Source organism: Rhinoderma darwinii, chromosome 4, assembly GCF_050947455.1.
Source record: "Rhinoderma darwinii isolate aRhiDar2 chromosome 4, aRhiDar2.hap1, whole genome shotgun sequence".
Lineage (NCBI taxonomy): Eukaryota > Metazoa > Chordata > Amphibia > Anura > Rhinodermatidae > Rhinoderma > Rhinoderma darwinii.
The window spans coordinates 48757482-48829570 of NC_134690.1; positions in this window are offsets into that span (position 1 = coordinate 48757482).

Consider the following 72089-nt stretch of genomic DNA (forward strand, 5'->3'; position numbering starts at 1 on the left):
GCACGGCAAACACTCAGAAGGGGTGAGCGCAGGGCACATTCTAGCAGCAACATATTGTGTGTCACGTACAAGGACAAGAGAGATGTCACACCAGTACCCATGTACCTGTACGAGGTACCAGTACAGAGACCCCCAAACCAGACTGCATCCTGGGTTACAATAGGTACATGGGAGGGGTGGACTTGTCAGATCAAGTCCTGAAGCCCTACAGCGCCATGCGGTGTGGTATAAGAAGTTGGCCGTGCACATCATACAGATGGCATTGTACAATGTGTACGTGCTACGTCGATGTACAGGCCAGAGGGGAACTTTCCTGGAATTTCAAGAGGTGGTTATCAAGAACCTAATCTTTAGGGACCAGGAAGGGGGGGGGGGCACCCAGTACTTCTGGAAGCAGGGCCACACACATCGTACCAGGGCAACACTTTCCAGGAGAAGTTCCCCAAACTGGCAAGAAGGGAAAAAGTCAAAAGAGGTGCAAAGTCTGCTATAAGCGGGGGATAAGGGAGGACACAATATATCAATGTGACACGTGTCCCGAAAAACCAGAGCTCTGTATGAAAGAGTGTTTTAAAATTTATCATACATCCCTTGGTTTATAATTTACCCCAATTTTACTTACCCTGATGCACTCCGCACAGCTTATTCCCCCTCGTCTTTCCCCTCTGGGCCCTGCTGTGTGCCTAGGCAGCTGATAACAGCCACATGTAGGGTATTGCCGTACCCGTGAGAATCAACATTACAGTTTATGGGTTGTATGTCTCCGGTCAAAATGCTCACTACACCTCTAGATGAATGCCTTAAGGGTGTTGTTTTTAAAATGTGGTCACTTCTTGCGGGTTTCAACTGTACTGGTATCTCAGGGGCTTCTGCATACATGACTTAGCACCAGAAAATCCCCAGTAGGCCAAATGGTGGTCCTTTCCTTCTGAGCCCTCCCATGGGCCCAAACGGCAGTTTATCACCACAAATGGGGTATTGCTGTACTCAGGACAAATTGTGTAACAGAATGGAGTATTTTATTTCTTGTGAAAATAAGAAATTTTCAGCCAAAACGACATATTATTGGAAAAAAATAATTTTGTTTTCATTCCCAGCCCAATTCAAATAAGTTCTGTGAAAAAACTATGGGGTCAAAATGGTCACAACGCCCATAAATGAATTCCTTGAGGGGTGTAGTTTCCAAAATGGGGTCACTTCTGGTGGGTTTCCATTGCTTTGATACCTCTGGGGCTCTGCAAATGCGACATGGCACCCGAAAACCAATCCAGCAAAATCTGGACTCCAAAGAACAAATAGTGCTCCTTTCCTTCTGAGCCCTCCCATGGGCCCAAACGGCAGTTTATCACCACAAATGGTGTATTGCCGCACTCAGGATAAATTTGGCAACAAAATTTAGTATTTTATTTCTTGTGAAAATAAGAATTTTTGAGCTAAAACGACATATTATTGGAAAAAATATTATTTTTTTAAATTCCCAGCCCAATTCAAATAAGTTCTGTGAAGAAACTATGGTGTCTAAATGGTCACATTACCCACACATGAATTCCTTGAGGGGTGTAGTTTCCAAAATGGGGTCACTTCTGGTGGGTTTCCATTGCTTTGATACCTCTGGGGCTCTGCAAATGCGACATGGCACCCGAAAACCAAACCAGCAAAATCTGCACTCCAAAGAACACACAGCGCTCCTGGGGAGGGGGCTATAGATCATTTGTGTATCATAGAATTTGTAAACACAATATTTCAGTATAAAAGAGGTAACGAGCGAATGGGGAACCTGATCATTGAACAGTGTGGGTCCAAAATGTTGTAATGGCAGTCCTGTCCCCAACACTCAATTTGTTAGAACAGGTTTAATATTCGTATAATCTGAAGAAATACATTAATTGAAGGGGTTTCTGTTTTGATAAATCTTGTGTGCGCATGACATATATCCCATAGACTTACGTTACTGATTTTTGGCTGCTCCTCCACTGATGGTTTCCTAGGCTCCCTGATGCTCCTTTATTTATAATCTGTGGTCATGTCTGTCGTCCATAACAATGTCCCATCACGCTGTGGTAACGTGACAGACAAGGTTATGGACGATACACTATGTCAAGAAGCATCGGGGAAACCATGAGTGGTGGAACAGCCACTAACCAGTAACGTTAGTGGATGACTCTGACAACGTTTTTGATGTTTTGATGTTTTCATTTTCTGCTAATACAAGATTTAAAAAAACTAAATAAATACAGAAAACCTCTTCAATTACAGAATAGATCACATCCACATTACCCTGCGTCACCTCTTCCCTTCTGCTGCTACAACAGGATTTGCAATGGGCTGCAAAGTACACTTCAATTCACTTTGCGCCAATTCCATTAGAAGCAAAGAGGTGAGAAGCTGTCACCAAAATGTATGTAGTGTTTGTGCCTGTATGTACATGGTGAGTGTGCGTATAATACGTGTGTGCATGGCTGTGTTTAGTGAGCGTGCGTTTGTCTGCTTGTATTATGTAGTGACTATATGTGTCAATATAATTTTAGATTTCTTACGGATGTATTGTTCAAAGGGTTGTCAGAAAATTGTCTTAATTGTTTAGCAAATGTACGATTCAGACACTCTATGCCATCGTGGTTCCGGAATTGGAGCTCCTCCCCTTATCTGTGACACTCCGACACAGTGGCTCCCCCCTTTTCTGTGTGTTGGTTACATGATGAAAGGGCTGGCTGCCTGGCTCAGTTTGTTAGATAAGCCAGTTGTTTTTTCTGACACGGCTGGAAGACAGTAGCCCCCTGTTATAAAGACAGCTCACACTGAAAGAGGATAGCTCTGTGCCGACAGCCACCTAGGGGGGGGGGGGGGTAACAGGTAAAAAGGAGAGCAGGAAGAGGAGGGACACTTGCAAATTAGACAGGGGGCTACTGTCTTCCAGCCGTCACAGAGAAGGGTCCGGCTACCTGGCTCAGTTAATTAGGTAAGCCACGTCAATCACGTCACGGACTCACAGAGAGAGGGTGACTACCTGCATCCTGAGGGTGTGTCGCCACGTCATAGCTAAGGAGAGAAGCTCCACTTCCAGAACCACGACAGGGCATGGAAACCTTGTCATCTGTGCAGTTTTGAAAATGAAAGTATATTAGTAATTGTCTTCATTTTACAATTGCTATACAGGTAGGTAGATTTTCTGGCATCGGACAACCCCATTAAGTACTTTTTACCATCATTCAAGCACTGTATCAGAGATTGCACATGCGTGTGTTCGATCCCAACATGAAAAAATCACTCATAACGACGGATGGATTTAGAGACCAGTTACCTCTGCCACCTTTATACGACAGGTGGAGGTATACAGGTTAAGGATGGTCCGTTACTTATGGGCCAGTGCTGTGTACTTGCCCCCCATGCTAAAATTTTCCAGCCAGCTCCTGGAAAGGTACATGACAGGTCTGGCAGATCAATGGAATAAGTCACGTTCAACTTTTATACAAAAACAGGGTGTGTAAAGTGCTGCATAACAATAGATGAGAAATACTGTAACCTTATGTAATTCTATATAGAAGCCAGAAGATAGCTCATTATGTTCTTTGTAGATTTTATATGCATTGTAATACGAGAGAAACTCCCTATGACTTCATATCATATACAATGGCTCAGGAGAAGCTGAGACAGGAAAGGTGACTCAAGAAATGTAGATAGTTATAGTGATCTGTGCCAAATTTGTTAAAAAGTTCATTTCTCTTATTATGCCTTCTATGAGCAGGTGTAGATTTGTGCCAAACTTTTGTGCCATTTCCACCAAATCTATATAATAACTCTGGTCTAAAATACATCTCCTCAGGGACCACACTAACTTTTCCCATCCCTTTCCAAATTTTACAAGTAAAGCCACAAAGTTTGTCACTTAAATATTGCATGTCATTATTTGCAACATTTTAGCAGCGCAGTTTACACCTAAAACTGGTGTAAACTGCTTTGTAAATGTGAGTCATTGAATCAACATTACTTACTATATCACAATGCAATGTGAAATCTGTAACAGGGTCCTCCACCTACCATGTGCCTTTTTCGATCATATATATATTTGGCAAGGATGTGGCGTCCGAGGCACAATTAGCTCTGCCCACAGCCCGAACTGCAATAAACCTGTGAGGAAGGAGATGTAAGTGCTCAGTCTGTCTGCTGTTTGTGCCTCTAGTTGTCTGTGTGTCTGTGTTTGTGTGTATATAAGTTCCAGTATGTGTGTATTTGTGTCTTTCTGTGTGTGTATTTGTGTGTCTAAGTGCCAATATATGTATCTGACATAGCTGTAGGGGTTGCAATAGTCGCAGTTGCGACTGGGCCTGGGCTTGGGGGGCCCGCAAGGCCCCATGTTGCCACACAGCGCTGACAGCACTTCCTCAGGACGCAAATACAGCCTTGCTCCAGCATTCAATGTGCCGCAAGCGGCTCGGTGCAGACAGGCACGATGTAGTGACGTCATCGCGCCTGTCTGCGTCGAGTCACTCACAGCACAGACCAGAGGAGAAGGATTCTCCACCCGTAGTGGGAAAGGGGATAGGTAAGTAATTATGCTATTATTTTTCTATTAGGAACGTACATATGGGGATATTATACTGGGTATGGGAGGGGCGTTCATATGGTAGCTGCTGAGGGGGCATTATACTATATGGGGGGGGCTTTATACTGTATAGGACAACTGAGGGGGCATTATACTGTATGGGGCACATATGGGGGCATTATACTGTATGGGCCAGCTATAGGGGCATTATACTGTATGGGGGCACTATACTGTATGTGGCAGCTATGGAGGGCATTATACTGTATTGGGGGCATTATACTGTATGGGACATCTATGGGGGCATTATAGTGTATGGGACAGCTATGCGGGCATTATATTGTATGGGGCAGCTATTGTGGCATTATACTGTATGGGGGCATTATACCGTATGGGACACCTATGCGGGCATTATACTGTATGGGGGCATTATACTGTAAGGGACAGCTATGGGGGCTTTATACTATATGGGGGCATTATACTGTATGTGGCAAATATGGAGGGCATTATACTGTATGGTGGACATTATACTGTATTGGACAGCTATGGTGGGCATTATACTGTGTGGAGTATTATACTGTATGGGACAGCTATGGGGGCATTATACTATATGGGGACATTATACAGTATGGGGCAGCTATGGGGGCATTATACTGTATGGGACATTATAGTGTATGGCACATCTATGGGGGGCATTAAACTGTATGTGGCAGATATGAGGTGCATTATACTGTATGGGGACATTATATTGTATGGAGTGCATTATACTGTATGGGAGCATTACACTGTTTGTGGCAGCTATGGGTGACAATATACTGTGGGGGCAGCTTTGGGGGGCATTATACTGTGGGTGCATTGTACTGTGTGGGGGCATCTTTGGGGCATTATACTGTGTGTGCAGCTTTGGGGGGGCATTATACAGTGTGTGGGCAGCTATGGGGGACATTATACTGTGTGGGGGCAGCTATGGGGCATTATACTGTGGAGTCAGCTATGCGGAGCATTATACAGTGGAGGCATTCATGTGGTCTGTCGTCAAGGCGGATGGGCATAAGCGTACGCAGGGGTCTGGTGCTGTTGGGAGGGGTTAGGAGGGCCCAAGCTGAATTCTTGCACCAGGGCCCATGAGCCTTTAGCCACGCCCCTATATATGTATGTGTATATAGGACTGCAGGTAACATCTACATTATCTGTACTCAGAGAGTTATCACTGTGTATTATCTGTGGAGTTACATAGGACTGCAGGTAATGTCTACATTATCTGTACTCAAAGAGTTATCACTGTGTATTATCTGTGGAGTTACATAGGACTGCAGGTAACGTCTACATTATCTGTACTCAAAGAGTTATCACTGTGTATTATCTGTGGAGTTACATAGGACTGCAGGTAACGTCTACATTATCTGTACTCAGAGAGTTATCACTGTGTTATCTGTGGTGTTACATAGGACTGCAGGTAACGTCTACATTATCTGTACTCAGAGAGTTATCACTGTGTTATCTGTGGTGTTACATAGTGATTTTGCAAAAAAATAAAATCTAGATTTTTCTCAACCCTATGGATGATTTTTGATTTGATTCACGATTTTCTTATTTTTAGGAGTAATTAAGGAATTACTGTGCTTGCAATTCCCTTATCTACAAAAATACCAGGACACAATTATTTTACTTCAGAGAATTGCAGGCAGAGTTATCCAATAATATATATTGATTATCAGGATTGTCCCTTAGCTGCTACGTGTGATCACGCTCACTTATAAAGGGGACAATGCTGATAATCATCATATATATATTTGTCTCAGGGAATAAAAAGAGCAACTATGAGTGCAGAGGAACGCCAGGAACAACGAGAAACCAATTCCCAAAACAAGGCGATAAGAAGGCAAAACCCTGAAGTACAACAAGGATGTAATGAAGAACGTCGTTCTCAAAGAGCACAATTATAAATACTTATCATTCCTTTTGCTAGCAAACCTGTGTAACGGGTTTTCTATGCTAGTACTGAATATATATTTCCAAATTGCTCCTAGGGACAAATAACCCCTTATGGTAACTTTTCTTTTTGTTGTATTCATTCATTAACACTCTTCATGTTTGATACACAAAGGAAGAGAAAGTTGAGAATCTCAGGGTCTCTGTCTGACCTATGTAACTGTGTTATATAAATTGCAATATACTAGCTAAATCCTTACTGTGAAATGTATTAATTGTATTCTGCAACATTGTTTAACTGGTTCCCGACTGCTGACAGGGTCCTTAAAACTCGCGCCACAGACTTTTTACAGCTCGGGTTTTAACTTGCTGCCCGAGCGATCGGGCAGCTGAATGTCGGGTCTCCGGCTGTCAGTGACTGCGAGGAGAAGATAGAAGCAGCTTTCGCTGCTTCTGTCTTCTCCGATCTCTTATACACAGCGCTCAATGAACGCTGTGTATAGGAATAGAGGCAGCGGCCGCGCCGCTGTATCTATTGGTCCCGGTGTTCATGTGACTGGTCACATGATCGCCGGGTGCCGTTACTAACAGACTGCTGCTGGTTCTTACTAGACCCAGCACAGCCCTATTAGTGACAATAGTCACTATGAGAGGGCTGATTTCCCCTGTAACTGGGGCTGCTGTGCAGCTCCAATTACAGTGGAAAAAGATGGTGTAAAAGAAAGAAAAAAAGTTCCCCAAATGTCTTTTTTGACCTTTAAGGGACAGACCATAGTAATATAAAAATAGTAAAGTAAAGTGCAAAAGAAAATTAAATAATAAATACACATAAAATACCCACCCCAAAAAAAAACGTTCCCCCCGCCAATCATTGTTGTAACGCTAGCGCTGACCCAATTACCCTAATATAGACATGTAATATATTAAAATTTACGGTATACAATGACGATCACAAATAAAGATCTATTTTAGGGTAAAACTATGTTATTACCAATAAAAAATAGCTGAAACGTAAAAAAGCTTATTTTTTACTATTATTTTCAAACTTTAAGAATAAAAATTCTAAAATAGCAAAAAGGATGTGTATAAAAATGATAAATAAAAGAAACCTGCATTGTCTATGGAAAAAAAACATCCCAAAAATCACGTGGTTAGCCCAACAAATAAAAAAATTATAGCCATTTAACTAACGCGGGCTAAAAATGGCTAAACGGTGTCTGGTCCTGAAGGCGCAAAATAGCCCGGTCCTGAACTGGTTAAACCTGCCAAGCAAAATTGCACTTTCACACGGCAATATAATTGATGTTCTCGAGACACTGTCTCCCCAACATGTTTCGCAGACTCGCGGCGTCTTCAGGGGTTCAGGGGCAAGTAGCGCAGGAAATCAGTTGTTTGATCTTTTATCATCTCCTAAAGCATGTCACACAGTCACATGTCCACATCTGAGCTAATAACAAACTAATTTACAACATAAATCCGCCCTTTGCATAAGATAAGGGGTGGAGAAAGTTGGCTGGGGGGGGGGGGTAGATGAGGAGAGGAACGAGAAAATTTACATTTTCTAATTTTGGTATAAAGTATTACCATACCGCAGAAGTGAGACATATTTTTCTCCGGACTTGTGGAAAGAAAGGAAGATGTTCTCAATAATGACTTTTTATTAAACCACGTTTCGCAACCTTCGTCAGGAGGTGTATAAACTGCTCTGAGACCCAGTTTTAAATAGTGTGTTAGGAAGAGCAATGGCCAATGGCGCATGCCGCACTGCACACACCCCCAATTCATTCAGTCAGCGTCATGACGTCCACTGCTGTGAGCATCGCACACATACGATGTCTGCCGTTATCTGACAGCTTCCGGCCTGAAACAGGTAAGTGTAACACTGCGCATGCGCACGATCACTACATAAGTTTAAATTTGTATAAGAGGAATTACATACATGCAATAAGTTAAATAGCTAATTCTCCACCATCATATCCTCAAAGAAAACCCAAATGAAAATAGGAACTTCGGCACCATTATTGTTGGTTACATCTCCCAAACATTATTATCAAAAACAATCCATCATTGGACCATCATTGTTTATTAAAAGTTTTACCAAACATACATATATACACAATTAATTCATATACATGCATATACGAATCAATTCAAAAAAATATTTATATTAATAACATCGGAGCATGCATACACCGTTCCACAAATACCTGTATCCCATCATTCACCCTCCAGACTCACACGTGTGTAATGTATCAAACAAGTAGTCAAGGCTGTAGGTGGATAATGGAATACAGAAATAGATGTAAGAACTATCAAATGCACATACTTAATTTAAACATGACGTGGATGATGCAATCTATATAATCATCACATTCAAAGACATGCACATAATCAATACAAACAAAAATAATTAAGTGAGAGGATATATAAAAGAGATAAATAATGAGTTATGTGAAAAAATTATTATATATATATATATATATATATATATATATATATATATATATCTAAAAATATAATAAAATAAAAGACCCTATAACTCCTCACAGTGACACACAAGGCGCCTACCCTAAGCAGTGCAAACCGTGCAATCGCCAGGAATACATCACATGAAAACGTTGGGATAATAAAAATTCCTTATGTGCAAAATATATGATTACAAATAAGTGTATAAATTACATGATTAGATATTATGCATATTATCCTATCTCATATAGAACATATATTACAATAATAATAATTGCTTAGTGAAAAACAAAAAACAATTCAGTGAAAAAGTATATATATGAATATATATAAACAAAATTAAAGTAAAAAAAAAAACCATGATATTATGTAAAATAAGAATAAATAAATAATAAAAATAATAATGAGGAATAATATAATAAAAATACAACTTTATTTTTTAAGAATGTATACCGATTGCATCCACAAGTTGCAAAATTGATTATAACCTGCTACATCATTCATTACAATACAATATATAAAACATAATTTACAAAGGCAAATATCAGCCTTTTTCACAAATACCCCGTTCCATTCCCAAATGATCATCTTAGGGAGGATTTCTTGTTGTATAATTTCATGGAAATAATTCCTCCCCCTCAAAAAGGCTAATTTCTTTGTCGTTATCACATCCATCATGTGATTGTTCAATTCATCGAGTGACAACCGCCAAGCTCATATCAAAGTCAGTCCAACTGGATCTAATCAAAGTAGTAATAGAAAAGGAGTTAAAAACATAGAACAATACTTACAAGAAGGATGCAAAGCTTTGGGATTCATTTAGACCTTTTGGGGACATAGTGTCCAAAGTCACAATCCATTTAATCTCCTTACGCAAGAGCTCCCTAAAGATATCACCACCTCGATTCCCCTGATAAATTTGATCAATCCCCTTGACTTTAAGCAACCTCCAGTTTCTACCATGTAGGCCCTGAAATGTCTAGCAAGCGGCTTAATTCGATCACCAAAGCCCTCTACACAGTCACTATTGGTAATCCCTTTAATGTCACGAATGTGCTCCATCACACGCACTTTCAGCTCCCTAGTAGTCATCCCTACATAAATTTTATTACAGTGGCAGTGCGCATGATAGACAACATTCCGCACATTGCAGTTTATGTGGTGAACTATCTTATATGATCTTGTTTGATCAGATCCTAAAAAGGAACTAGTTCTCTCCATCACTGAACAGACGCCACAGTTTCCAGAAGGCACGTTACCCAACTTGGGTCCCTTGGATCCAAATATGTATTTGTTTATGGGGGGAACGTAGTGACTACGAACTAACATATCCCTTAAATTAGGACTCCAACGCGGTGTCATGGCTGGGCTATCAGTCAATATTTTACTCAGACGTTTGTCCGTGTGCAATATGGACCAGTGTTTTCGAAAAATGTCGCATACCACATTCCAATTCTTGTTATATCTGGAGATAAATCTCACCATATTATCATTGGATCGCTTTTTTGTTTTGGGTTTTAAGAGGTCATTTCTATTCAGAGTCTTTGCGTGCTCATACTCCTGTTTGACCCGAACCTTATCATAACCTCTCCTGTGAAATCTCTCAATTAAATCATGAGACCGATTCTCAAAACATGTGTTCGAAGAACAAATGCATCTTGCACATATAAATTGTCCCCACGGAATAGCCTTAATGACATGTCTTGGATGGGAGGAGTCAGCCATCAAATAGGAATTTACGGAGGTATTTACTAACAAGTTTAACATTTATGTCATTCTTGTTTAAATAGTCCAAGAAAAATAACAGATCTTGCTCACTACCCTGCCACACGAACAGCACATCATCAATAAACCGCCTCCACGATATTACAGAAGACTCGTAGGGATTGTGTTCACCTTCGATCATTTGTCGTTCCCAGAAACCCATAAAAAGGTTAGCGTATGAAGGGGCACAGGTAGCCCCCATCGCTGTACTACGGTTCTGTAAATAATAGTTGTCCTTGAAAACAAAGAAGTTATGACATAGCACAAATTCCAGTAATTCAAGGACAAGCTCAACAAGATCAGGTGCTACATTACCCGTTTGTAAGAAAAATCTGCATGCTCGTAGACCATGGTTGTGATGAATAGAGGTGTACAATGACTCCACATCACTCGTAACAATGTACATGTCATGTTAAAATTTTAAACCCTCTAGGGATAACAAGATATCAGTGGAATCACGAGTATAGGATGGGAGAGTTTCAACATGTGGTCTGAGATAGAAATCAGTAAATCTGCACGAGGCTTCACATAGACTTCCCACCCCTGAAATAATTGTTGGACTCGGCGGACATTTAATAATAATAATAATAATAATAATAATAATAATCTTTATTTATATAGCACCAACATATTACGCAGCACTTTACAATTTAGAGGGAACATGAAACAAACAATATCAGACATTACATAGTGACAAAGATAATTTACATCCTTATGAACCTTCGGTAGAAGGTATAGGGTTGGGATTTTGGGTTCTTTCACCATCAACCCCTCATGTTTACATTATACCTATACATACACACAATTACTGTGTAGGTCCTGTAATTTTCGAATCTATGTAACACAAATGAATTTGTCTATCGTACATATATCTACATGTCAATGTTAGTCACTTTTTATCCCATATTTTATATAAGTTTTAAATATTTTCCAAGTACCATTTCTGGAGTACAGGTTTTCATTACCTCGGGGCTTATCTCCGGTCCAAACAGCAAACTACCAGTTTGTTTGAAGAATAATATAGTACCTGATAACTTAAACGTCATTCAATAACCAACCGTTAATAACAAATATATAAAAACGTTTTTTACTTATCAAACACGCTCCACGATCTTCGGCACTGTATCGCACACGTGGTTGGTTCTTATCGTGTGACACGTGCCGATATCTCTCCAGTTACTTTCTTCACTTTAACTCCGTTCAACCGCAATCAAATATTACTCGTGATGGACCGGATATAAACCCAAAACCTGCTGTCAGAACACTCACTTCAGCCATGACTAAGGACGAGGAGATCGTCTGAAACTCGTTGGCAGCGTATTTTTTCATACATCCACCTTTCTTCCGTGGGATATTGACTCCCATTTTTACTCTGTTACTAATAAAATTGGAACAAGTTTCCATTTTAAATATAACCTTTGGGAATTATTTCATTGCGCTGGATCCCATCTACTCTTTTGTTCTATTCCAAACCAACGTGTGCCGACACGAGGATCCGAGCACAGCAGGTAGCGGATTTTCTGCCATAAGGTGAGCTGGAGGTTTTCCTTCTACATACTTTCTAACCCCTCATATACCTCCCTAGTAATAATTCCATTGATAACAGCCCTATTCAGAATTGCTTCAAGTTGATCTTTAAATAAAGAGGTGGGATTGTGTTCAAGAACGCTATACGTTTGAATGTAATTTAACTGTCTCCCTGCCTCTCGTTCATACATATCACTGGGCCATGCCACAATATTACCCCCTTTGTCCGCAGGCTTAAATATAATGTCCTTAATCTGTTTTAGATCTTTCAATGCCCTACGTTCACCCAGGCTTAAATTATCAATGAAACTGGTTGGTATACTCCTCAGTTCCTCGGTTACCAATCGGACAAAAATGTCAACCTGCGGATAAAGGGAGAGGGATGGAAAAGTGGTTGATTTTTTCCTGGTACATGATGGAAAACCTGAACCAGACCATTCCTCCCCCTGATTCTCATCTAATAATGACTCCAATGCTATTAATGTCTCCCTTTCTGCATCACTACTGGGAATAAATTGATCAGAGTCTAAGAAATGTCTTTTTAGTAGCAGCCTCCGAGCAAATAAATGTAGGTCTTTGACCGCTTCGAAAAAGTCAAAGTTGGCTGCAGCGGAGAATATTAACCCCCTTCTTAACACAGAAAATTAATCATTAGTAAATTGTCGCTCAGAGAGATTAATTACCTCTAATGTTTCTTTGTCTTTTTCTTGGTCTCTCTGACCCCTCCGTATTTCCTTTTGTTTTGCTGACTCCGAGTAGGGAACGCCATACTGCCCCCCTGTAGGGAACGCCATACAGCCCCCCCCTGTAGGGAACGCCATACAGCCCCCCCTGTAGGGAACGCCTTACAGCCCCAGCCCCTGTAGGGAACGCCTTACAGCCCCCCCCTGTAGGGAACGCCTTACAGCTCCCCCCTGTAGGGAACGCCATACAGCCCCCCCCCTGTAGGAAATGCCATACAGCATCCCCCTCCCAAAAAAATGCGACCTACAGTGTGTCCTTCAAAAGACATGTATCCCCTATCCACAGGATAGGGGATACATGTGTGATCGCTGGCAGCGATAGGGAGAACGGGGGACCGAAAGTCCCCCGAAGTTCTCCATGACTAACCTGTGACTTCCGGCGTCTGCGCAGCTCAATAAAAATGAAAGGAGCGCTGGTCACGCATGCGCACAAGCGCGACCAGCACTCCATTCATTTCTACGGAGCTGCCGACACAGACCCCGGAAGTCCAAGGTTTGTGATGGAGAACTTCAGGGGACTTTCAGTCCCCCGTTCTCCCTATCAATGCCAGCCATCACACATGTCTTTTGTTTAATGGCAGAGCGGGGAGATACCTCCCTGCTCTACCGTAGTCGTGTTCAGTGGTGTCGCGCTGTAGCAGCCATAGCGGCTGCTAGCGGAGCCTCCGGCCATGGTGGGGGCCCGTGCCGGTGGGCGACACGGGCCCCCTCATGCCGCGGGCCCTGTAGCAGCCGCTACGGCTGCTACGGTGGTAGTTACGCCACTGATCCTAACCCAGTGTACGGCATGTCCCTAGTGACGTATCGTTTTGGGGGCATGTAGTCTTGCTGGCTAGGAAACGGAGAAAGATGCCTACTACACTCTGCTTATAGCGTGCAAAGCATGATGGGAACAGTAAGCTCAGCATTACACTAAGTAAACAAATACGGCCTGCAGGCCAGCAATGAAAACAAACAGAGTTTGCAGGTATCGGTAAATACCGTTTTTGTTTTTTTCCCACACATGGTCTCATCATGCTAGGTATGAAAATGTGTTTTTGCTATGTTTTTGGGGGATATTGGAAAACCCCATTTATGATTCCGATGGCACGCTGTCCAGCTATACAGACGGAGTGCAGTAATATAGTCATAGTGGTGCGGAGGTAAAAGTCACACCTGAGGGCCCCAAAGGTCCCTCTGCCACGTAAGAAGATACCAATATTATAAATGGCACATTTTGCATTTGGGTACCAGGAGCTTCAAATATCGCATCTGACCAAGTGCATGTCTTCTTTTTATTGTCTTGTATACAATGCTATTCTTACTTCATACAGGACTTAGCAGTATTACAGCTTATTTGTGAAGTAATACCCCCAAAAAAGTGCTAAGTTCCTGGCTACTATAGCTACATATTCAATGCTGGGCCCACTGGAGGACCTTCTGGTTCATGGGTGGGCCTGTCTAACCCTGTCTCAAGATGATTGCACCACATAGCACTGTAGTGAATTTGTACGTTGTGAACCATCTTTTTTCTCTTCTATGGTGAATACATTTTAATGGTCCATTCTGAGGTTCGTAAATCTTAAATTAGGATTAATTTGCACTGGTCTGTCCAGTAACTGACTAACAGAAATCAAGTACATGTGCCACCAGAGGGCAGGTGGAAGCTATAGTCGTCTCATTCACAGCTCTCTTATAGATTTTTCAGCCTGTACTATTGATCGATATGAAAATCTTTAGAAACCTGTCAAAAAGATGGCCCTAGAGCCCTCCTGCCCTCCAGTATTATCTGTACCCATGTTTTACTACAATGAATTATTGGAATGTGCTGAGAACTGGATGGACTTATGTACATATTGGTATATTTTTTCACATAAGTATTAACTAAAATTAAAATGCATCGGGTGGCCATCAGAAAGTTATGGGCCCCATTTAGTAAAATTGTCAGGACCCCCTACAATATCTCTTTATTTTCTAAGGCATTGGCCCAATAAATCTGTAAGCTGCACAGTGGATTGGGACAAGGATATGTAATTAAGAAATGCCCATAAGTTCTTATTTGGCGTTATTGCATTAATAGATCAACTTCAATTGGGAGATTTACTGTACACATGGTGATCTAAAGCTAGTTCAGTAGAACCAGATCAAATCCCATTATTGTAGCCATATTTTAGTGCAACTGAATCTGCATGTCAAGAAAGCTGACAGATACTCCTCAAAGGTGTTTGCCCATCAGGGGCAATTATGGCATATCGACAGGATATGCCATAAATGTCACATAGACGCGGGTCCGCACCTATCTCTAGAACCCGGCCCCCTAAACCCCGTTCTACCTTTTACGGTTCCCGCTGCCACTTGTAATTTCCGAACATGTAATCAGAAAACACCGTAACTCGCTGAGCTACGCTGTTTCCGTAAGTGCCATTCACTTCTATGGGAGTTACATCACCTGTTTTCTGATTACATGGTTGGAAATTACAAGTGGCAGTGGGAACCGTGAAAGGTAAAACAGGGTTTAGGGGGCCCTGTTCTAGAGGTGGGACCCGCATTTATCTGACATTTATTGCATATCCTGTGGATATGCCATAAGTGTCCCTGATGAGCAAACCCCTTTAAATGGGGCTGAGCTGCTATACTAGACACAGTCTATGTACCAGTATAACATTCCCCATTCCTTGCCCTACATTTATCCATTCCCGGTGTCCTGGCCAGCGCTACTCTTCTCCAGGCAGCCGCCAACACTTGCTTCTGGGTCCTAGGGCTTTCCAATCTTTTTCTCCCTATATAAGGTCCTCCCCTTTGTATGCTCTTTGCATAAGCAATCTTGTTCTTGTGTTTCCTGTGTTCCTAGAAGTCTCAGCTATGTAGTTTATTGGATTACCCTAGTTTTGTCCGTAGCCTGTAGCTTGACCATTCGTGCCTGCCCTGACCTTTTGCATAGTTACGCGGGATGAACTTCTGTCACCTGCCCTGGCCATCAGCTACGAGATCCGTTACTAACCTTGCTGCCTGCCCCGACCTTGTGCTATACCCGACCATGCTTATCTGAAACTACACTTGTTGTGTTGGCCGTCACCAAGCGAAACTACTCTGAGGGTTCCCCTGCACCGAAGTCCAGATCCCACTACAGGGGTTAAAGAGTGAAGATGAGAGGTCCCCTTAGACTCCGCTTCCCAGTTTAGCCCCACGTCAAATCCCTTGGATATCAGGTGGGTTCATACCGCCCTCTGCTGGCCCCGTGACAGAAAATCTCACAGGCTCTGTGACAACCAGAGTGGTGCTGTTGCTAGATTAGTCATGCATTTTCTGCTAATCTTATGCAACACTTTCCATTTTTACTTAGTCCTTATACTTAAGAGTGTGATTCTTATTAAGTGGGTGTCATATTTGCGCCTCTTGACCTTCACACTGTGTCTGAGCACTTGACGCCTTTAACTTTGTGAGATTTCAGGAAGAATAAAGATCTGGAAAATGGTGGCACTGGAGGCCAAATAGTTCCTGGAGATATGATGCTTAATTATTCACAATTCTTTTACAGTTAATTTTCGCCTTCTCTCTCCAACACACTTTTGCAACCCAGCTAACATTAACAACCCCTTTGATTGTTCAGTCATCACACCTCAATAATTTGGTTTCCGTCTTGAATCTTTTTTTGGGACTGTTTAAGTAGTACAAAAGGAAAAAAAATAAAATAAATGTTTTACCTAATAACGCACAATTGAGCATAAGGTGGTTCACTGTTAATCACAGTCTGTCTCCTGAAGAAATTTTATTTCCTAAAAATTATTTTAACTAATGACTATTTCAAGTTTAACAAACTTCTGACATGTCAGAAATTTGATTGGTGGCGGTCCGAGCACTGAGACCCCCACCAATCGCTTAAACGAAGCAGCTGAAGCGCTCAGCCGCTTCATGTCTGTTCGGCTTTTTCCGGAAAGCCGATGCAGCGGAGTACGGGCTCATAGACTTTCTATTGAGTCCGTACTCCGATACATTAATTTCCAGAAAAAGCCAAAGAGACCCAAAGCGGCTGAGCGCTTCAGCTGCTTCGTTTAAGCTATTGGTGAGGGTCTCAGTGCTCCGACCTCCACTAATCAAAACTTCTGAATTGTCACTATGACACTATGACATGTCAGAAGTTAGTTAAACGTTTAGCTACACTTTAAGATTATATAGTATGAAAGGAGAAAAATTTGTTTTTATTTTAACCTCCTCCCGTCCTGCTCCGTATATTGTACAGCACCTGCAACTGTGTCAGTTGTGCATGCAGGCACAGCTGTAGTCTCGATGTGATCCCTTGCAGGGGCATCTGTGATTCACAGCCACCACTAAGCGGCAAGGGCTCGGATTGTAGAAAACTCCAATTTCGGCAGAGCCAAGGTTTGTCCTCATACCCTTAACTTTTTTTGAATTGTGTTAAAGGGGTTGTCCAGGAAAAAAAAATATATCTAAAAAGTGTCCCCCAGCCTTGGTTTGCCTTCCCTAATACCCCCTATTAAACTTCTAACCAGTTTCTGTTTGATTTCCATCGTCACTGCTGCTCTTTCTGTTTGTTTACATCCCTTACTGTCTGTTTCCTGTCTTCTAACCCACCATACACATGATCCCCTGTAATGTAGATGTTACCTGCAGTCCTATGTAACACCACAGATAACACACTGATAACTCTCTGAGTACAGATAATGTAGTTGTGTTACCTGCAGTCCTATGTAACACCGCAGATAACACACAGTGATAACTCTCTGAGTACAGATAGTAGTGTTACCTGCAGTCCTATGTACCATCACAGATAACACAATGCTAACTCTCTGATTACAGATAATGTGGTAGATGTTGCCTGCAGTCCTATGTAACACCACAGATAACACAATGATAACTCTCTGATTACAGATAATGTGGTAGATGTTGCCTGCAGTCCTATGTATCATCACAGATAACACAATGATAACTCTCTGAGAACAGATAATGTGGTAGATGTTACCTGCAGTCCTATGTAACACCACAGATAACACAGTGATAACTCTCGGAGAACAGATAATGTAAGAGACAAACACATGCAGAGACACAGACAGACAGACAGAGAGACACACACACACACACACACACACACACACACACACACACACACACACACACTGTAACATACAGTGAAGGAAATAAGTATTTGATCCCTTGCTGATTTTGTAAGTTTGCCCACTGTCAAAGTCATGAACAGTCTAGAATTTTTAGGCTAGGTTAATTTTACCAGTGAGAGATAGATTATATAAAAAAAAAAAAAGAAAATCACATTGTCAAAATTATTTATATTTATTTGCATTGTGCACAGAGAAATAAGTATTTGATCCCTTTGGCAAACAAGACTTAATACTTGGTGGCAAAACCCTTGTTGGCAAGCACAGCAGTCAGACATTTTTTGTAGTTGATGATGAGGTTTGCACACATGTTAGATGGAATTTTGGCTCACTCCTCTTTGCAGATCATCTGTAAATCATTAAGATTTCGAGGCTGTCGCTTGGCAACTCGGATCTTCAGCTCCCTCCATAAGTTTTCGATGGGATTAAGGTCTGGAGACTGGCTAGGCCACTCCATGACCTTAATGTGCTTCTTTTTGAGCCACTCCTTTGTTGCCTTGGCTGTATGTTTCGGGTCATTGTCGTGCTGGAAGACCCAGCCATGAGCCATTTTTAATGTCCTGGTGGTTGTCACTCAGGATTTGACGGTACATGGCTCCATCCATTCTCCCATTGATGCGGTGAAGTAGTCCTGTGCCCTTAGCAGAGAAACACCCCCAAAACATAATGTTTCCACCTCCATGCTTGACAGTGGTGACGCTGTTCTTTGGGTCATAGGCAGCATTTCTCTTCCTCCAAACACGGCGAGTTGAGTTAATGCCAAAGAGCTCAATTTTAGTCTCATCTGACCACAGCACCTTCTCGCAATCACTCTCAGAATCATCCAGATGTTCATTTGCAAACTTCAGGCGGGCCTGTACATGTGCCTTCTTGAGCAGGGGGACCTTGCGGGCACTGCAGGATTTTAATCCATTACGGCGTAATGTGTTACCAATGGTTTTCTTGGTGACTGTGGTCCCAGCTGCCTTGAGATCATTAACAAGTTCCCCCCGTGTAGTTTTTGGCTGAGCTCTCACCTTCCTCAGGATCAAGGATACCCCACGAGGTGAGATTTTGCATGGAGCCCCAGATCGATGTCGATTGACAGTCATTTTGTATGTCTTCCATTTTTTTACTATTGCACCAACAGTTGTCTCCTTCTCACCCAGCGTCTTACTTATGGTTTTGTAGCCCATTCCAGCCTTGTGCAGGTCTATGATCTTGTCCCTGACATCATTAAAAAGCTCTTTGGTCTTGCCCATGTTGTAGAGGTTAGAGTCAGACTGATTAATTGAGTCTGTGGACAGGAGTCTTTTATACAGGTGACCATGTAAGACAGCTGTCTTTAATGCAGGCACCAAGTTGATTTGGAGCGTGTGACTGGTCTGGAGGAGGCTGAACTCTTAATGGTTGGTAGGGGATCAAATACTTATTTCTCTGTGCACAATGCAAATAAATATATATCATTTTGACTATGTGATTTTCTTTATTTTTTTTTAATATAATCTATCTCTCACTGGTAAAATTAACCTAGCCTAAAAATTCTAGACTGTTCATGACTTTGACAGTGGGCAAACTTACAAAATCAGCAAGGGATCAAATACTTATTTCCTCCACTGTATACACATACAAACACAGAGACACACACTGTATACACACTACACACACAGACACTCACCATGTCTCCTTGCTGACAGCATCACAGGTCAGGACGGGCTGTGGGCGGAGCTTCCTCCCTGCTTCTCGGCGTGTGTAACAGCAGAGCTGGAAAGCTGCAGCACGGGAGTGGACCTGACCCCTGACCTGAGTCATCTGACCTCATGTCACTGACATGAGGTCATGTGACAGGTAAGGTTACCGGACTGGTCCACTCCCTGGCCGTCACAGACCCCAGTCAGAACGCCGTAATTTCCTGGCTCTTCCTAAAGCTGCTGCAGGTGTCCTACATACGGGGCGCCTATCAGCAGCGATCAGCTGCTCTTCGGCGGGGGCGCTGCTGATCGCTGCTGACAGACGCCCCGTATGTCGGACACCTGCAGCAGCTTTAGGAAGAGCCAGGAAATTACGGTGTTCTGACTGGGGTCATAGGCGCGCTCACAGTAAAAAGCTACATAGGCTGGGCGGGCAGTAATCAACCAGCACACGCCGAAACGACACGTCACCAGTGACGTGTCGTATCCCATCCGAGGTCTGTCTGGGGCGAGACCATGTGATCGGGATACGACACGACAGTGGAGGAGCCGGAAAAAGTGACGTCAGAAGTCATGTGATCCAAAGAAAAGAACCACCAGAGCGGAGAACAGAAGCAAGATTGCACGGGTAAGTATATTATTCAACTGTAAATATGTGCAATGTGTGTTTAAATTTACTGAAAAAATAAATCTCGGACAACCCCTTTAAGTTATACAATTTGTCATGATCCCAATTTGATACAATCTCGCCTCATCCAGCAACATAACGTATTTGGTAAACGTTATTTTAACATCCCAGTCTATGAGCAATAAATGGCTTACGGATGGCATCTGTCGGAGGCATCCATTTTTTTATCACGTTTGTTTAACATCTTGCGCCATACATCTTAGCATATGTTGGGTTTAGAGATAAGTTACAGGAGGACACATCTGTACCTGTTCATGTTCACACGGCATGTTTTCAGGCATATTTTGGAGCGGACAACTATTGTAATATACTTCAAAATATGCTTTATTTAGGCTTGCAAGCAATTTTGCATTGAAATCAATAGGAATCTTTTGCAGGCGTATTTCAGGTGTATTAGGGTATGTTCACACGGCCTATTTTCGGACGTTTTTCAGGCCATAAATGGCCGAAAAAAGGCCGAAAAATCGAAAGTCCGAGTGTTTTCCGCTGCGTTTTTTACGCGTAAAAAAAGCAGCCGCGAAAAAGAAGTGCAGGTCACTTCTTGGGATGTTTTTGGAGCCGTTTTTCATTGACTCTATCAAAAAAAGCTCCAAAAACAGCCGTGAAAAACGCAGCGAAAATCGCGAGTGGCTTAAAAAAGTCTGAAAATCAGGACCTGTTTTCCCTTGAAAACAGCTCCGTATTTTGAGACGTTTTTGAGTTTGTGTGTGAACATACCCTTAGGGTATGTGCACACGCTAGCTTCCTTTTACGTCTGAAAAGACAGACTGTTTTCAGGAGAAAACAGCTGCGTCGTTTCAGACGTAAAAGCTCCTCCTCGCATTATGCGAGGCGTCTTTGACGCCCGTAATCTTGAGCTGCTCTTCATTGACTTCAATGAAGAACGGCTCAAATTACGTTGCAAAGAAGTGTCCTGCACTTCTTTGCCGAGGCAGTCAATTTACGCGTCGTCGTTTGACAGCTGTCAAACGACGACGCGTAAATGACAGGTCGTCGGCACAGTACGTCGGCAAACCCATTCAAATGAATGGGCAGATGTTTACCGACGTATTGTAGCCGTATTTTCAGACGTAAAACGAGGCATAATACGCCTCGTTTACGTCTGAAAATAGGTCGTGTGAACCCAGCCTTAGGCTGGGTTCACACGTGGCGGAATTTCACTTAAATTCCGCTGCGGACACTCCGCAGCGTTAATCCGCAGCGGAGCCGTTTGTCCATTGACTTCCACTTTAATTTAGCAGTGTTCGTTTAGACGAGGCGTAAAATTCCGCTGCGGAGCATAGGCTGCGGAGCGGAATTTGGTGTCCGCAGCATGCTCTGTCTGTTGCGGAGCAGTGGCGGACTCATGGCGGAATTTCTCCATTGACTTCAATGGAGATTCTAATTTCCGCAATGAAGTCCGCAGCTGTCATGCACATGTTATGTGTGCTGCGGATGCGTCTTGCTTTTTTAACTTGATATTTCTTCATTCTGGCTGGACCTATGTATTTCTAGGTCTACAGCCAGACTGAGGAAGTCAATGGGGCTCCCGTAATGACGGGAGCGTTGCTAGGAGACGTCTGTAAATAGTCACTGTCCAGGGTGCTGAAAGAGTTAAGCGATCGGCAGTAACTGTTTCTGCACCCTGGACAGTGACTACCGATCCCAATATACAGCAACCTGTAAAAAAATATAAGTTCATACTTACCGAGAACTCCCTGCTTCTGTCTCCAGTCCGGCCTCCCAGGATGACGTTTCAGTCTAAGTGACGGCTGCAGCCAATCACAGGCCAATAACAGGCTGCAGCGGTCACATGGACTGCCGCGTCATCCAGGGAGGTCGGGCTGGATGCCGAAGGAGGGACGCGTCACCAAGACAACGGCCGGTAAGTATGAATTTCTTTGACTTTCACAAGGGAAAGTGCTGTCCCTTCTCTCTATCCTGCACTGATAGGGAGAAGGGAAGTACTTTTACCGCAGTCCGCAGCAGCTAGTCCGCATCAATTTACTGCACATTTTGTGCAGATCCGCAGCAGAATCTGCAACGCAGATTCTGTGCGGCATTGATGCGGACAGTTGCGGAGGAAATCCGCCACGTGTGAACATGCCCTTAGGGTGCAGTCCCACTGGCAGATTTTGTTGAAACGTCATCCCAGGAGGCCAGGTTGCAGGACGTCAGAGGGACGCGTCGCCATGGCTACAGGTAAGTATAGACTTTTTTTTTTGCTGTTTTCCGCAGCGGACATTCCAGCCAGAAAACTGCACCTCATTTGGTGCGGTTTTTCGGGCGGGATTCCCTGCGGGGATCAGGGCAGATAAGCTGTGAGCTTTTACATTAGGGTATGTACACACTTAGAAATAAAAGTGGCTGAAAATTAAACGGTTGTTTTCAAGGGAAAACAGCCTCTGATTTCAAGGTGTTTTTGAAGCTGAAAATTACAGTAAGTTTTTTTAATTTGAAGCTTATTTTGAGGCTTTTTTCGAGTTGTTTTTTTTTAGGCCTTTTTGGAACTGATTTTCCATTGACACTACAAAAAATCCTAAAAATAAGCTTTATATTAAAAAAAATGCTTAATTTTCAGCTTCAAAAATGACATGCTACTTCTTTTTACAAGGATTTTTTTTTTTCATGAGGCGTCATTTGAATTCTGCAGCATAAAAACACCTCATGTAAACAGTAGAGTGTATTTCCCATTGAAATCATGTTAAAAACTGGCTTATTTTAGGTGTATATTGGAGCGTGATACGAGGCTTTTGCGCTCCAAAATAACCCTGAAGATATGCTGTGTAAAAAAGAAGGGACATGCCACTTCTTGAAGCATTTCACAATCTGATTTTTCCCATTTCCTATTGATGCTTTAAAACACGCTTTGAAAGCACGCCTCAAACGCTTGCAGAACAAAAAAGGAAAACACTTTAAAAATCAACTCCAAACATGCCTGGATTAAGAGGCTGCATTTTCTTGAAATGTGCGCTGTATTTTTTAGCTTGAACATATGCTGTGTGAGAATGGCCTCAGGGCATTATGCACAGGCTATAATATAACTGCATTACAAAGTCTCCTAGTGGGTTTAATACATAAACTAAAAAAGTAAAGTTAGAAAAAAAAGCAAAATAGTAAAATAATACAGTAGAATGAACACAAATAAAAACATATACATGATTTTTAGTATCCCCATAATCACTACTGCCCGTTCATTAGAGTTAGGGCACGTTCCAACGTGGCAGAATTTTTCCGCTGCAAATGTTGGTGCAGATTCGGGGCAATTACGCAACGAATCTGCACCAACATTTGCATATCTGACAGGTATTTTAGACGTTGCAGATATCACAGCGGACTTGCCACAGATTTCGGTTTTTGCATTGCAAAGGCTGAAATCCGCAGTGAAATTCCGCTTCTTCTCCGCAACGTCATGAGCATGCTGCGGAGGGAAAATTCTGCACCGCAGCCTGATTTCCACACAGTTATTTTCTGCAACGTCTGAACTAAGTTTCCTAGAAATGTATAGAAACAAATGTAAAAAACGTCTACTGCAGAATTCCACTGCGAACTGTCCACAGCGGAATTCAACAGCAATTCCGCCACGTGTAAATGTGCCCTTAATGTGGTTTGGTGACTGACAAAAAAGTATTTCTTCTATCTTCTTTTATCTTATACCAAACAAAATAACAATTCGCAAAACAAAAAACAAGAGCTCACACAGCAATGTCAACAACCAAACATTTATAAAAAGTTATAGCTCTCAGAATGTGTGGAGGCAAAAATGTAAAAATTTGGATTCCTCTTAGGGTATGTTCACATGCTTACTAAAAACATCTGAAAAAACTGAGCTGTTTTCAAGGGAAAACAGCTCCTGATTTTCAGAAGTTTTTTGTGCCACTCGCGATTTTCTCAGCGTTTTTCACTGCGTTTTTTTGTGGCCGTTTTTGGAGCTTTTTTCAATAGAGTCTATGGAAAACGGCTAGAAACAATGTCCCAAGAAGTGTCCTGCACTTCTTTTTCATGGCCGTATTTTTACGCGTAAAAAAACGCTGCGAAAAACGCTCCGTCGGAACAGAACGCCGTTTTCCCATTGAAATCAATGGGCAGATGTTTGGAGGCGTTCTGCTTCCGATTTTTCTGCCGTTTATGGCCCGAAAAACGGATGAAAATAGGGCGTGTGAACATACCCTTACACTCCATTAAAACATACCGGCTTCTATTGACGTGTGTGTGTTTGCGTGTACGTGTTTATTTTTTATAAAGAATCTAAATTGCGAGCTCCATTGTGGGAATAAGGACTGACGTGAATTTGTTAACTCCATATAAACAACAGGAAACAAAATGTGAGATATTCATTTATTTTATTTTAATAGATAATTTTTTTAAATGGTGTGATGATGATAATTTATATTAAAAGAATTAAGTTAATATTAAAAATAATACTATAAACCCTTTAGTGACCAGCGTGTAGCCTTTTTACGTCGGCCGTTTGAGGTAGTTCTTCTGAAGCGCCGCCTTTTCACGGCACTTCAGAAGAACTTTTCCCGCATCGTGCAGGGTGTTCCTGAAGCCCAGGCTGTTGCTAACAGCCTTGGGCCTCAGGGCAACGATCGGAGACCACTAGCAGTGGTCTCCGATAATATTTAACCTCTCAGATGCGGCGTTCAATAGCGACCGCCGCATCTGAGTGGTTTTAGACGGAGGGAGCTCCCTCTCTCCCCCCCACTGGCACCCTGCATGCATCGTGGGGTGCTGATGGTTTCTATGGCAGCCTGGGGCCGGAGACATGGCCTAACAGATGCCCGTCAGTTTTCGACTGACAGGCAATAATACACTGCAATACAGAAGTATTGCAGTGTATTATAATAGCGATCAAAAGATCGCACAGTAAAGTCCCCTAGTGGGACTAAATTTAAAAAAAAAAAAGTTAAATAAAGTTTCAAAAAAATAAATAGAAGTCCCAAGTAAAAAAATATTAAAAACCCACTTTTTCCCCTTACAAAATACTTTATTTTGAATATTTGGTATCACGTTCGTAACAAACCCAACTACAAAATGATTATATTATTTAATCCGCAAGGTGAACACCGTAAAAAAATTTCATAAAAAAACAATGCCAGAATTGTGGTTTTCCAAAATGGTACCAATAAAGTACAAATCGTCCCGCAAAAAAAAGTCCTCATACATCTGCATAGGTCGAAAAATATAAAAGTTATGGCTCTTGAAATATAGCAACACAAAAAGAACAAATTTAAAAAAAAGTTTTTTTTCTATGTAAAAGTAGTAAAACATTAAAAAAAATATATAAATCTGGTGTCGCTGCAATCGTAATGACCCGCTGAATAAAGTTATTATGATATTTATACCACACAGTAAACGGCATAAAATTAAGACGCAAAAAAGAATGGCAAAATTTCAGGGTTTTTTTCCAGTACCCCACTAAAAAAGTGAATCAATTAATTATATGTACCCCAAAATGGTCCTATTTAAAAAATACAACTTGTCTCACAAAAAAGTCCTTATACAGCTATATCGACGGAAAAATAAAAAAGTTATAGCTCTTTGAAGGCGACGATGGAAAAACTTAAAAAATTGCTCGGTCATTAAGGTTTAAAATACCTTCGGTATTAAAGAAGCTCTGTCACCACATTATAAGTGCCCTGTCTCCTACATAAGGAGATGGGCGCTATAATGTAGGTAACAGCAGTGCTTTTTATTTAGTAAAACTATCTGTTTTTACCACGTTAGGAGCGATTTTAGATTATGCTAATTAGTTTCTTAATGCCCAGGTGGGCGTGTTTTTACTTTAGACCAAGTGGGAGTTGTACAGAAGAGTGTATGACGCTGATCAATCAGCGTCCTGCTCTCCTCTCCATTCATTTAGTCAGCGCATAGTGACGCTGCGTTGTTCACTATGTGCTGTCTTATACTGATATATTAACGTTACTGAAGTGTTTAGACAGTGAATAGACATTCCTACCAGCCAGGACGGGATGTCTATTCACAATCCCTGCACTTCGTTAACGTTTCTGTGGTACTTACAGCAGAGCAAGCGTAATCTCGCGAGATCTCGCTGTAAATGACAGGTTATAGCGAGATTACGCTTTGCTCTGCTGTAAGTACCAAACAAACGTTAACGAAGTGCACAGATTGTGAATAGACATCCCGTCCTGGCTAGAAGTGCATGACGTTGATTGGTCACTCATTGGTCAGCTTCATACACTCCTCTGTACAACGCCCACTTGGTCTAAAGTAAAAACATGCCCACTTGGGCATTAAGAAACGAATTAGCATAAATCTAAAATCGCTCCTAACGTGGTTAAAATAGATTGTTTTTCTAAATAAAAAGCACTGCTGTAACCTACAAAAGAGCCGATCTACTTATGTAGGAAATAGGGCACTTATAATGTGGTGACAGAGCCTCTTTAAGGGATAATAATAATAATAATAATAATAATAATAATAATAATAATAATAATAATAATAATAATAAATTATACCCTGTTTGGACACTTTTTTACATTCACTGATGAGTTTGGTCATGCTGCTCGGTGAATGATGAATCAGTCAGTAGACACAATACATCTATTTATTGACCTTGAAAAGAAGTCAATTATACAATTCTGAAGAGCCAGTAACATGTTTTGCTTTCTGATTGATTTTCTGACACGGCCACTTGAATAATGCATGTCTTGAAAGAAGAGGGCAATATGAGTATGTGTATCACCCACCGAAAGATGGAAAAAGTGAAGGGATCGTTCTATTTCCAAATTTTAATTATCTGCATTTCATTAAATACAAAAAATCTAAATTAGATGTTTCAAGATGGAGGCAATGACAACATTTGTCAAAATTGTGTAACAGAAAAAAAACTGTCATTGTTGCCCATCGAAGCCAATCACGGCGCAGCTTTCATTAGTTAGGCCTCATGCACACTTCCGTTGTCCGTCGTACAGCCGTTAATGATGAATCCGTGAAACACGTTGTTTCACGGACCAAATCAATGAAAAGGTCGAGACTGTTCCGTCAAAAACGGACAAGAGTAGGACCTGTCCTATTTTTGACAGAAAGGCCACACGGCTCCGTTAAAACAACAGAAGTGTGCATGGCCCCATTGAAATCAATGTGTGAAAAAAAATGAAGTGGGCATGAGGACTTAAACTGCTGCTAAGCTCTGATTGGTTTCTATGGGCAACAGAGACAGTTTATCTGTCACACAGTTTTTGATAAATGAGGTCCAAACATTCCTCTAAATATTATAGAAGATCCCCAGAGGAAGCCGGAAGGGCGAAACCCAGGGTCGGGCGAGAGTGTTTGGCGTGCCGCTTAGAAATTTTAAAGATTTTTACTTATCTTGATGCTTTTATTTCTTGTTACTTCTAGACATAAGATCCTTTTCCTACCAGGAGTTCTTTGAATGTGGAGGGAGACGATAAGGAGCTCGGTGGAACTACAAGGATAAGAATTACCATCCACACCCTCATTGGATTGCGGACTGTCCACTGCATTTTTCTGGGAGAGAGTCCATACTGAATGATATTGGACTGTTACCAGTGCCGTCTGAGCGGTAAACTTCCGCGTATATCCTGTAGTAATTTTATTCCAGACTTTGTCCAAGAGTGGAGATTTAAGTCAGCAATCGGATCATAAAAATACACCAGATGAAAGTCAGACGCCTTAATTTGTATGCCATTATTGATACAAACAATCTTATCCCAAATTTTAGGATGCTGCAGTTTTCGAGAAAAAAAAATAAAAAATCCAAAGAAATGATACACTATATGGACAAAAGCATTGGGACACACCTCTTAATCATTGAATTCAGGTGTATTATTCAGTCCCATAGCTACATGTGTATAAAATCCAGCACCTAACCATGCAGTCTCCTTTACAAACATTTGTGAAATAATGGGTCATTCTAAAGAGCTCACCTAATTCGAGCGTGATCAGGATGCCACCGTTGTAATAAGTTCAATGTCTTCCCTTCAAGATATTCTAAGATCAGCTGTGAGTGGTATTATTGCAAAGTGGAAGCATTTAGAAACAACAGTAGCTCAGCCACGAACTGGCAGACCACGTAAAGTTACAGTTTCAGTGCTGAGGCTTATAGCGCATATAAGTCACTAAAGCTCTTCTGATTCAATAACTTCAGAGTTCCAAACCTCCTCTGGTATAACATCTGCACAAAAACTGTGCGTTGGGAGCGTCATGGCATGGATCTCCATGGCTTTACAGTAGACCCATGCCATGAGCTTTTTTTTTATGCAAGCCGTACATCACCAAGCACAATGCCAAGCGTTGGATGGAGTGGTGTAACGCACGCCGCCACTGTACTCTGGAGCAGCGGAAACGTGTTCTGTGAAGTGACAAAATAAGTTTCCCTATCCGGAAGTCTGATAGACAAGTCTGGGTTTGGTGAATGCCAGGAGAACGTTACCAGCCTGACTGCATTGTGCCAACTGTAATGTTTGGTAGAGGAGGGATAATGCAATGGGGTTGTTTTTCAGGGGTTGGCCTGGGCCCCTAACTCCCAGTGAAGGGAAATCTTAATGCTTCAGCCTACCAAGATGTATTGGACAATTGTATTCTTACAACTTTGTAAGAACAGTTGTGGGTTCTGCCCTTTTCTGTTCTAGCATGACTGCACCCCAGCGCACAAAGCAACGCCCATAAAGACATGGTTAGGAGAGTTTGGTGTTTAAGAACTTGACTGGCCGCACAGAGCCCTGACCTCAACCCCATCCAGAACCTTTGGGATGAACTAGAACGGAGATTGTGAGCTCGGCCCTCTCGTCTAACATCAGTGTCTGACCTCACAAATGTTCTTCTGGATGATTGAGCAAAAATTCCCAACGACACCCTTCAAAATATTGTAGAAAGCCCCAGAAGAGTGGAAGCTGTTTTGGCTGCAGAGGGAGGACCAACACGATATTAATGCCTACAGATTTAGAATGGGATGTCATAAAAGCCCCTGTAGGTGGAATGTGTAGGTGTGCCTATACAGTTTTCCCCATAGTGTGTAGATATAGAGCACCTTTAAAGAGGCTCTGTCACCAGATTTTACAACCTCTATCTGCTATTGCAGCAGATCGGCGCTGCAATGTAGATTACAGTAACGTTTTTATTTTTAAAAAACGAGCATTTTTGGCCAAGTTATGACCATTTTCGTATTTATGCAAATGAGGCTTGCAAAAGTCCAAGTGGCTGTGTTTAAAAGTAAAAGTCCAAGTGGGCGTGTATTATGTGCGTACATCGGGGCGTGTTTACTACTTTTACTAGCTGGGCGTTCTGATGAGAAGTATCATCCACTTCTCTTCACAACGCCCAGCTTCTGGCAGTGCAGACACAGCCGTGTTCTCGAGAGATCACGCTGTGACGTCACTCACAGGTCCTGCATCGTGTCAGACGAGCGAGGACACATCGGCACCAGAGGCTACAGATGATTCTGCAGCAGCATCGGCGTTTGCAGGTAAGTCGATGTAGCTACTTACCTGCAAATGCTGATGCTGCTGCAGAATCAACTGTAGCCTCTGGTGCCGACACGATGCAGGACCTGTGAGTGACGACACAGCGTGATCTCTCGAGAACACGCTGTGTCTGCACTGCCAGAAGCTGGGCGTTCTGAAGAGAAGTGGATGATACTTCTCTTCTCAACGCCCAGCTAGTAAAAGTAGTAAACACGCCCCGATGTACGCACATAATACACGCCCACTTGGACTTTTACTTTTCAACACGCCCAGTTGTACTTTTGCAAGCCTCATTTGCATAAATACGAAAATGGTCATAACTTGGCCAAAAATGCTCGTTTTTTAAAAATAAAAACGTTACTGTAATCTACATTGCAGCGCCTATCTGCTGCAATAGCAGATAGGGGTTGCAAAATCTGGTGACAGAGCCTCTTTAAGTATTACCAAGTTATACAAGAAAAATTTGTCCGCTCACCACTCATTCGAAGTAAAGACATCACATTCCATGATTATTTGGTGCAAGGACTAGAGAGCTATGTCGGGAGTAGGTGGAAATCCAAGGAATTTTTTTTTTTTAGAGGTCCACCACACGATATGATGTGAAAAAATACAAAACTGTTTATTTAAGTCAAAATTAAAAAATCCCGGGAGAGAGAATGCCTACGCATTTCAAACTTTTCAGTTCTTAATCATAGATATGATTAAGAACTGAAAAGTTCAAAACACGTAGGCGTTCTCTACCAGGATTTTTTAATTTCTTGTTTTAATTTTGACTTAAATAAACAGTTTTGTATTTTTTTTCACATCATATCGTGTGCTGGACCTCTACATTTTTTTCCTTCGATTACCAAATTATGCCAGTTCAAACCAGCAAGCATTTATTGACTCAAGTGAAACCGCTATTTGATACGCATTGTACTTAAGTCAGGGACCACCATTTCTCTCAAGGTATATAGGTTAAAAAAAATTGTCTTAGTGTTTCTATCCATTTACATCCCAATATAAATTGCATAATTGTTTCTCCTAACTGTATAATTGTTGAGTTAGAAAACATCAGAGGATGCCTAAAGTTGTATAATATAATAGGAAAAATATTCATTTTAATAATCTTCATTTTAGTTATACAAGAAAAGCATATATTTGAGAGTTACATAATTTCCTATCTAATGCATTCAAGTTATGTGTATTTAGCTTGATTATTGTGAGATTTAAATACCGAGATAAATTCAGCCCTTCTCAGCCCACGGAATTCGGAAATCTAGATTTTAAAAGTAGAGTAAGTTCAGGATTCGAGTTAATGACTAATATTTGGCATTTTCTTTTGTTTAGCTTATAATAGGAGACCTTGGAATACTCATTGATAATTCATCTTAAATTATATAAAGAATCCTTAGGATATGTACATGCAATTATTTATTTCTGTTACTTTTATAACTCCAATATTTTCTGCAGTGATGTACAGGAGTTGTCATCACTCACTGTCCCCAGTTGAGCTCCCAATCTATACAGTATTCCCTATCTGTATATTTTTAAAGGGTGGGAAGAAATGAAAGCAAACACGGGGAGAACATATAAACTTCATGCAGATGTTGTTCTTGGTTGGATTCAAAACCAAGACCTCAGTGCTGCAAGGCTAACCACTAAACCATTGCATTTGCATATAGTCCGACAGCAAAATCCTTAGAGCCCTTCCGCTTGAATTCCTTTGTTCAGTCGGATAGAATGCGTTACGGGTTCAATTGTAAGCATCTAGACAGGTCCCATTTGAGATTGTGAATTCTTTAGAGTTAAACCCAATATTACATAGCCGCACCATACGATGAGTAAATAGAGACAGGATCGCCTTAAAAAAAATAAAAAAATTGTAGAGAAGCCAAACTTTAGCAAAGTTGTCCTAAGCAACTCTTATCAATTGCTTTTTCAGCTTCTAGCAAGAGGCTTGCACTGGGGGTTCCCAAGAGACCCACCAGCTGTACCAGGTGGCATCCCTTTCCTCTTTATTTATCATGAAGCCAACCTGAGCTGGTGAGCTAAGCAAATTTACAGCTGAGGTTAAGGCTGGTTTACACGGGCAGATATGTGCCCATAACGAGTGCCAATCGTCAATAATAACATCAGCACATCCTCTGTTTACACGGGAAGATGTGCTGCAGACAACGATGATTTTCAGGGGCAGCATAAAAGATTAAATCAAGACGTTGTTTGTCAGCTGATCGCTGCTTTACACAAGGTAATGATCAGGAACGAGCATTCGTACCAACGCTCCTCGCCCGATCATTGGCCTGTGTAAATGGGCCTTATGTCTTTTGGCCAAGCCAGTAAAAGAAATCTTAAGGTCTCCATTAGGTAAGATCTACAGCTCTCGAGTGACCTGATTTTTTCATTGTAATTATTCTTGCCTCTAGCATTTCCTTGGGCAGGGCTGCCTCCCTACCTCAATAATTAAATAAGATGGTTAAATGAGGAGCTAAGATGGTTATATATTCCTGGTAGTATTCATTTAGAAAGCCGTCTGGCATTGAGGCTTTGCTGGGATGTAGCTATCTAACTGCCGCCTGGACTTCCAAAGTTATAATTTCTGCATTTAGATGAACTCTTGTCATCATCTAGAGTTGGTAGAAATGTATCAGTAGAGTCCATGGTGGGGTAAATAATGTATTTGTTTCTTCCTTCAAATGATATAGATAATAATAGTAATAATAAGGAAACACATGCATTTTGTGAGGATTTTATATAATTTCTCCATTTGAATTATGTATCTAATCTATTCTTCTCTCACATTTTGCTTCTTAGTCCTCTGACTCAATAATCGGCCTGGCATATTTCCCATAGCATAGAACTAGGACTTAACTCTGCTGAAATTCTCAGTGTACTTCTGCAATTGAATAACCTGTATTTGAGAGCGAGTGATATGTAATTGATCTTCTATGGTATTTAAGGGCCAATCTTTCTGCTCTAGTATATTTAGACGAGCTGTTAGGTGCTACAGCTGACTTCGCGGGGTCTGAAATCGCGGGGTCTGCCGATAGTTAGTATGGCAAACGGAAGCCAAACAATGGCTTCCGGGTCTGCCATGGACGGAAGCCCATCAGGACCAACCTACGGCTGGTCCTGATAGGCTTCCTGTCAGAGTGACAGAAAATCACTGTGCCGTTCCCGATGCACACTGTCGGCGACAGTGTGCATCGGGAACTTGGAGATCAGCTGTCCCCGACAGCTGACACTCTCCAGTGTTGCCGATCAGTGGCTCATCGCCGCTGATTTCGGCAATTAACCCGTTACATGCGGGGCTCGATTGCGATCTCCGCATGTAGCGGGTTTGTAGCGCATCAGCAGCCCCCATGCAATCGTGGGGGCTTCTGATGCTTGTGATGGCACCCGGGGGCCAGGCAACGGCCCCCAGGTCTGCCATGTATGTCAGCCTATGAGGATCAGCCTCTGCTGATCCTCGTAGACCAACTGTCAGAGTGACTGTGACGTCACACTGACAGTTGGAATACGTTACACTACCTAAGTAGTGTAATGTATTCTAGCAGCGATCAAAGCTGCAGGTAAAAAAAAGAAAGTGTAAAAAGTAAAAAAAAAGTAAATAAACAAAAATATAAAGTGTAAAAAGTAAAAAAAAGTTAATAAAAATGTTTTATAAAAGTGTAAAAATAAAAGGTTTTGTTTTCCTATAATAAGTCATTTATTATAGGGAAAAAATGAAAAAGTTAAAAAAAAGTACACATATTTGGTATCGCCGCGTTCGTAACGGGCCAAACTATGAAACTATAATGTTAATTTTTCCGCACGGTGAACGCAGCAAACAAAATAAACGGAAAACTGTCAGCATCGCTATTTTTTGGTCACCACCCCTCACAAGATAAAGAATAAAAAGTGATCAAAAAGTCGCATTTACCCCGAAATGGTACCAATAAAAACTACAACCCGTCCCGCAAAAAACAAGACCTCCCACAGCTTTTTTGACGAAAAAATAAAAAAGTTACGGCTCAGAATAGCGTGTCCCAGAAAATAAATTACTTTATAGAAACGTAATTTTATTGTGCAAACGCTGCAAAACTTAAAAAAAACTATACACATATGGTATCGGCGTAATCGTACCGACCGGCAGAATAAATTAAAACGTAATTTATTGCGCACGGTGAACGCTGTAATAAATAAAGAATTTAAAGCGCCAAAATTGCTGTTTTTTGGTCACCTTAGCCCTAAAAAAGATCCTGAGGGGCCAAAATGCTCACTATACCCCTAGAAAAATTTCTTGAGGGGTGTAGATTCCAAAATAGGGTGACTTTTGGGAGGTTTCCACTGTTTTGATCCCTCCGGGGCGTTGCAAACCCGACATGGCACTGAAAACCAATCCAGCAAAATCTGCGCTCCAAAATCCAAAAGACGCTCCCTCGCTCCTGAGCCCTGCTGTGGGTCCAAACATCAGTTTAAGACCACATATGGGGTATTGCCGTAATCGGGAGAAATTGCTTTACAAATGTTGGGCGGCTTTTTCTCCTTGTAAAAATGAAAAAATTCTGTTTCCACAGAAAAATAGGTGATTTTCTTCTTCACAGACTAATTCCACTAAATTCTGCAAAAAACTGTGGGGCCAAAATGCTAACTATACCCCTAGAAAAATGCCTTGAGGAGTGTAGTTTCCAAAATGGGGTACATTTTTGGGGGTTTCGACTGTTTAGGTACCACAAGACCTCCTCAAACCAGACATGGTGCCTAAAATATATTCCTAAAAAAAGGAGGCCCCAAAATCCACTAGGACACTAGGGCCACATGTTGGATATTTCTAAAATCTGCAGAATGTGGGCAATAAATATTGAGTTGCGTTTCTCTTGTAAAACCTTCTGTGTTAAAGATTTTTTTTTATTACAAATGAATTTCGACAAAAAAAATGAAATGTGTAAATTTCACCTCTACATTGCCTTAATTCCTGTGAAACGCCTAGAGGGTTAAAATACTTTCTGAATGTGGTTTTGAATACCTTGAGGGGTGCAGTTTTCAAAATGGGGTGATTTATGGGGACTTTCTAATGTATAAGGCCCTCAAAGCCACTTCAGAACTGAACTGGTCCCTGAAAAAATAGCCTTTTGACATTTTATTGAAAATATGAGAAATTGCTGCTAAAGTTCTAAGCCCCGTAACGTCCTAGAAAAATAAAAGTACGTGAAAAAAAATTATGCAAACATAAAGTAGACATATGGGGGATGTTAACTAGTAACTATTTTGTGTGGTATTACTATCTGTTTCACAAGCAAATACATTTACATTTAGAAAAATGCTAATTTTTGCACATTTTTGCTAAAATTTGAAGTTTTTCACAAATAAATATTGAATTTATCGACCAAATTTTTTCACTAACATAAAGTACAATATGTCACGAGAAAACAGTCTCAGAATCGCTTGGATAGGTAAAAGTGTTCCGGAGTTATTACCACATAAAGTGACACATGTCAGATTTGAAAAAAATCATCTGTGTCCACAAGGCCAAAACAGGCTGTGTCCTGAAGGGGTTAAAGCCCTCACCATAGTAAATCCACAATGCAGCCTTAAGATGGCTGCCCAAGGGATAAGGCTGCCCAGCAGACACAGACTGTTAGGTACCCTGCAAGGAAAACAAAAGTGGTTTTCACCGCTACTGTCTTCTCTGTTCTCATGTACACAGCACTCAATGAGCGCTGTGTATTAAGCAAAGGCAGCGGCAGTGGTACATCACCAAGATGCCGTTAGTGGAAGGCTGCTTCTGGGTCTAACTAGACCCAGCACAGCCCTAAGGCCTTATTTACACGAGTGTGGCGCATCTCGGACGTGAAAAACTGTAGTTTTTCACGTCCGAGATGCATCCGTGCTCTGCGGGACGCGATGTCTCGCATCCCCCATAGATGAGAGTCTATGGAGGGATGCGTGACACGTGAAAAAATAGGACATGTCCTACTTTCTCACGGACTCTTCACTCGGTGAAACAACGGCTGTGTGAACAGTCACATTGAATTACAAATTTAACAGGCTCGTGTAAATAAGGCCTCATTCACACGAGCGTATTTCACGTCCATATTACGCGCGTTAAAACAATGGACGTCACACGGACCTATGCAATTCAATGGGGCCATTCAGACATTCAATGTTTTTCACGCAGCGTGTGTCCGCTGCGTGAAACTCACTACATGTCCTATACTTGTGCATTTTTTTGCGCATCACACACCCATTGAAGTCAATGGGTGCGTGAAAATCATGGACAGCACACGGAGGCACATCTGTGTGCCATACGTTTTTCACGCAACAGTTGCTAAAGAAATGATGAGGAAAAAAACCCACTTCAGTTTGTTTTGCTGACGTAAAAAACGCGTGACATAAGGATGACATACGTGCGTAAAAAAGGCAGACACGCACTGTACACAGATGTCACATGGAGCTGCAATGCAAGAAAAATGCTGTGTTCTTTACTGGCGCATAACGAAAACGTTCATGTGAATAAGGCCTTACAGTGGAAAAATATAGTGTAAAAACAAAATGAAATAATTAAGTCCACAAAGGATTTTTCTGTTTTTTGAGGGACAATCCATAATAAAAGTAAAAAAAAAAAACAAAACAAAAAACAAATGAAATTAAAAATAAATAAAATACTGCTTTAAAAAACGTTCCCCCTGCCAATCATTGTCATAACACTAGCCCTGACCCAATTACCCTAAAATAGATATGTAATATATCAAAATTTATGGTAGACAATGATGAATACAAACATAAAGTCTATTTTAGGATAACACTAGGTTATTAACTGAAAAAATTAGCTCGGATATAAAAAAGCATATATTTATTTATTTTATTTTTTTATACTATAAGCCTAAAAATAAAAAAAAATTATGTGTATAAAAATTCTAAAAGAAACCTGCATTGTTCTCGAAAAAAAACATTGCAAAAATCTCGCCACTAGCCCCACAAATAACATTATAGCCATTTAATTAATGTGTGCTAAAAATGAAGACTCAAAACAGCCCCATCCTGAAATGGTCAATATGGGCAGAAGGTGCAGACAAAAACTTCTGATAACCGTCATATGTGTGCAGCACAACGTAGGCAGAGATACCTCATTGGTATCGTTGAATTAAAAATATTCTGGTAGAAAACTCTCCAGTTCTAGTTTATAGATGTAATATTCACAGGGTCATCCACCATAAGGATATTCAGGCCTGCAAAAAACGATAATAAAATAGCAGTAAATATTTCTAAATATTGTGCAAATCCGAACCTAGTAAATAATTAACTGTGGTTTCTAAATAGAGATATCAACATCTGATTTAATATTTGCAATAAAGCCCTCCCCCCGATAATATTTCCTTCAGTGGATTTCCGAATTAAAGCAAATTAATACATTTATGTTGGCTCTGTTTTGGTGCAAGCAGGTTTACAATAGTATAAGGTTGGTTTTCTTTTAGACAGAATTATATATCTTACAATTTTTATATCTTCCATGAAAATCAGACTCAAATTTATTCAGCTGGGATCTGAGTGTTTTGTGTTTTGTTTTGTTTTAACAATAAGCACCTCAGCTTTTATCCTATTTGTGGTAAAATGGTAAGTAATTTCACAATTTGTGTCAGAGGTCTCTTTCCGGGCTATGAAACTCTTTGCCCTCCCGGAAGAGCAGGCAGGAGGGTAGGCGATATGCGGAGTCATATGTGGCACTGGAGAATTGTTTCTAGGGGATCTAGGCTTTGGCATCTGATGGAGAAAAAACTCTGTATTCCTCTGGATTAAATGCCTTCCTTGATGCCATCCTGCAATCAAACCTGTGAGAAATATATAAATTATCCTTCTATATGTTAGCCAGGAGATCAGCCCCTTCTCCTTCTTCCAACCTCAGATCAGAATTGTCTCTTGCTGTAACGGAGATGACTGCAGCAGAAGCTTCCCCACTGCAATGTCAGAAATAAGAAACCAGGTATGTTAAAGGCTATGTACACCTTTATATGCATTTTTTATTTTTATTGAATGAAAGTATTTGTGTGTTTAAGCAACTTTTAAAATCACTTTTATAAAAAAAATATCCTATATACATAGAAGCTGTATCGTACTGTATCAGCCTATTCCGTCAGTTCAGCTAAGCTGACGGCTCGGCTGAGAGCAGGTCTTCCGTGTCTCTGACACACAGGATCCTGCTAATAATGATGACATCTAAGTTCAGCTGTGACCATAAGGGCATGACCACACATGGCGGAATTCCTCCGCAACTGTCCGCATCAATGCCGCACCTAATCCGGGTTGCGGATTACGGCTGCGGATCTGCACAAAATGTGCAGAAAATTGATGCGGACTAGCTGCTGCGGACTGCGGGAAAAGTGCTTCCCTTCTCCCTATCAGTGCAGGATAGAGAGAAGGGACAGCACTTTCCCTAGTGAAAGTAAAAGAAATTCATACTTACCGCCCGTTGTCTTTATGACGCGTCCCTCCTTCGGCATCCAGCCCGACCTCCCTGGATGACGCGCCAGTCCATGTGACCGCTGCAGCCTGTGCTTGGCCTGTGATTGGCTGCAGCCGTCACTTACACTGAAACGTCATCCTGGGAGGCCGGACTGGAGACAGAAACAGGGAGTTCTCGGTAAGTACGAACTTCATTTTTTTTTACAGATACATGTATATTGGGATCGGTAGTCACTGTCCCGGGTGCAGAAACAGTTACTGCCGATCGCTTAACTCTTTCAGCACCCTGGACAGTGACTATTTACTGACGTCTCCTAGCAACGCTCCCGTCATTACGGGAGCCCCATTGACTTCCTCAGTCTGGCTGTAGACCTAGAAATACATAGGTCCAGCCAGAATGAAGAAATGTCAAGTAAAAAAAGCAAGACGCATCCGCAGCACACATGACATGTGCATGACAGCTGCGGACTTCATTGCGGAATTTTGACTCTCCATTGAAGTCAATGGAGAAATTCCGCCATGAGTCCGCAACCAGTCCGCCACTGCTCCGCAACAGACAGAGCATGCTGCGGACACCAAATTCCGCTCCGCAGCCTATGCTCCGCAGCGGAATTGTACGCATCGTGTAAACGAACACTGCTAAATTAAAGTGAAAGTCAATGTAGAAACGGCTCCGCTGCGGATTAACGCTGCGGAGTGTCCGCAGCGGAATTTAAGTGCAATTCCGCCATGTGTGAACCCGCCCTTATTAGCTGGACCCTGTGTGTCAGAGACACGCAGAACCCGCTATCAGCAGAGCCGTTAGTTCAACTAAACCAACGGAATCGGCTGTGGCAGAACCATACAACTTCTATGTATACAGGATGCATTTTGTAATAAAAGTGATTTTGAAAGTTGGTCAAACACACAAATACTTTAATTTACTAAAAAAATAAAAATTCTAAATAAAAATTGCTTGCAAAGGTGTACAAAGACATAACCCCTTAGTGACTGCCCAGAGGAGTTTTTACGGCGGTCATTAACGGGCTTTATTCTGATGCAGTAGTCTTTTTACGGCGCTGCGTCAGAAAAAAGCAGCGCCGCCGGGAGGATTAAAAGCACTTTGCTCTCAGCTACAGGAGGTAGCTGAGGGCTTGGAGCAGACCTGCTCTAGCGAATGGGATAAAAATCAGCATCTATCCTGCCTCCTTTAACCCCTTAGATGTGGCAGTCAATAACGATCGTCCCATCAAAGTAGTTTTAGAGGGAGGGAGGTCTCTCTCTTATCCCATCGGTGCTGATGGTTTTTATGGCAGCCAATGGCCTAACAAAAGCCAGAGGCATGGCCTAACAGATGCCTGTCAGTTTTACACTGACAGGCAATAATACACTGCAATACATAAGTATTGTGGTGTATTATAAAAGCGATCAAATTATCGCATAGTGAAGTCTCCTAGTTTGACTAGTTTTCCCTTATAAAAAGCTTTATTATGAAATGTTTTTTTATTTTTTTTTATTAAAGCTACAAGTTTGGTATTGCTGAGTCCATAATGACCACAACTATAAAACGATTGCATTATTTAACATGTACAGTGAACTCTCTAAAAAAATTTAAAACTATGCCAGAATAGCTGTTTTCTGTTCATCCTACCTTCAAAAAAAATTTGATAAAAACCGATCAAAAAGTCATATATACTCCAAAATGGTACCAATAAAAAAGTTATGGCTCTTAAAATATGGCAACACAAAAACAAATCATTTTGAAAAAAAAGTGTTTTTACTGTGTAATAGTAGTAAAACATAAAAAAACATATACATTTTGTATCGCCACAATCATAATGGCCCACTGAATAAAGTTATTATGTTATTTATACCACATGTTAAACAGAGTAAATTTCAGATGCAAAAAAGAATGGCGAAATTTCTGTGTTTTTTTCATCACCCCCCCAAAAAAAGTTAATAAATGTTAATCGATAAATTATATGTACCCCAAAATGGTGCTATTAAAAAATAAAACTTGTTCCGCAAAAAACAAGACCTTATACAGCTATGTTGATGGAAAAATAAAAAAAGTTATAGCTCTTTGAAGGCGATGATGGAAAAACAAAGAATAGCTTGGTCATTAAGGTTTAAAATAAGGTTTAAAATACCTTCAGTATTAAGGGATTAAACACTGCCTCCTGAAAAGAAAAAAAAAACTTTCCCATCTGTAGTCAAAAATATAAGGGACCTGAAAAATAAACCCCTGGAGTTTGTGAAACATTTCTCCAAGATTGTTGCAGAAAATCCTGCAGATGGACAAACACAATAGACAAGGTACCTCCTGTTTAGTTTTATCATTCAATTCTCGGTTTATTGTTCCTTTAACCAAATTACCATTAGGCCCCATGCACACAACCAGCCCACGATTGCGGGCACGGCCGGCCGCTGATGGCCGCCCCACGCATTTTCGGTGTGGGCTCCCATACAAAGTATAGAAGCACGCCCTGTAAAATACGAAAAATAGGACATGCTCCATATTTCCCCGCACGGTGCTACGGCACGGACACCCATCTGTAGCGCTACGGAAAGGTGTCCGCAATAAATAGAACCGAATGGGTCCGTAAAACCCTAAAATCATGTGCATGGGGCCTTACTGTCTCACCTGCTGTGAAACTGTGACTCTTCTTTTATAACCCTTTGGATTGTTGTGTACAAAGAAAGGTGATGGCAAAATACTCAGAGAAGAAACCATGAGGCTCATTTAGAGTCAAGTACACCAGGAAATATGAAATAACGCAAATTAAAATCTATTTATTTTAATGAAAAAAAGAGAGACTATTGAGGAGGATAGGCAGATAGGTCCTGGTTTTGCTGTGGGAACCGAAGTATGCACTTCATGAGAGAGAAGAGCCACTTGGCCTACTTATTCAACCCTTAGTACTTTTATTATTTCAGCTATTCTTCAAAAGGTTTTTTATATTATAAAAATAGACAAATGGAGAAAATAATAATAATGAAGTTAAAAACATTATATTAAGAAGAGCACACGATGACAACTCATTGGTTTGAGGGGGGAAAACCCCTTTTAAAGCTAGAGTTATGAACTTTTTAGGTGTTTTGACAAATGCCTACAGTATGCTTGTAACGTGGGGTTACTGGAGTGGCTCCCCTTTAAATAAAATACAATTGCTGACCAAATTAATGGTGAACAAGTATCATTACTCCAATTACAGTGGCACACAAGCATATGGTTGCCATTACTTTATGAAGTACAGCGAGCTTAATGGTTACACCACTTAAAGTAGCATAGTCTTTTAAACCTTACCTTAATTTCTAACTAGATAAAATCTTTATCAAACAGAGCTATCCCCTGTTGCACGTCTCTACTTGTCTTCCTGGGACCACACCAAGACTGCGTTACTTCACACAGCCTCACGCCTCATTCACAGCTTTCCCGCCATTTTGTCAGATGTCCATCTCTTAGCAGAGGTCTGAATGTCAAATTCTTGTCTGCTTAGTCCTTCCCTCTGGTAGCACGTATAGAACTTCTTTTCAATCTCCAAGGCTGGTGTGAAATCTCCATGCAGGGCCTCTAAGTGCCTGACGATAACGTCTCTTGTGTTCTGTTGTTGTATTGGCAACTACACCACTGTCTTCCAAGTGTTTCCCTCTAGTGTGCTGAGCCCCAGTTCTCCTGAAACTTGATATAGGTGAGCAGCAGCCTGGACTCTCTCCTTCAAATCCATTAACGGAAATGCCCGTCAAATTTTGGAAGACTGGGTGCCACTGCGATAAAAATTAATATTGTGAGAACTGGAACACCAGGGGCTCTGGTATAAGCAACAGGAGAATCGCTCCCTGAGCCCTTATCTTGCAACATTTTTGTTTTTATGAAGAGGTGAGTAGAAGCCTAGACAAAGGGGCCGCTGTGGATATAGTGTTTTTGGATTTTGAAAAGGCATTTGACACTGTCCCTCATAGACGTCTAATGGGTAAATTAAGGACTATAGGTTTAGAAAGTATAGTTTGTAATTGGATTGAGAATTGGCTCAAGGACTGTATCCAGAGAGTTGTGGTCAATGATTCCTACTCTGAATGGTCCCCGGTTATAATTGGTGTACCCCAGGGCTCAGTGCTGGGACCACTATTATTCAACTTATTTATTAATGATATAGAGGATGGGATTAATAGCACTATTTCTATTTTTGCAGATGACACCAAGCTATGTAATATAGTTCAGACTATGGAAGATGTTCGTAAATTGCAAGCTGATTTAAACACACTAAGTGTTTGGGTATCCACTTGGCAAATGAGGTTTAATGTAGATAAGTGTAAAGTTATGCATCTGGGTACCAACAATCTGCATGCATCATATGTCCTAGGGGGCGCTATACTGTGGTAGTCACTTATTGAGAAGGATCTGGGTGTACTTGTAGATCATAGGCTAGATAACAGCATGCAATGTCAATCAGCTGCTTCAAAGGCCAGCAAGATATTGTCGTGTATTAAAAGAGGCATGAACTCGCGGGACAGGGATATGATATTACCACTTTACAAAGCCTTCTTTACTGTGAGAACTGTGAACCTATGGAATAGTCACCGCAGGAGCCATCACAGCAGGGACAGTAGATGAGGGACAGTAGATGGCTTTAAAAAAGCTTAGATCATTTCCTAGAATAAAAAAATATCAGCTCCTGTGTGAATGTGTAGAATTGTTGTTTCACCCCTTCCCTTTTTCCCATCCCTTGTTTGAACTTGATATATGACATATATGACATATGTTTTTTTTTCGACCGTACTAACTGTAACTATGTAACATTTCATAAAGTGCCATCCCCTGTAGCAGGTGTCTTCTTGCATTTCAGAGACCACACCCAGACTGAGTTACTTCACACAGCCTTCTACTTCTTTCACAGAATTCAGACTTTTTTGGCAGACGTCTTTGTCTACCAATGGCACTAAATCTACACTTCAAGGGTTTAGTATGTCGAAGACACCGTCATCCAATTTTCTACCCAGGGTACGCCCGACAGATACTTTTACCAGGAGGTCTTAAGACTCTATCCCAAGTCTCATCATACACTTCTAGTCAATCCAGGATCTAGGTAGCTTCTTAACTAGGGCTCCTACCTCAAGTGTCACCTACCACTATTTAGTCCAATGACTAATTCAGTAGTCCAGCCTTTCCCAGGACTACAATTAGGACTGTAAGCCAAACAGGACTACAGGCCAAACAGACCCCACTGTAACGTTCCTCATGGGCCTACTAATCCAGGATCTCTCTATTTCCCACTAAGCCTCTCTGCAGACTTCCCCCAGATTGAGAAAAGTAAAGCTCACCTACCCACTGGTTCCCACAACATGACTATCTACATAGCCTTAGCCCAGACTACCCAAAGCTACCACTCTGGCTGAAAAATATTCTGCCACTTGCACCTCTTCGGCAATAGTTTGCTTGTACCCTGCCAGGCCACCTTGCTACACTGTTTAGCTCTGTCCATTACAGAATATATAAATAGTTAATAGCTCACTGTCTGTGCCGTGACTCCTGCCTCTTTCTTTCCTCCACATAACAACAGTCTCTGCATCAGTTCCTCAGCCTTTATCATTCTCCAACATCCAGTTCAGAAGCTGCAGCCTCCAGTTCTACTGCCCTCCTGCAATAAGACAAGTCCTCTTTTGTAACGTATCTCACTCCCTGCACAACATCCGCAGCCTTCTCTGTACTTCACGTGGTTCACCCGCTCACTCTCCTGGTGTGGGTTCCATTAACGTGGTGGCGCAGTGCATCAGCATCACCATGTTCCCCTACTTGCCAGTACTAGTCTCTTCCAGGATTTGCCAGTCCCTCCCTGAATCCTCCTCTTACAGGACTCCATAATCGGCAGCGCCCCAGAGGATCATGGCCTACCTCCTCCAGGGAATTGCAAAACAAAATATCAAGGCAAACAGCAAATCCATTAAACATTGTGCAGAACGGTTCTCCCAGTCTCCTAAGTGCCAGGTTACTATTTACACAAAAAGCATGTGTACACAGTCCATATTCTCCAGATAAGGGGCATTTGGTCACCCCCTTACATGCTTGGCTCTTGTGCTCTATTAATAAAGCATTATAACAAGAAGTAATGAATGATTTATATTAAAGGGGATGTGACAAAAACACAACTCCTTTTTATATGTCTTAAAATATATAGACATCATTGTGGGGGTCGCCCCATATCCCAGAGCGGGGCACAGATATGTGAGAGAAGCTCCCGCTCTGCAAGACCCAGCCATCCATATGTTACATGCTTGTCCACTTAATTTGAATGTCCAGCATGTAATATTATATTTAGGTGCAAAGAAAAAGTAGAGCCAGCTCCTCTGGGGATTTCTAGGGTTTCAGGATCTAGACTCAGGTGGCAATCAGCTGTTCGATGGGGCCGGCTGTGTTTAGAGGAGGAGTTGTCTCATGAAACAACCTCTTATCTCCTCAAACAATTGATTTTACATTGGGTGTTTTCTTATAGCTGACACCTGTCTAGTTATGACACCCTAAGTAGGAGAATGATGAAGTTAGTCATTCGCTTCCCTTCATTGTGAACAGCGTATGATGACATTCCTCAATGCACTGGACCATGCATAGCAAATCCAAAATGGTGGCTAGCATCCTCAATCATGTCGCAGCAAACCCACCCCCACCGCCCTGCTTATTTTAGCAACAAGAATGGGATGATTGACAGTACAGTAGTGGACCTTGGCATGGCAAGTGGCATCTCTATCCATGCCCTGATAACCCTGCCTCATCTCTTTGGTCACTATACTATTCCTGGTGCATGCTATATGAGGCAACACCACATTCTGTCATCGGTACCTTGCCTAGTGATAATCCTGTGTAAACATTCAATTTCAATGTAGGATGTAAATCAAGATGCTTTTTTGGACAATTCTGCTGGCCTATACAATTTCATCATTAAGCATTGCATTATATATTGTTTGTTATATATAAAAAAAGATGTCACGTTCTAATGATAATGTCCATTTAAAGGATATGTATAATTTTACAACTGATTTTGTATTACAGAAATGAATCTAAAATAAAAAATTAAGCAACTTTTTAAAGAGTTTTGATTAAAAATATCATTCCCTAGCAGGGAAAGTAACTTAACGACTGGCACCGAGGCCAGTGCATTGCTGTTTTATATACAGGGTCTTACTCTCTGGTTGGCCGGGTTAGCCGCACAATCTGTGTACACCCCGGCCAGCATGGCAGAGAACAGGTGAGGAGAGTACCTGATACAAACCCTTTTTTACTGTCTGTAGATTACTGTATAAAGTAGGTGGAATAATTATTTTTTTTGCAAAAGTATACATACCCTTTTATTCTAGAAGATTTTGTTTTAACATCTGGAAAGAAAACTGACTTTTGTGAAACACTGCCTAGTTTTAATAATTCATCATTTTCGTTCATGCATACATATTTTTACCAACATTTTAGTACCTTTAATATATTTCTAGCTTTGCTAAGTATAACAATATCTTCAATTTATCACCCTTGCAGCAACAAACCCATGATTATGGATGAAATTTCAAAAGACTGAAATAGGCTGCACAAAAATGTAACTATTTTCAACCAAAACGATAGGTAGTCAAGAAGCCACATATTTAATGCTGTGTTCATGTTTTTCTCCGATCCACTGTAACTCTAAATACCTCTTCTGACCTACGGAAAAGGTTGAAAAACATTTACGATATATTCTGAAATGGTAACCGCCGATACTAACAATGCATTAGAACTTAACAATGGGGAGTCTAGCTAATATGTGCTCCTTGCTATGATGTTTATTTTAACTAAAAAAACCCAGCCCATAAAGAAAATAAAAATTCTCAAATTTATTTCACATGAGAAATAAGGACATTTTGTAAAATATTATTAACCGGATCAAAATACAAGCAAATGTACAATATGAACAAAATGTTATCAATTAAGAAGATTTGTGAATACCACAATCTAAGGCCTCATGCACATGACCGTAGCCATGTGCACGGCCATAATTTTCTGGTCGGCCGGCCGCGGAGTGTCACCCACGAACCGCCCGCAAATCGCGGGCCGTGCACATGGCCGCGTCCATTATTTTCTATGAGCCTGGACCGCAGAACACGGCCTTAATAAGACATGTCCGTTCTTTCTGCGGTCCAGGCTCCTGGGCCATTCACGGACCGTAAAAACCACGGTCGTGTGCATGGCCCCATAGGAATGAATGGGGCCGCAATTCTCCCGTGGATTTTCGGGGGAATTGCGGCCGCAAAAGCACGTTCGTGTGCATGAGGCCTAACTGTTTTACAAAATCTTGTAACTCTAATATACTCACCTCTCCCTGGTCCAGTGTGGTGCACCTGATGAAGAACTTTGATGAAAAATTGGCATGCACAGTCAGACTATTCAAAATTAGATTCTAAACTAAAACATCATGAAACAATTAAATTTAATTAATTTACCCACAGTAATTTGATGCTAAAAAATCTGAAGGACATCAGGAAGTTCTTGCTATATACATACAGATCATATGCAGTGATAATTATCTGAGTACGTGCTCACCCCAATCCCTGCAGAGAGGGCTTGGGGTGAGCAATGATGTTTGCCCTGCAAGGCTTCTCTTTTACACAGGACACTGAACTGTCCTTACACCTTGTGCAGATTGTCCTACACAGGACATCAGGGGGGATTATTTATGGTGATCAATAAACGGGGAGAAAACAAAAATGACAGAATTTCTTTTTTTCTGTATTTCCCTCATCCAAAAGTTAATATCAATTAAATGCTTACTTATGTAAATCACAGACTGTTGCAAAAAAAATAAAAAAGCAGAAAAAAAATGCTTTAAACGCAAAAAAAAGACCCTATACAGCAATGTTTATGCAAAAGTAAAAAAGTTATAGCTGTTATAGCTATATGGGAATGTGGGAAGGTAAAAACAAAAAAACAAAAAAACTAAAAATATTCTGGCTAACTGAACAATTACAGCACCCAAATCTCTGGAAGGAAAGGGTGAAATTGCAAACTTTGCGGCCAGCAGCTGCATCTCTTCTTTTTAGGGTACGTTTGCATGTGGTATTTTCTAAACATTTTTTTCGCCATTCTTTGATTAAATATACTTAATTTCACGTTTAAAGAAAAAAAACACACAAAAAAAAAAGTGGCAAAAATGCAACATTGGCGCTATTATTAGTTAATAGTTGAGGCATAAGTGATCCCACTGTGATCCTATCGTCCAAGGGCACACATAAATCTGGAGATGGTCCTGTCTGCAGCTCCTGCTTCTTGTTATGGCTCTTGACCTTGTCGCCACCTATGTCAGGACTCACAGTGCTACACAGGATTTGTAGTCAGGTCACTGTTTGAATGTCATAACGTTGTGTGTCTGCCATTACTAATATTCTTATATCAATATTACTGAATATTAAATTTTTACATGACTATCAATCTTTGGTTCAGCACTGTAGGAACCAAAGAACAATAGAACAAAGCTCTTCTTCTCATAGAAATGTTTGTATCTCTGAGCCATGCTATTGGGCTCTTCATTGACATCTGTTGGGCTCTTACATTCACCCGCTATTTATAACTTATTATAAAATCCTCCTCGATGGTGTATACCACTGGTATCCAAAGAAGATGCTCTTATTGGATATGTCAGTTGTATATACAATAATTCTGAAATGTATTCTGCTGATTTATCTTGATATTTCCTGTTGTTCCCTGACAAAGCAAAAAACGATTTCTTCATGGATAAGAAAACTGTATGGGATCAAACTTAAGTGATACTGATTGTTGTCCTCACGCATTTCACAAATTGATATATACATGTGCAGCGCGTCAAGCCATCATTTTATTGCTCTTTATTGTGCTGGTATTGCATTGTTATTAATAACACTATTGTAAGTGATCACCAAGTGAATTACATTTGACATCTACTCTATATATCAAGGTCACCTCACAGCTGAAAAGTAGAATCTTGGTGTCTTATTGTAAAGGGCTACAAAAAAAATAAAAAAATTTAGATACAGTATATATATAAAGCTTTACAATTAATCTTTTATTCCTTGTAGCTTTCCTCTTTTTATTTGATACAGGTGGGTTTGACAAGCTGGCTGTAATGGCCGGAAGGAGGTGAAGGGAAAGTGAGCCCTAATCTACCCACCGCCCTGTCCCTGCCTACTTGCAACGACCCGCCCTAGGCGAGGAGGTACAACTGGGCGGCGGTCCCTACGCTGTCTAAGTGCACAGGAAAACAAACAGGGAACATGCAAGGGAAGGGGCAGTAGCCACGGAACGCCACGAGGAAACGGAGCGGCGAACGGACAGTCAGGACCAGGACGAAGTGAGTACACCCAAGCGGGCAAGGAGACAGAAGCAAGCCAGGGGCAAAGCAAAGCAGGTCAAGCAGAACTGCAGCAAGGCAGAAGCACGGCAGAAGCAGGCTGGAGCAAGCAGCAGTGGGGCCAGGAATCCAGAAGAATTACAAGCACTGAGGGAGAGAACAGGGCAGGTAATAAAGGACAGGGGGCGGAGCTAACTCCGACAGACCAGGCCGCGATAGGCTCTCCCACTCCTGAGCCTGCCACCCTGGTTGGTGGGAGATGGTGTCAGTCGAACAGGTCTGGACTCAGGTGTGGATTGATTAATCCCAGGAGTATACCTAGATGAAGTACCTGGCAGATCCCTAACACTGGCTCCATTAATAGCCATCAGAATTGTTAATTCAACTCTGAACTACAGGAAGGACGACACTCTATCCCCTCCTGCTTGCTTATAGGAATAGATCACATTGAATCGGTAGGGCGTTCTGTTCCCTTTAATGTCCCATTTGGTGATGACATAAGTCATTTTCCTTTGACCCTTTTGACCTCCTGCTTTCCTCTGGTACCTCAATCTCCCTGACATTGGGGTCCCAAAATTGGTCATTATCAGTCATCTGGTATATACTATGACCCTGGAAGATCAGGAGTCCAGTTTAGTTGCCCAGACGCAAGTGGTCAGCGGTAATGGTGCAGGATACTAGATCCACCTGCACTGCATGGAGCTTCATTGATTTGTTGTTTAATACTTGTTTTTGCTCAATAGATGTTATTACTAATTACTACAATATCTCTGACTAGTCTCTGGATTTTATATTTTCTCTTTATATAGCCTTCTATATTCCGTCCAGTAACGTTACATAAGCATAATTTGGGTTTTTGTTATTTCACCTCTGTACCTGTTCTGTGGAGGGAGACATTCTCTACTACTCTGTTATTTCCCCCCCTTTTCCCTATCTATACCTATTTTTCCTGCACCTACTCCACCTGCCCTTTAGGGTATGTTCACACGGCCAAATTTCAGACGTAAACGAGGCGTATTATGCCTCGTTTTACGTCTGAAAATAGGGCTACAATACGTCTGCAAACATCTGCCCATTCATTTGAATGGGTTTGCCGACGTACTGTGCAGACGACCTGTTATTTACGCGTCGTCGTTTGACAGCTATCAAACGACGACCCGTAAAAATACAGCCTCGTCAAAAGAAGTGCAGGACACTTCTTTGGACGTTTTTGGAGCTGTTTTCTCATAGACTCCAATGAAAACAGCTCCAAAAACGGACGTAAAAAACGCCGCGAAAACGTCGTGAAAACGCCGCGAAAAATGCGAGTTGGTAAAAAAACGACTGAAAAGCAGGGTCTGTTTTCCCTTGAAAACAGCTTTGGATTTTCAGACGTTTTTGTTGACTACGTGTGAACATACCCTAAGACCTACTGCTTCCTTTGCCCCATACTGGACCATGCTATGGTTTATTCATATGGTGTTACCTAAGGGTATGTTCACACGCTGAGAGGCAGTTACGTGTGAAAAGACAGACTGTTAACAGCTGCCTCGTTTCACACGTAAAAGCTCCTCCTCGTAATTTACGAGGCGTCTGAGACGCTCGTAAACCTTGAGCCGTGCTTCATTGATTTCAATTAAGAACGGCTCAAATTACGTGGCAAAGAAGTGCCCTGCACTTCTTTGCCGAGGCAGTAAATTTACGGGTCGTCGTTTGACAGCTGTCAAACGACGACTCGTAAATAACAGGTCGTCTGCACAGTACGTCGGCAAACCCATTCAAATGAATGGGCAGATGTTTGCCGACGTATTGTAGCCATATTTTCAGACGTAAAACGAGGCATAATACGCCTCGTATACGTCTGAAATTTGGCCGTGTGAACATACCCTAAACCTTTGGTCCATTTGAAGCATGAGAACATTTTGGCTCGGGATTGATGCTGTATTAGCCTGTTCCCTGCTCTATCTAGCTACACTTTTTTTTAGTTTTGATATCTAAAAGCATTATGGTTCTTTGACTGTTATAGATTCATATGTTTTAACTTGGATGTCCTTGATTACTATTGTATTTCAGTATTGAAGTTTACTATCTCTATATTTACTTGTATTATAAATGGCATTTAGGGTATGTTCACACGTAGTCAACCAAAACGTCTGAAAATACAGAGCTGTTTTCAAGGGAAAACAGACCCTGCTTTTCAGACGTTTTTTACCAACTCGCATTTTTACCAACTCATTTTTTTACCAACTCGTTTTTGGAGCTGTTTTCATTGGAGTCTATGAGAAAACAGCTCCAAAAACGTCTGAAAGAAGTGTCCTGCACTTCTTTTGACGAGGCTGTATTTTTACGAGTCGTCGTTTGACAGCTGTCAAACGACGACGCGTAAATAACAGGTCGTCTGCACAGTACGTCGGCAAACCCATTCAAATGAATGGGCAGATGTTTGCCGACGTATTGCAGCCCTATTTTCAGACGTAAAACGAGGCATAATACGCCTCGTATACGTCTGAAATTTGGCCGTGTGAACATACCCTAAGGGTATGTTCACACGTAGTCAACCAAAACGTCTGAAAATCCAGAGCTGTTTTCAAGGGAAAACAGACCCTGCTTTTCAGACGTTTTTTACCAACTCGCATTTTTACCAACTCATTTTTTTACCAACTCGTTTTTGGAGCTGTTTTCATTGGAGTCTATGAGAAAACAGCTCCAAAAACGTCTGAAAGAAGTGTCCTGCACTTCTTTTGACGAGGCTGTATTTTTACGAGTCGTCGTTTGACAGCTGTCAAACGACGACGCGTAAATAACAGGTCGTCTGCACAGTACGTCGGCAAACCCATTCAAATGAATGGGCAGATGTTTGCCGACGTATTGGAGCCATATTTTCAGACGTAAAACGAGGCATAATACGCCTCGTATACGTCTGAAATTTGGCCGTGTGAACATACCCTAACTTCTTATTTGGTACCGTTTTGCTATCTGTGTAATAGGGGCACATGTATTGTATCAGTAATTTCTGGATGATGTGGCAGACGGAGGAAGTTAATATCTCCCCCAGCGACATCTTTGACATTTTAGTTTTAGCTATGAAGTGTGTTGAAGTTGGGAGAGATGTAGAATGAATAAGGAGAGAAGATTAAACAAATTATTGTTATTTATTTTTTATTTTTAAAGGGAACACTTATGCTTATAACCGGAAGAAAGAAGTAATTTGTATTGCATATAATTATTAACTTTAGCACACACTTCTGTCATGGAAGGGATATGAGTAGATTTCCAGTTCATGGCTATAAGTTGTCCTGTTGCAATTAGGAAATGAGATGATATCCATCTATAGTATAGGGGAATATCTACAAGGTCAATATGTAATAAGGCTAGTTCTGGGGAAGGAGGTAGTAAAATAAAGGTAACAGTTGACAATAACTGGAAAACCAGAACCCAACAAGCCTGGATTTGCGGGCAAAACCACCACACATGTGTTAGGGTACCCCTTTTACCACAGCCCCTCCAGCACATAGGGGAATAGTTAGAATATATATGCAATAACCTATCTGATGTAGAGTACCATCTCATGTGCATCTTTTTTATTTGTTCTAAATGGTTGACGCAACGGGAGGTACGAGTTGACCATATCGACACTTTATGCCATTAGTCAACAGAGAACTTCTTATTTAAGTCAGATTCCCATCTATGCGTATAAGCTAATTTGTCTAAAGACGAAGCAGAGTTAAAGAGGCTCTGTCACCAGATTTTGCAACCCCTATCTGCTATTGCAGCAGATAGGCGCTGCAATGTAGATTACAGTAACGTTTTTATTTTAAAAAAACGAGCATTTTTGGCCAAGTTATGACCATTTTTGTAGTTATGCAAATGAGGCTTGCAAAAGTCCAAGTGGGTGTGTTTAAAAGTAAAAGTCCAAGTGGGCGTGTATTATGTGCGTACATCGGGGCGTTTTTAATACTTTCACTAGCTGGGCGCTCTGATGAGAAGTAACATCCTCTTCTCTTCAGAACGCCCAGCTTGTGACAGTGCAGATCTGTGACGTCACTCACAGGTCCTGCATCGTGACGGCCACATCGGCACCAGAGGCTACAGTTGATTCTGCAGCAGCATCAGCGTTTGCAGGTAAGTCGATCTTACTTGCAAACGCTGATGCTGCTGCAGAATCAACTGTAGCCTCTGCTGCCGATGTGGCCGTCACGATGCAGGACCTGTGAGTGACGTCACAGATCTGCACTGTCAGAAGCTGGGCGTTCTGAAGAGAAGAGGATGTTACTTCTCTTCAGAGCGCCCAGCTAGTGAAAGTATTAAAAACGCCCCGATGTACGCACATAATACACGCCCACTTGGACTTTTACTTTTAAACACACCCACTTGGACTTTTGCAAGCCTCATTTGCATAATTACAAAAATGGTCATAACTTGGCCAAAAATGCTCGTTTTTTAAAAATAAAAACGTTACTGTAATCTACATCGCAGCGCCTATCTGCTGCAATAGCAGATAGGGGTTGAAATATCTGGTGACAGAGCCTCTTTAAGTTGTTTATATATTATTGCTATGCCTTTCTCAAACCCTTTTCTTTGCAATATGAAATGTTGAATTTTAGAAAAGGGTGAGCTGCTATATGATATGGAACAGAAATTTAACAAACATCTCATGTGGAGATATGGGTAAAACGCTTGTTTAGGTAATTGGGTGTTACAGATAAAGTGATCAAAGGGGAGCAGTATACCATCTTTATATAAAGCTCTCAAGCTTCCAATTCCAGCAGATTCCCATTGTATGAGCTTTAATCCAGGAATGTGATATTCCAGGGACCTCAATGAGATATAGTGAAGAGGGAAATCTATAAAAAAAAAATATTCATATTTTCTTTTGCCCGAGGTAACCAAAGCCCATACTAACAGGGTAGCTATCATAGAAGATAAAGGAAATCGACTTTTCAAAGAATTAATATATTCAGCTTCCAAAAATCTTTTAAGGGAATTCTGTTTAATGAAAGTTTTTTCTATTTGTACCCATCTATGCGTGGAGTCTAAAGACCTCCAATCCCTCAGGGAGTCTGCAATTGCTGCTTTATGATATAAAGAAATGTTAGGGACTCCCAATCCTCCATCCGAGAATGCCAAAAACATTGTTGACTGCGCTACTCTAGGGCGCTTTTTGGCCCATATAAAGTCAGATACCATAAGCTGTGCTTTCTGCAGCATTACTCTTGGGAATTTTATTGGAATGCATCTAAATAAATACAATATTTTTGGTAGAAATATCATCTTAAATGTGTGAATACGAGCTATCCAAGATAATTCTAACTTATTAATTCTATCGAAATCTGACTTAAAAGATATTAGGAGGGGCTTGAGATTTTTTATAGGAAGAACGGGTAGAAAGGGAAATTCCTAAATATTGAATTACAGATTTAGCCCATATAAAAGGACAGATATCTAATAAATGACTCTGCAGTAGAGGTGGTACATGAATTTGGAGAATTAGGGATTTTGTAGAATTCAATTTATAATAAGAAACTCAAGAAAATTGAGTATAAATTTTATACTGCGGGTAAAGAGTAAAAAGGCATTGTACACATAATAATAACGTCGTCAGCATATAAGCCGATGCTATGAGAATGTGACCGACTGTAATGCCCTGTATACCAGGTGAACAACGAACGGCCTCCACCTGGGATTCCATGACTAATGCAAAAATAATTGGTGAGAATGGGCAACCCTGGCGGGTGCCATTTGAAGTCGGAAGATTGGGAGAACAAAATCCCGAAACCAGAACTCTGGCATTAGGAGAGGAGTATATAGACATTATAGCCTGGGCAATTGGGCCTTCAATACCAAATTTAACAAGCACCGCCTCCAGGTATCCCCAGTGCATCCTGTCAGACACTTTCTCAGCGTCAAGAGAGAGGAATACACTGGGAGTCCTGTAGAGTTCAGCCACCTGAATAAGAACAATCAGCCGGGGAGTGCCATCTTTAGTCTGTCGTCCAGCCACAAAACCGACTTGATCTGGAAAGATCAAAGAAGGAAGAACAGAGTGTAAGCGCAGTGCCAGTAACTTTGCGTATAATTTAAGATCACAATTTAACAAGGAAATAAGCCTAAAATTTTCTAATTTAGTGGTGCTTTTTCCAGGTTTGGGTCAGGTAGTTATAATAGCAGCCAAATTTTGCAGGGGGACTTTACCTATGGATTTCCAAGAGTCAAAAACACGAATTAGGTATAGGGATAAGATTTTAGAAAAAAACTTGAAAATATTCATTCAAAATAGAGCCTTGGTCTTCTACCTCCTTAGCTAAGATAATGTGACTCGTTACACCGTGTTCCAAATTATTATGCACATTGGATTTAAGTGTCATAAATATTTAATTATTAGTTTTTAAATTAAACTCATGGATGGTATTGTGTCTTAGGGCTCTTTGGATCATTGTAATCAATCTCAGACACCTGTGATAATTAGTTTGCCAGGTGTGCCCAATCAAAGGAAAACTGCTTAAGAAGGACGTTCCACATTATTAAGCAGGCCACAGGTTTCAAGCAATATGGGAAAGAAAAAGGATCTCTCTTCTGCCGAAAAGCGTAAAATAGTGCAATACCTTGGACAAGGTATGAAAACATTGGATATTTCAAGAAAACTTAAGCGTGATCATCGTAATGTGAAAAGATTTGTGGCTGATTCAGAGCACAGACGGGTTTGTTCAGATAAAGGCATAATGAGGAAGGTTTCTGCCAGAAAAATTAATAGGATTAGGAGAGCAGCTGCTAAAATGCCATTGCAGTTTATGTAACTCGAGCATAAAAACATTTGTACATTTTACAAGCAATATAGTTCTATCCACAACACCAGAACAAAGCTAAGTACATATATACAGCACCAGAACAAAGCTCAGTACATGAATACAACACCAGCACAAATACAGCTCAATTTAGTGCAACCCCTGCCGTATAGGTATGTACGGCGTAAAACATACAGCTCCCAGTCTTGCCCGAACAATGGTGCAGTACTGATTACATATAGTTCACCCCTATATATAGTGCTCCACATATAGTCCACCCCTGTATATAGTGCTCCACAGATAGCCCACCCCTGTATATAGCCCCCTGTAGATATAGCCCACCCATGTATATAGTGCTCCATAGATAGTCCACCCCTGTATATAGCCCCCTGTAGATATAGCCCACCCCTGTATATGGTGCTCCATAGATAGCCCACCCCAGTATATAGCCCCCCTGTAGATAGAGCCCCCACTGTAGATAAAGCCCCCCTGTAGATAAAGCCACCCCCATAGATAAAACCCCCCTTGTAGATAAAGCCCACCATGTAGATAACCCCCCCCCCTGTATATAAAGCCACACACTTTTTTATTACAATAAAATAACAAACTATTCAAACTCACCTTAGTCCCACTCCCACGCCGGCCAGCAGCAATGGAGACCTGCTTTCTTCTGCGCAGGTCTCCTGGGGTTGAACGAAGCGTCTATGAAAGGCGCTGATTGGCTGGGCAGAATGACTTTCCATGTCAGTCAGCGCCTTTCAGCGACGGAAGCGCGATACCGCTTTACTCGTAGAAAATTGCTTCTAATTGTACCTGTGTCTTATAGACGCAGGTACAATTATAGTGCAGGAGGAGGTGGCGCTGGCGCCACCCTCTAATTTGCGCCCCGGGCACATGCCCCGTCTGCTCCTCCCTAGCTACGCCCCTGCCTATAGTAAGGCTCGGGTTCAAGTATAAAAATAACAAGTGTAAAAATAAAAAAACAAGTTATATTACCTATTCAACACTGTATGTAATAAATGTATTCAAATCGGGTGCAATTTTAACAAAATAATTGCGTATGGATGGAAATGTAATAATTCCTTTTTGTTACTGTGCATTTTCCATTCACAGTATGAGACGTGGGTTATTGGTATGGTGTTTTCCCTTTTATATTGCAGACCATTGTACAGTATTTACAGTGCCTATTGCTTTTATTAGTACTCTGTGTATTGTTTGTCACAATATAACATTTGTTTTATACTGTTCCTGCTACTCGGTAATAGAATATTGTGACATCAAATAGAGTCAGGGGGTAATTAAATAGGGTTCAGTAGTTTGTCAATTAAAATTCTTCAAATAATTTACATTTATAGATATTTCAAATAGACTTTTATAAATGTAGTATTCCATTTCACGGATTCTGCAAAAGGGCTTAATTCAATCATTTTATTAAAACCCTGGGGAAATTTTCTAACCAAATTAAAAATCCAAATGTATTTCATTACTATTCTAAAATACAGATTTGCTTCTCCAGCATTACATTCAATTTAGGCAGAACATAAAAAATTGCATTTGTTCTAGAAATTAAAAAAAGAAAAAAAAACATAAAAAAAAAATCCTTTTTTTAAAGGAGAACATTTTGGTGAAATAGTATCAGTAAGTTTTCCTATTACTCCAATGATATAAGTAAATCATCCCTGACTTACAATATTGAGATATTGGTCAGATAATTCTCATAAAAAATTGATTTGAAAAGCGTTTAATTTTCATTTTAAAGGGCATTTTAACATAAAATTCTGCTTTTGAGTAATTTCCTACAAGTGAAGCAGTAAAGATAAAGACAATTTGTAAAGTATGCTAAGTGATTTTTTTTTATTATGATTTATTTCTTTTTAATTTATTTCCTAACAGTAGAAATTGTATTTTTGACAATTTACAGAAAGTTGCATAACACATGACTGCAGGATCGAACTACACGGGGTTGGTTTGTTGTTTGTATTAACCATGAAGACAAATAGGTCTGCATAGGAGCTGAAAACACTAAACAATAAAATACTCTGTGCTTCTCTTGCAGATTGTGGACTTTGATTTGACAGAATTATTCTTTAGTTATACCAGATAGGTCATCCATTGACTCATATTGTAAACTTATAGGGGGAATTTATCAACTTGTCTACGCTGGTCATCTGGCGTAAAAAGTAGTAAAGTGGCCCAAACGTCGCAAACATTTTGACTTTTGGACCGTTTCCGCCGTTCTCACCACTTTTTATAAAAAGTGGATTGAGTTTAGCTGAAGGGGTGATGCCACTCTCAATCCATCCCGCTGACTATAATTTATGCCAGAATCTGGCATAAATTATATTGAAAATCTACGCTAGCTCTTTAATGCCGAAGCTTTTACTTAGTGGCGCTAAGACAGACAACGATGCAACAAACCTTTTAAGTGGTGTGCGCCTCTTAGAAAATTTGTTGCATTTTACTCCAGCTTGTTTCCTAAATAAGGGCATGTTCAGACGTTGCAGATTTGCTGCGGAATTCGGCTGCGGACATGCCGCAGTGGAAATCCACAGCAGACTTTTTTTTGTTTGGTTTCTATAACTTTATAGTTAACTTAATGCAGACGTTGCGGAAAATAACGGTTCGGAAAATAGCCAAGTCTTGATGAACCCTTGAATATGCAAATTTTGCAGCAGATTTAATGCGTAATTGCCATGGATTTGCGGCAAAATCTACAGTAGAAAATTTCTGCCACATCTGAACATATCATAAGACTGGCAAATGAAAAGCCAATCTTATAAAATGTTCCCATACTCTTTTTGCATACATGGAGGGAGTGTCCCCTTGTTTTTTGAGGGGATTTTACATTGCACAGGATTTCACCATTTTTTTTGTATGTGCCGTTCATATATTTAAATATGTTAATCATGTACCCCCTTAGTCGTCTTTTTTCAAGGCTAAATGAGTTTAATTATTTTAATATTTTCTCATAACTTAGATTCTCCATGCCCCTTATTAGCTTCGTTGCTCTTCTTTGTATTTTTTCCAACTCCAGGGCATCTTTTCTATGAACTGGAGCCCAGAACTGAACTGCATATTCTAGATGAGGCCTCACTAATGCTTTGTAAAGTGGTAATATTTTGTCCCTGTCCCATGACTCCATGGCTCTTTTAATACACAACTTTATCTTGCTGGCCTTTGAAGCAGCTGATTGACACTGCATGCTGTTATTTAGTTTATGATCTACAAGTACACCCAGATCCTTCTCAACAAGTGACTCCCCCAGTGTAGCTCCCCCTAGGACATATGATGCGTGCACATTGTTGGTACCCATATGCATAACTTTACATTTATCTACATTAAACTTAATTTGCCAACTGGGTGCCCAAACACTTAGGGTATGTTCACACGGCCTATTTACGGACGTAATTCAGGCGTTTTTGCCCCGAATTATGTCCGAAAATAGCGCCTCAATAGCGCTGACAAACATCTGCCCATTGAAAGCAATGGGCAGACGTTTGTCTGTTCACACGCGGCGTAATTTACTCGCCGCTGTCAAATGATGGCGCGTAAATAGACGCCCGCGTCAAAGAAGTGACCTGTCACTTCTTTGGCCGTAATTGGAGCCGTTATCCATTGACTCCAATGAATAGCAGCGCCAATTACGTCCGTAATTGACGCGGTGTTCAAGCGCCTGCACATGCCGTTACGGCTGAAATTACGGGGATGTTTTCAGGCTGAAACATCCCCGTAATTTCAGCCGTTACGGACGCCCTCGTGTGAACATACCCTTAGTGTGTTCAAATCAGCTTGCAATTTACGAACATCTTCCATAGACTGAACATTACTACATATCTTGGTGTCATCTGCAAAAATAGAAACAGTGCTATTAATCCCATCCTCTATATCATTAATAAATAAGTTGAATAATAGTGGTCCCAGCACGGAACCCTGGCGTACACCACTTAGGGGACCATTCAGAGTAGGAATCATTGACCACAACTCTCTGGATACGGTCCTTGCGGCAATTCTCAATCCAATTACAAACTATGGAATAAAAAGGAGTTCCAGATCAAAATAACATAGGCATGAGCTCAGTACAGTCAGTACGGTGCCAACCAGGGGACAAAACTAATATATTCAAAGAATGAAAAAACAGAAAAGAAGGAAAATAGATTACAAAAGAAAAGGAAGACAAAAGAAAAAGAGGGGAAAAAATAGAGATAACCTCTGGAAAAACAGGCACTCGGCTCAGTACGAATATAGAAAAAAATAATATCAAATTTATTAGCAAGATTAAGTAAATGAAACAAGGTAGCATGAATTGCAGTCCCTTGTATAAACAGCAAAATGAAACAACACAAAAAAACAACAAACACATACATAAATTAACAAACATAAAAGACGTCACATGCCCGGCCGGGTCAGAGATTAATTAGCCCACATATGAGAGCGTATAAATTATGCTCAGAGCACAATGCATATAATTGCAGCCAAGTTTAGAACACAAAGTGTAGTCATACAAGAATACTTAGTCGGGATTTAAGCACGTATGACTAATACAAGTGTGGGACTAAATGTAATCCCATACATTGAAGGGAAAACAGGAGTGAATGATCCAGCTGATATATATCACGTAAGCACAGACGTCTGATCAGATGTGGCTGTATAGTGAGTGTTCGTATGGATCAGACGGTGATCAGTCAACCAAATCGACACAGGCACACATTAAACTTTAGCCACAGAAAGGCACTGATTGTTGTAGTGTAGCTTCAATAGCATGTGGAGAAGATTAGACTGCAGCATATACATATCACTTCAATAGTATGTGGAAAGGTTTTAGCTGCAGCATATACTTATCGCTGTCAGGTGCAGACTCTATGAAGTCAATCAGTGCATCGTTCTTCACCGGCAAGTTTAGCTATGTAGTTAGCTTTGTAGTTTGGAATAATTATCGTCCGTCCTAGTCCTGTGTCTCCTTCTCCAGCTTTTGGGGGAGATGTAGTAAGAGCCCCAATGGCAGCAAGCTGATCAGCAGGTTTAGTCCGTACAGAGCCCAGCAGGGCAGATCATATGCAGCGTCACTCAGCCCGCACTTGTATTTAAGCAGTGTGCTGGATCAATCCACGTACTCACCTTACTTTCTAAATCTATAGACCTTAATTTACCCATTAGACGTCTATGAGGGACAGTGTCAAATGCCTTTGCAAAGTCCAAAAAACACTATATCCACAGCGGCCCCACTGTCTAGGCTTCTGCTCACCTCTTCATAAAAGCAGATCAGGTTAGTTTGACAACTTCTGTCCTTAGTAAAACTGTGCTGGCTGTCACTTATAATACTATTTTCTGTCACATAATTCTGTATATAGTCCCTCAATAGCTCCGCAAACATTTTCCCCACAATTGATGTTAAGCTTACTGGTCTATAATTACCCAGGGAAGACCTAGAGCCCTTTTTGAAAATAGGCACCACATTTGCCCTGAGCCAGCCCCTTGGCACTATACCAGTCATTAGGGAATCTCTTAATATTATGTAGAGGGGGACAGAAATAACTGAACTAAGCTCTTTAAGAACTCTAAGGTGTAACCCATCTGGTCCCGGAACCTTGTACACATTTATTTTATTTAATTTAGCTTGGACCATATCTACATTCAGCCAATTCAGTATATCAACTGATATATTAACAGTACTGGCTAGTGCTACATCAGCTGCTCTTTCTTCTGTTGTATATACAGAGCTAAAGAACCCATTTAGTAAATCTGCCTTCTCTTGATCCCCTGTAACCAACTCCCCAATACCACTATTTGGGGGTCCTACATGTTCAGACCTTGGCTTCTTTGCATTTACATACTTGAAAAAAAATTGGGATTTGTTTTACTATCCTTGGCCACCTGCCGTTTGTTTTGTTGTTCCTCCAGTGCCAAGGCCTCAAGCTCCCCCATTTTGCTTGCTAGACTTCTGCCATTTGTGAACGTACACTTTAACTTGCCACGTTTGGTATCAGAAATGTGATTATTTGACATTATTTGGGCATTTTTATTTTCGTAACAAAATCTCCTTATTCTGTTGTCTAGTCCTTTCCCCACAGTCTGTTTCTCCCCCCACCAACATAGTCTGACCCCTCTCTATCCTGACTACCCCTTTATTTTCTACATTGACCTCCCTTCTCAGCCCTGGTTTAAAGTGTAGCTAAACTTTTGACGAACTTCTGTAATGTCATAGTGACATGTCAGAAGTTTGGATTGGTGGGGGTCTGAGAACTGAGGCCCCCACCAATCGCAAGAATGAAGCAGCTGAAGGGCTCGTGTGAGCGCTCAGCCCCTTCGTGTCTGTTTGGCTTTTTCCGGTAAGCCGCTGTATCCGAGTACGGGCTCATAGACTTTGTATTGAGTCCGTACACCGATAGATTTATTTCCGGAAACAGCCGAACAGACACAAAGCGGCTGAGCACTCACACAAGCGCCTCAGCTGCTTCGTTCTAGCGATTGGTGGAGGTCTCAGTGCTCGGACCCCCACAAATCCAAACTTCTCAGTGAGTAGCATGCTCCGCTCAAGATTGTCTATCGTCCTCAGTGTTGCATTTTGCTCCTTCGGATCTCTAATGCGAACTTCCAGGTGAGCAACATGCTCACATCTGCCACAGAGGTATTCACCATGGAACTCCGGCACCAGTTGTGCATACACATGGCAAACTGCGCACTGAAAAAAAACCTCCAATCTTGCTATCCATTATCCCAGTTACAAAAAAACTGTGAACAATTCAAAAAGTAAAAGTAAAGAAGAAGAGTACTTACAGGAACTTTAACTCCCCTTTTCAACTCTAGTTTAATAACTCCACTTGTTACACAAGCCACTTAGTCCAGCAAGCCCAAATGAGAGCATATAGTGCAAAAGAAAAGTGAAGCCGTTGCCCATAGCATCCTACCAGATTTTAAATCCTATTTTTCAAAAGCCATTTTGAAAATGAAGGTAGAAATCTGATTGGCTGCTTTGGGCACCTCACCCACGTTTTCTTTGCGCTCATTTTGATAAATGTCCCTTATGTGTTACTTTTATGTTGATGCAAAGTTCTTTACAGTATAATAGTTATGTTTTCTACTATTTCACTGATCTATAGACACTTTCTGTGAATTTGCTTTACAAAAAAGATGAAACATCTATAGTAGATGTACAGGCGGTAATACTCAAGGATTGCTCTGTTCAGAAATCGTAGATGTGGATTGTTCTATAATGTATAAATGAAATGTCAAAGCAAAGAAAATATGTAGCATAGTAAAAAGCAGAAATGTTTTCATCCCTGAGATTCATGTAGAAATAAATATCACTTTCAGCTCAAATGAAAGTCACATCTATGCGGAGACAGTAGAGATTGCTGTTATACAATATGACCAACGGTACTTAATCATCCTCAAAAATATATTAATCATTCTAGAAATATATATATATATATATATATATATATATATATTTTTTTTTATTTTATGGAAAAGCTGTAAGTCAGTGTCAGTCATTGCTGACGTTTATGTGCAGTATTATTTGTAATTAATGGATCTCTGTTTACTTCATTACTTATTGAAGGCATCTTGCTGCTATTTTATTTTGTTTGAGTGACTTCATTATGTCTCTGACAATAAAGTTTCGAGAGATGTTTGTTTTGTCTAATGCCTAATGCACTCGGCAGTGAATGGAGCCCGTACAGCAGCACACAAAGTGCCATATTACAAAGCCATAGACAGTTCCGCTGTATGATGCCTCCATACAGTACCATATTACGAAGATATTCTCCCATAGTGGCAATGCTTATAGAGGAGAATTATATGGCATCCAATGGAAATTGCCACCCTTATTTTCTCACAGATTCAATATGAACCCCAGTAGACTTTCTATTTGTGCCATAGCACAGTTCGTTACAACTCGGATCTGGAATATGGCCGCGTGCATGAGGCCTTAAAGAGGACCTGTCACCTCTCCTGACATGTCTATTTTACTAAATGGCCGACCTTCTCATGAAATAACATGTTTTCCAATGGAACATAATTTCTTAGAGCTCTGCTTTGTGCCATTCCCCTGTTATTCCTCCTAGAATTGTAAGAATAAATTAATGACTAAATACACAACTGGGTTTTACAACTCCCTTCATTGATAGGGTGTGTCCCTAGACAGTCTCACTCTCTCAGCACTGATTGGACAGTGTCAGGCAGTGTAGGGACACACCCCCAACTGGTAACACCCAGTTGTCAATTTATTCATACATTTCTAGTAGGAATAACAGAGGAACAGCACAACTTACAGTTCTACAAAAACAAGCTCAAGAATTTTTATTTTATGGGGAATACAATTACCTACTAAAACAGACATGTCAGGAGAGGTGACAGATCCTTTTTAAGTTAAACTGTGGCAGCAATTCAAAGTAGGGGAAATTTATTAAGATTGGTAAAAAAGGAAAAGTGAAAAATTTACCCATGGTTTGTTTTGCAGACTGCAGGGTCAAATGATCAATTTTTTTCCGGTATCTTCGGTATCAGCCAATTCTATAGGCGATTTTAAACATTGAGGTTGTAGCACATTACCTTACATGCCATATTAGGCCCTGCTGAAACTGAGTTTTTTTGCAGGCAGAAAAATCTTGATTTTGACCTGCTTGCAAATTCTTGTCTCAATTTTCGCAGCATTTTTTGCAGCATTTTTCGCCCGCGGCTAGTGAGCACCGTTGGCAAAAAAACACAGCGAGAGACACTTTCTCTGCCTCGCATTGATTTCAAAGGGAGGTCAAAGGTGGAGCTTCGGCAAGACAGAGCATGCGTCTTTTTTTTACCACGAGCGTCTAAAAACTGCCGAAGGTGGTTTCAGACACTTTTTTGCCTCTGATTCCTAAGTGGTTTCCGCGTCAAAATCTGCACCAAGGAACTGCATCAAAACTCTGTGTGATTTTACCCTCATACAATGACGTATACTTATACTAATGTGTTCACATACATATACAGTATATTAGTTGTGTACAATTTATTACAGCCTCTTTAATCAGGCCTTAATATTTCTGTTGTGGCGAGTGATTAGATATAATGCAGCTTATTCTCCACATTATGTTTGATAGATGGGGAAAAGTGACGTAAAGCCATCAGTATTTGAGGTTTGTATTCATTCCAAAAATATTATAAGATAAGATATATATGTTAATGTATGAGTATGTATGTCCTTTTATAGATTTATAATAATATTATGGTTTTATTTCCTGTTGCTTGTATAGCTCCAAATATTCTGCATCGCTGGACGGAGATTGGCCCACATTCACTAATGCTATCTAACAGTAAGTCAGTGTAAACTTAGACAGTCACAAGATGCGCAAAATTTATCACAGTGGGACATGCTGCAGGATACATTTGGTGCATCTTACATGACCTGTTAGATGAGAAGAAGCAAAAAACACGGCGCCACATAGTGCAGGTTACCCAGGTATGGAGTGGTGTAAGTGAAGAGTGGTACTCACCTGGTAACGGGTGGTAAAAAGCAATAGAGAATAAAGGTACAGCTGCTGCCAGGACTCGGGACCGGTGATTCGGATGAACGACCGCGAAGGTTATGCTGGGTTAGCAGGAAAAGGAGTCACCGCGGGCGCTGCTGCACTTCAATGGAACCAAAAGGCTTTGAAGGTTCAGATTGTTGATAATGTACGGAAGAGTATAAGAATAAATGGAATTTATTGATACGCGTAGTCATACTATCAATAAATTCCATTTATTCTTATACTCTTCCGTACATTATTATCAACAATCCGAACCTTCAAAGCCTTTTGGTTCCATTGAAGTGCAGCAGCGCCCGCGGTGACTCCTTTTCCTGCTAACCCAGCATGACCTGTTAGACACTTTTTTCTTCCTAATACCACTTTAGATTTGGCTTATTATGTGGCAGAATTTTGAGGCCAGTTTTTTGTCACATTTTTGCTGCACATTTTAAGCCACTCCCCTTTTTGTAAAGCCACTAAGTCACGCCCCTATTTCAGAAAACTTTTAAAAAGTGAGGTACAAACATCAAATAACGGGACAATTTGAATCAAAATTTGGCGCATTTTTCAACACTTTCTAAACCAGACAAAATAGTTCATTTAACCATATTGTTCCCATTCACATCAATCCAATACTTAATGGGGTTTACAATCTAATTTCCCTATCTCAAACACATGTACACTAGGGTCAATTTCATAGGAAGCCAATACATTTATCAGCAGGTTTTTACAGTGTGAGAGGAAACCCCATTGCCCAGAAAAAACCCACACAAAACAGGGAGAACATACAAACTCAATGCAGATATTGTCCTTGGTCCAGGAGTCCAGTTCCATTTTCCTGGAGTAGAGCTATGGAGGTTGCATTGCGGCATCATCCGATGCTGTTGTGCGGGAGGGACAATCCACCTATCGATTTAGGTTGTCATGGCTGCTTTACTACAGACAAATTATGCAATCTGTGGTTTTACGTAGGAATGCATGTAAACCTAATGAGTTATATTTAACCCATTTAGGAAAGACCTATTTTGGGTCTTTTGACGAAACATCTGTTTTCATTTTTTTCATTGTGGCATTCCAAGAGCCATAACTTTTTATCTATTCCGTCGATGTAACTGTTTGAGTGCTTGTTTTTGCAAGATCAGTCATTTTTAAAAGAACCATTTTGGAATACATATAAATTATTGATTAACTCTTATTAGCTCTTTAGGGGAATGAAAAAAACAGCAATTCCGACATTGTATTTACACAATTCACTATGCAGCATAACTAACATGTTCCCTTTATTCTTTCAGTGGGTAAGATTACGGTGATACTAAATATGTAAAGTTTTTTTTTATGTTTTACTACTTTTGTATAATAATAGCACATTTCATAGAAAAAAATTATATTATGTCGCCGAATTTCAAGAGCTATAACTTTGTTTACTTATCTGACTATGTGGGCTTGTTTTTTTGCGGGACCAGTCAAATACTGTATTGTATATTTCTTTAAAATTTAGTTTATTCCAAAGTTTTATCATATATCAAACATATATTTTAAAAAAAGTTTAATAGTTTAAAAAAACTTGCTGAAAAAGTAACAGAAGCTCAACAAAAGAATTACATCTCAGAAGTCCATTGCTCAAAATAGTATAAATATACTAGTAGAAATATACTAGTATATATGTATGTATATATATATATATATATATATATATATATATATATATAAATACATATATATATATATATATATATATATATATATATATATATATATATATATATAAATTTTTTCTCATCTTTCTGGGCTGGACTTTTTCTATTGTATATGTAGATAAGTTAAAAGATCACAGCGATGATGGGTATTTATCTTCTTGCAAGTAGAATAACCTTAAATAAGACGAAAAAGTTTATTTTTTATATTTGCTCTTTTATATTCCAAAAGGGATCCTAAGGTATGCTATAAAATCCAGTAGAAGAGAAAGGGATGCTTGATACTAAGGGGGCACATAAATAATATGATATAGCTCACAGGCAATGGATTGTTTTGGGAAATTAGATTTTAGGGATTTTTTTTGTGCAGCCAATGTTTGGTACAGTGCCAGAAAGTGTAGTTCACATTGTCATGGAAACCAGATGATAGATTGATTTTCTTTTTTCTTTAATGGAGTTTGGAAAAAAGAAAACAGCAGGAAAATTGCAGGGCACCAAACTAATGACTTCTCTATGAAACTCTATTAAGATGGTCAATAGTTTGTATATTTTTGCTATTTTGTTTCTTATAGCTGTTTCTTTATGCATGCATTGTACCCATGTTATCGTGGTCGTAGGATGAGCTTGAAGATCAGAGGACACCACTGGTCAAACATGTTTTTCCTATTAGTATAGTGTGGTCTCCATTCTCACTGCTAGGCTGATCATGACAGATTAATCATCATAGCAGTAAAAGTGAAGACCACAAGCAACGTTATTCAGAATTCGAAGAGGTACTCAATGAATCGTTCAGCCCCCAGAAGATCTGTTGTAGGAGATGCTTATTTGATTCGTCTAAGAAACAAAAGAGTTTTTGCCAAGCTTAATAATTGCTTCTTTAATATATTCATTCACATGGGAAAACTGATCCAGGTTAAAGCGAATAGCAATGGAAAGTTTCATAATACAAGGAAATACTAAAATGATCAAGCCACACGGTATTTTGTTACTATCAAATTAATTCGTAAAAAAAAAAAAATAGGAAAATGTGTTTAATTTTCTTTTTCATTAGCAAAATGTCTTTAGTGTTCACCTGAAACTGTGGTCTACAAACTGTGGCCCTCCAGCCGTGGTGAAACCTCAACTCCCAGTATGCTTTGAGAGCCCTGCTATTGCCTTGTGAATCCATCAGCAGGATACAGGTGCTTATAATGGTATGTCACATGTGGAAGATTTCGTGCAGACATTTCCGCAACTGTCCCCTTCATCTAATGGGATTTGCAGAAATCACATTCAGATGTATGAGGTAGATTTTTAGTCGCAGACATTTCTGCAACAAATCTGCCACTGTCTGTGTCTGCTGAAGCGATGCCGGGAAGCCGTAAAGATCGCGATGACCCTGTGATGTCTGTACTTTATTGTTACTTATGTATTAACCCCTTAACAACAGTATGATGTTTTTACGGCAGCCGTTCAGGGTAGTTCTTCTAAAGCGCCACCTTATCACGGCGGGACTTCAGAAGAAATTTTACTGCATCAGGCGTTGTGCTCCTGAAGCCCAAGCTGTTGCTAACAGCCTGGTATTCAGGGCATCAATCGGAGACGACCAGCAGTGATCTCCGATCATATTTAACCCCTCAGATGCAACGATTAATAGCGGCTGCCACATCTGAGTGATTTTAAAGGGAGGGGGCACCCTCTCTCACCACACCGGCACAGCCGCGATGCAATCGCGGGATACCGATGGTTTTAACGGCAGCCGGGGGCTAAGAAAGGCCCCGAAGTCCGCCTTTAGTGATTGCCTGTTAGGCCACTACCAGTTTTACACTGACAGGCATAATATACTGCAATACAGAAGTTTATTGCAGTGTATTATAAAAGCGATCAAAAGATCGCATAGTAAAGTCCCCTAGTGGGACTAATAAAAAAGTAAAAAACAAAGTTTGTAATAAATAAATAAAAGTCCCAAGTAAGAAAAAAATTTAAATCTACTTTTTCCCCAACAAATTACTTTATTATGAAAAACAAAAAAGTAAAAGGTTACTCATATTTGGTATCGCCGCCTCCATAACAACCCCAACTATAAAACTATTACATTATTTAACCCGCATGGTGAATGCTGTAAAAAATAAAATAAAAAAAAATGCCAGTATTGCTGTCTACTGTTCTTCGGGACTTAAAAAATTTTTGAAAAAAAGTGAGCAAAAAGTCAATCCAAAATGGTACCAATAAAAACTACGTCGCCCCGCAAAACAAAAAGTTAATAAAAGTTAATCAATACATTATATATACCCCAAAATGGTGCTATTAAAAAAATATAACTTGTTCACCTTGTCCCGCAAAAAAAAAAGTCCTTATACAGCTATGTCGATGGAAAAATAAAAAAGTTATAACTGTTTGAATGCGACGATGGAAAAACGTAAACAATTGCTTAGTCATTAAGGTTTAAAATATCTTTGGTATTAAGGCGTTAATATATGACTTCTGCTTATATTCTGATAATGATTTTGCATATATAATACACCGTTCAGCCAGAACATTAGAACCCCCTTGCCTAATATTGTGTAGATCTCCCAAAAGAGCTCTGACCTGTCGATGAATGGACTCCACAAGATCTCTGAGGGTGTCCTGTGGTATCTGGCACCAGGACGTTAGCAGCAGATCCTTTAGGTCCTGTAAGATGTGAGGTGGGGCCTCCATCGATCGGACTTGTTTTTCGAGCACATCCCACAGATTCTCGATTTGATTGGGATCTGGGGAATTTGGAGGCCAAGTCAACACTTTGAACACTTTGTCATGTTTCCAAAATGTTTGCACTGTGGCAGGGGCATTATCCTTCTGGAAGAGGCCACTGCCGTTAGGAAATACTGCTGTCCATAAGGGATGAACTTGTTAATTAAATCTCTCCTTATTCTCTTTAACCATAATTTAGAAGAGAAACAACATTACAGTTTCCTTTCGACTTGTACTAAGGAATATATAAGGGGGAAAAAAAAGATACATCTCTGTACCCCACTCCCACTGTTACCCACATGGTTTCTTTTTAGCCACACAGACCATCTTTTGTTACATACTGACCCATCAATATTTTTATTAACCTTTCAGCACATATTAATTTGATGTTCCCACTTTTACATCATTGGCAAACTTTCTACCTTCCAGTTCCTCATGGTGAGTCTCCTAACTATCATGAGCCTACAGGCCCATCATACCATATTCTCTAGGGTGAGGGGTGTATTTGGTCTGCAACAATGTTAAGGTAGGTGGTACGTGTCAAAGTAACATCCACATGAGTGCCAGGACCCCAAGCTTTCTCAGCAGAACATTGCCCAGAGCAACATACTGCCTTCACTGGCTTGCCTTCTTTTCATAGTGCATCCTAGTGCTATTTCTTCCTCAGGCAAGCGACACACCCAGCCGTACACATGATGTAAAAAAAAAGATGGTCAATCAGACCAAGCCACCTTCTTTAATTGCATCATGATCCAGTTCTGATGCTTAAGGGCCCACTGTAGGGACTTTGGCTGTGGACCGGGGTTAGCATTAGCCCTCTGACCGGTCTGCAGCTACGCAGCCCCATACAGTGATGCATTGTGTGTTCTGACACCTTATTATCATAGCCAATATTAACTTTTTCAGCAATTTGTGCTACAGTAGCTCTTCCGTGGGATCTTTAGCAGATGGGCTAGATTATCCCATGCACATCACTGAGTTTTGGGCATCCATAACACCTTCTTTGGTTCACCAGTTGGCCTTTCTTGGGTAGGCACTAACCACTGCATAATGGGAACATCTTACAGGACCTGCCGTTTTGATGATGCACTGACCCAATAGTCTAACCATCACAATTTGGCCATTGTCAAAGTCACTCCGACCCTTACACATTTTTCCTGCTTCAAACACATGAACTTCAAGAACTAACTCATCCCTTGCTGCCACTTGTATCCTACCCATTGACAGGTGCCATCTAAATGAGATAATGTTTTTTACATTACCTTTTATTCACGTCACCTGCAAGTGATTTTCATTTTATGGCTGAATGGTGTAAAGTTCTTAATATTCAAGTGTATAAAAAGGATTAACCCTCAATTGAAAATAACATTGCATAACTCATCAAGTTATGAGTCAAGCAAAATAAAATACATAAAGGATTTTTTCATCTTTGATATTTATGGAATATGCACAGTTCTGCGGCATATTCTAGTTGTACAGAGCTGTAATGTCGCACCTATAGGTACCTTCATATGCCTCCAATTTCATGCAAAGGCATACAGAGGTTTTCTGTTGGATTTACAGTGAAGGAAATAAGTATTTGATCCCTTGCTGATTTTGTAAGTTTGCCCACTGTTGCATTGTGCACAGAGAAATATCAGCTCCCTCCATAAGTTTTCGATGGGATTAAGGTCTGGAGACTGGCTAGGCCACTCCATGACCTTAATGTGCTTCTTTTTGAGCCACTCCTTTGTTGCCTTGGCTGTATGTTTCGGGTCATTGTCGTGCTGGAAGACCCAGCCACGAGCCATTTTTAATGTCCTGGTGGAGGGAAGGAGGTTGTCACTCAGGATTTGACGGTACATGACTCCATCCATTCTCCCATTGATGCGGTGAAGTAGTCCAGTGCCCTTAGCAGAGAAACACCCCCAAAACATAATGTTTCCACCTCCATGCTTGGGTCATAGGCAGCATTTCTCTTCCTCCAAACACGGCGAGTTGAGTTAATGCCAAAGAGCTCAATTTTAGTCTCATCTGACCACAGCACCTTCTCCCAATCACTCTCGAAATCATCCAGATGTTCATTTGAAAACTTCAGACGGGCCTGTACATGTGCCTTCTTGAGCAGGGGGACCTTGCGGGCACTGCAGGATTTTAATCCATTACGGCGTAATGTGTTACCAATGGTTTTCTTGGTGACTGTGGTCCCAGCTGCCTTGAGATCATTAGCAAGTTCCCCCGTGTAGTTTTCGGCTGAGCTCTCACCTTCCTCAGAATCAAGGATACCCCACGAGGTGAGATTTTGCATGGAGCCCCAGATCGATGTCGATTGACAGTCATTTTGTATGTCTTCCATTTTCTTACTATTGCACCAACAGTTGTCTCCTTCTCACCCAGCGTCTTACTTATGGTTTTGTAGCCCATGCCAGCCTTGTGCAGGTCTATGATCTTGTCCCTGACATCCTTAGAAAGCTCTTTGGTCTTGCCCATGTTGTAGAGGTTAGAGTCAGACTGATTAATTGAGTCTGTGGACAGGAGTCTTTTATACAGGTGACCATGTAAGAGCTGTCTTTAATGCAGGCACCAAGTTGATTTGGAGTGTGTAACTGGTCTGGAGGAGGCTGAACTCTTAATGGTTGGTAGGGGATCAAATACTTATTTCTCTGTGCACAATGCAAATAAATATATATAATTTTGACTATGTAATTTTTTTTATTTTTTTTTATATAATCTATCTCTCACTGGTAAAATTAACCTAGCCTAAAAATTCTAGACTGTTCATGACTTTGACAGTGGACAAACTTACAAAATCAGCAAGGGATCAAATACTTATTTCCTTCACTGTATATGGA